The 72,089-nt window shown below is 45.0% G+C and overlaps 1 protein-coding gene across 1 annotated transcript; it reads left to right on the top strand.

The window, feature by feature from the left end:
• Nucleotides 1-18,470: 18,470 nt before the first annotated feature.
• Nucleotides 18,471-46,136, top strand: LOC132388164 (NACHT, LRR and PYD domains-containing protein 3-like). The gene is made up of 11 exons (XM_059960514.1): nt 18,471-18,578; nt 23,451-23,542; nt 26,656-26,822; nt 31,741-31,912; nt 32,011-32,076; nt 41,954-43,721; nt 44,794-44,880; nt 45,036-45,206; nt 45,362-45,532; nt 45,686-45,853; nt 46,012-46,136. Exons 2-11 carry the CDS (start codon nt 23,533-23,535, stop codon nt 46,112-46,114), a joined length of 2,883 nt encoding a protein of 960 aa, XP_059816497.1. The 5' UTR covers nt 18,471-18,578; nt 23,451-23,532; the 3' UTR covers nt 46,115-46,136.
• Nucleotides 46,137-72,089: the final 25,953 nt, after the last annotated feature.

Here is a 72,089-nt window from a genome sequence, read left to right as displayed (position 1 = left end):
CCTCTCCCAGGACAGAGATCGTACTGCACACGGGGGTGATGTCCAGGAAAGTCCCGGGGAAGTAATAATAACTGACCCGCCACAATATCACCGCAAACACAATGGTCAGTAGATCCGCAGTTGCCATGGCCACCAGGTAGCGAGTGGTGCAGGTGGATAGACCGCACTTTCCCCGGGACAGAATCACTATTGCCACTAAATTCACTGGGGGAGGGGGAGGTGGGGGAGAAGGAAAGCAGAAAGATTGAATGAATTACTCTCGCTGGGTCTTTGTGCCGAGATAAGCTGAAAAGAGAGAAAAATCAAACTTTGCGGGTGCTCATTACTGGGGTTTAAAAAGTTGTAAATCGGATTTTGCAGACGCCTCAAGCAGGGAGAAAGGTCACGGCACTCGGTATCGAAAGAGAAGCAGGATTTGGGAAGGAGGCATTGTCAACTAATCGCAAAGGGCTCTTTTCGGCCGATATGTAAAGTTTGAATACTATGGCAACTTTCACGGCCATTGTGATTCCCGCGATCCCATCATCTATCTTTTGGCTGTCTTGGCATATCACCCAGCCCCGCTGCCTGACTTTGTCCATTTACAATGTTCAAAGTTCGAAGCAGATTTACTTCCTCTGTTCGCAGGCATTCATCTCTTCCTCGACTTCCCGTTTGTCACCCGTCCGCACGGGCCCAGCCTGGCTCGCTTTTGTTAAATTCCGCAGCTACCATTGGCCGCAGTTCCTTCACACTCTCTGATAGGATCGGATCTGGAAGTTCCCATTTTCATTTTTTGTTTTGCATATTCTTCCTGACCTGCTCCAAATTACAGAAGCATTATTCCAAATGGATCGATGTCCATTGTTCCAGAGCGGAGTATCCCATTTACTTTACACCGTCAGCCATCTAACAGACTGCTCTGGGTTGGCTAATCCCCACTTCACTGATAATATGGCGTGGAAACAAACCCTTGTAAACTGAAACGCACACCGACACTATTTGAATTTTCGAAACTCACGATGTTCCGAGATCGAACACACAAGTGAATCTCACCTGGGTTTCGCTTACCGCGTTCCCTTCAAACTCGCAGTATTTTTTTTCAAACAAATCCCTTAAATTTTAAATTAAAGCATCTTGAACTATTAATGCTGAAAAAAATCAAGTAGTCCTTAAAGGTGCCGAGCGCGCTGAATTATCGGAGTTTACTTCGAACGCGTGTTTCTATTGATAAATCAAAACAGCTTGCCATGGACCCACGATATATATCCATCGCCCCGATCTTACACTCTAAATCTGTTTCAATCTTTTCTTTTGTTGTTTTTTTTTCCCGCGCGCATTGAACAGCAAATGTTCGTTCGCGTCTGTTCTTACCAGGGACACCAATAACGGCAACAATCAAGTAATATATCTTCCTCACGCGGTAAATAATTTCAAGCATGTTGTGTGAGACTCAGCCTGTATTCCAGCTGCCCGCGATCACGCTTCAGATACTCTGAGCTAATGAATCTCCACGGCCATTCATTTATACCCGCTCCAGAACGCTAAATATACTAGGCTGACGTGTTTTCAACAGCTGGGGTAAAAATAAGCATGATTTCATTCAAATAAAATCCCAAATGTGATGAGGTATGGAGAGCTTCACAGGAAATTGCAAAATCTCACAGATGAAGAAATGACGATTGGAGAAGTCAGTGAATGTTGTTGTGAGACACTCTCAGGCTCGCCTCTCTGTTTCATGATTCTCATTGTTGATCTTGTCCATTCCCAGACTCCATAGACTTTGTCGTCATAGACCAATTCTATACTGACACTGGGTTGCTCTGTTCCACTCTGGAAATTGTCTCCGTTATAGATGTTTCAATAGAAATATACAAACGAATATATTGTTTGTGCTTTCCTGTAATATAGTGAACAGCAATAAGCTGATATCACATCCAGGCTTACGAGGCAGGGAACGCACGCAAACTGTTAATCACAATAATCACAACACGTACAAAAAGCTGGAAGAACTCAACAGATAAGGCAGCATCTATGGAGATGAATAAAGGGTCGACTTTTCATGCCGAGACGCCTTCTTCAAATTAATTAACTCTTCGTCGAGCACCTCAGCTCCAACAACAAAAAGCCGAATTTCCCAGTGGCCAACCATTTCAATTCTAATCCCCATCCCTAGTCCGAAATGTCGGCCCATGCCACACGAGCCCACCCTCAGGTTGGAGGAGTAACCTGCAAATATATTCTCTCTGTGGAACCTCCAATCTTATGACATGAACACATATATCTGAAACTTCCTGTGTTTACCCCCCCTCCCCCCGTCCCTCTTCATTTCACCACTCTGGCCTCCTGCTCTTCTCCTCACCTGCCAGTCACCTCTCTCCGGTCCCCCGCTACTTCCCTTTCTCCCGTGATCCACTCTGTCCTATCAGATTCCTTCTTCTCCAGCTCTTTGCTTTTTCCCATTATCAGCCCCAGCCACATTTCGCCCCATATCCAACCTGTCTGGCTTCACCTATTAGCTTCTAGCTTGTTTTCTTTCCAGATACTCCCAACGTTCTTATTTTGGCATTTTCCCCCTTTTTACGCCATCCCGAAACTGGGTCGCAGCCCGAAAAGTCAACTGTTTATTCATTTTGATACATGCTGCCTGACCTGGTGAATTCCTCCAATATTTTGTGTCAGTATAACATTGATTGCAGACCATCACTTGGTAAACCAGGAACACGCAATGTTTGTACCGATATGATGCAAATAATTCAATCGCCCTCAAATTGGTGTGACTGCTTAAACTGACAGAGTATCTGCATTCATTACATTTGTACCAGCAATGACAACTGTTTTGCAGATGAACTGAATTGGTAGCGCTGTTAACAGTAAGGTAGAAAGTCGTAAAACCACAAGATTATAGGAGCAATAGTAGGCCATTCAACATCGAGTCTGCTCCACCTTTCAATCATCGGCTGATCCAATTCTTCCTGTCATCGTCACTCCCCTGAGCATTATGCTCACTCCCATTATGCACCCTGAGCACCTTCTCTGTCGTAATTTCCACTGCACATACTTCACCTCCCTGATACTATTCAATGTCCGGTGTACTGCATACGTCTTCCATTGTGAAGACTGATACAAAATTCGTATTCAGTTCCTTTGCCATCTCTCCGTCTCTCGTCACAATACCTCCAGCGTCATGTCCTATTAGTCCTCTATCTACCCTCAATTCACTTTTCTTCTTTATATAGTTAAAAAGGTTTTCATCCCTTCTTTGATATTAGTCACCAGCTTCCTTTCATAATTCATCTTTTCCTTCTAACGACATTTTTGGTTTCCATCTACAAGTTTTAAAGTTTCCCAATTGACTATCTTCCACTGGATTTGGCTTCCTTGTATGCCCTCTCTTTTGCTTTTGTTTTATCTCTGAATTTACTTGTCAGCCACGGTAGTGTCCTTCTTCCATTCGAAAATGTCTTCTTATTTGGACTATATCTGACTTACACTTTCCTCATTTTTCGCGGAATCTCCACTGCTGTCTTTCCTGCTAGTGTCCCTTTCCAGTCCATCTCGGCCAGTTTCCCTCTCATGCCACTGAAATTTCATTTATTCCTCTGAAGTAACGACACATTGTCATTTAGTTTCTGCTTCTCAAATTTCAAAGTGAACTCGATCTTACTGTGATCACTGTTACGGGCACGTCTACCACCCTGCCGACGGATTCCGAGATGGAAATTAAACCCATGAAACTATCTCATTTTTAAAAATATGTTATTTCTGTTTTTGCACATTTTTATCTATTCAATACCCATATACTGTAAGTAATTTACTTATTTATTGAATTTTATTTCACTTTTTGTTCTATATTATCTATTGCATTGAACTGCTACTGCTAAGTTAACAAATTTCACGACTCATGCCGGTGTTAATAAACCGGATTCTGATTCTGATATTTAATGGAATTTATGTTCGGCGGTGTTCGTATTTGACGTACCACAGACCACTTTTCCCTCACCACTTACGAAATTGCCTAATCATCAGTGATTTTAATCACAGTTATTCACTGCTAACTAATTCACAGATGAAAACCGGACACAAGCTGTTGTCCTGGGTATCGCTGTGACTATATTAAGGATTCCAGAAGCACCTTGCAATCTCAGTATGAACGGGTTGCAAATTCGATGTTCGTGTTGTGGATATGAGAATGCCAATCCAGAATATAGGTTGCAGTTGCTTTAGGATTTTTTTGCCTCAATTTGGCCTGAAGGGACACCAAGGGCAGGATGTCTCGGGATTTGCATGTGACGGAGTGTCTCACACGGCACGGCTATTTGAAGGCCCTGCTGATGGTTAAGGGAAGAGGTGTTTTCACAGCTGTTTCACCTTTATTTGTCTTTTCCAGCTATAGTTCCCCGGCCTCACCCTCGTGCCTTGTATATGCTGAATTTCAAGAGTGGACGTTATCAGGTTTTATACAATGCGGAGTCTGTTAATAACAGCCGAATCTTGTCCGTTATTGGTTAAAACAAGATAAATAAATAACAATAATAAAGTGTAACATTAACAGAGCAGGTAATGTGTATGTAAACAAAGAGGTGCAAGTCCATAAGGAGGGAGATTGTGTGGCGAAGACTTAATCTGATTGGCCTATGGAACAACTTAGTTCTCTTATCAGAAATGACAGAATTTTTTGCTGAACCTGGTGCCGGGGCTTTAATGGTTTTGTATCATCGGCCCGATGGATGGTGGCGGTGAGGGTGGTGGGAGAAAGGGAATTAGCGGCGTCGGTCGGCCTTTGATTATGGTTCCAGAGCTCTCCAGTTTTCTGTGGTCTGATCAGGGTCATAATGTGCTCCTGTAGGTGTGAAACTGAATCTCTCTGGGTGTCCCTGTTATGGAACTTTCCGTTCAGGAACATGCTCGTGAGACGCTGGGGATCTTTCTCCCGATCGTGCGTTGTCGAAAGCTGCGAATAGCGCTTCAATCGAAGCTGAAACGAGCCAAGTACATTTGTAATAACATGTCTCTGCTCTTGTACACTGTGCCTCATGAAATTAAACTGATGTGTAACCATTAAGTTTTTTTTATGCTCTTCGCAATGACCTCGTGACGATTTTAATCTCGCGCTGATTTAAGTGTGGCTCCATATGTGCATAAGACCATAAGATATAGGAGCTGAAGAAGGCTATTCGGTCTATTGCGTCTGTCCCGCCATTCAATCATGGGCTGATCCAGTTCATACGGTAATCCCCACTCATCTGCTTTTACCCCATACCCCTTGATGACCTGGCTAATCAAGAGAATATCTTCCTCTACCTTAAATACTTCCAACGACTTGGCAATAAATTCCACAGATTTACCACACTCTGACTAGAGTAACGACTCCGCATCTCTGTTCTAAATGGACGTCCTTCAACCTGAAGTCGTGCCCTCTTGTCCTAGACTCCCCTACCATGGGAAATAACTTTGCCATATCAAATCTTTTCAAGCCTTTCAACATTCGGAAAGTTTCTATGAGATCCCCCTGACGAGCCCTGACAGAGTCTCATCATTTTGCTCTTGTATTCTATATCACTAGAAACGAACGCCAAAGTTGCACTCGCCTACTTCCCCACCGACCCAACCTTGGAGATTAAACTTTAGGGTATCCTGCACAACCCCAAGTCCCATTTGCAGCTCTGCATTTTGAATTCTCCCCGGAGTTGTCACTCGCTAACTGGTTGCATTGGAAGCGGCGGATCCACTGATCGTTGTCCTGGACCAGATATTGAGTAGGATTCCGAATAGTTACATGCCAATCGGAATTTTCTTCTGGTCTGAGTGTACACCGGTGTTTAATGTCCAGGTTGTTCCTCCTTTTTCGATCTGGTACATCGTCTCCTTCACTTTTGATCGATCTGTGGACATTTGTTGCCAAAAAAATAATAAAACCCAATATTGCATCTCGAAAATCACGGCAATGCATCTGCGGACAGTGACAGTGGTTAGCTGGTTAAGAAACATTTACTGGTATTTTCATTTCTCACAGTATTATACAATGATGTTCACTCCATTTATTTGTTTACCTTCTGTATACTGTTTGTCCCTATCTTTCGCGATGTCAATGAACTTATTTAATTGCATCCTCACCTCTGTAAATCCCATTCCTGATGGTTCTGACGAATGGATTAACCGTCGGGCACCTTTTAGTCACCAGCAGATGGCGCAGGAGTGACCGGTGTGCTGACGTGGGGAAGGGTGCCAGAGACCAGGAGATGGAGAACCGCCGGAAACCCATCGTGCAACGAGGACCGTAAGAAATGCAAGAGAACGCTTACGACAGAAAGCAGAAGGCTCAAAAGAAGGCACGGTGATGCCGTAGCAGAAAATCTGAAGAAGATTCCTCGGGGTGATGCTGCTATGCTAAGAGCTAAGGGAAAGCTAGAGACTGACTTGGTCCTCTGGGAGATCAGAGTGGTAAACCGAGTCTGCAGCCAAAGGAATGCATTTAATTGGCATCTGTATTTACTTGGGGTACGGAGAGAGTCTATGGAGGGAAGGCAAAACGGCATCAACACCATGGACTATACAAATTACCGAGGTTTTGTTTGCTGACTTGAGGCAAACTAGGAGGATAAATCAGGGATCGTCCCCAGCTGTTTTCATCGATATTAACGATCTGAATGATTATGTGGTTAAACGCATCAGGACAGTTTCGGATGACGCCAGACGTAGAAGTGCGTTCGGCGGCGGGAATACGACAGCGGCTTGCAGCGGAACGTGGGCCAGCTGGCAAAATGACGTCACAGATCAGAAGCAAGCTGCCGGCACACAGGCCAAAGTGCCGAGTACACGGGACGGGATGGTAAGCTGAGGTTGTACAGGACTCTGTCGGTGTCTAATCTGAAAGGTTGAGCACAGCTTTGGTCAGCTCCCCACAGGGAAAATGAACTCAGGTTGAAAGAGGGCAAGACGAGTTTACAAGGATTTGGCTGGCTCTGGAAAACCTGCTTTATAAGATTGAATAGATTAAAACTGGTTCCTTAGAATATAGAAGATTCGAGAGGAGATTTTACGGTGGTATACAACGTTATGAGGGGTATAGATAAGGTATATACAAGCAGGATTTTCAACTAATGTTGGTAGAACCACAACCGGAGCTGATGGGTGAAGGGTGAAAGGTCAAGAAATTAAAAGGGACATGAGGTAAAACATTCTGACTCAGTGGGTCCTGAGAGCGTGGAACGAGCTGCCAGCACTAGTGGGGCATGCGAACTGGATTGCAACGTTTAGGAAATAGTTTTGAAGGTAGGGCTATGGTAGATACCTCTCCGGTGCAGGTCGATGGAGCAGGCAGTTTTGACAGACCTTTTCCTGTGCTGTACTTTTCTCTGTCACTTTAACGCTGTGACTCTCTGACTCCTTTGTCGCTGATTCACAACAGTCCACGGGTTGATTACACAAAGATCCGAAGTAAAAATCAGAAGTTGTATTGTTCACTCCTACATTCCCCAAGTATGTTCTTGGATCTGTTTTGAGGTCGTTAAAACTGCCCCGCCCAATACATCAATTGCTCCATCTCGCCAGTCTGGGAAGAAACCGGGTTACTGATTGATTCGGAAGGTTCGGGTTGTTGTTCTGAGAGACTTGGGGCTCAGGTCTGTGTGACAGCAGCGGCCTGTCCGCCCACATTCCTCAGAACAGGGAGCGGCCTTTCTGCTGAAATCAGATCCTACCGGTTCGACGATTCACTCTCATTCAGGTGTGAACAACAACACTTTAATATTGTGTTTAACCATTTCTGCTGCAGGGAAGAGTGATAGGATCTTTAACGTGATTCAAAGAAAACTACCTGGGGTCTCAAACACGCAGCTTTACCAGTCACTCTACCCCGTTCGCAGAGAGTTTCCAGCATTTTATTTTTACTCCGGACTCGCGTCATCTGCAGTTTCTAAAATACCTTTTTAAATATATAAAGAAAACAAATTTTAGAAAAATTAAGTTGTAAGGAAAGATTGAAAAGTTCGAAGTTTATTCCATTGAACGAAGTGGATCGAGAGGAGATATGATAGAGATAAACAAAATTATGAGAGGGCTTGAGAGGGTAAACGCAATCAGTCGTTTTCCACTGAGGTTGGGTGGAGCTACAACCAGAGGTCATGGGTGAAGGGTTGAAAATGAAAAGTTTCAGGGGATCATGAGGGGAAACATCTTCACTCAGAAGGTCCAGAGAGTGCGGAACGTTCTGCTGGATACACATGTTACAAGCCAGTTCGATTTCAACCATTAAGAGACAGTCTGGATGGGAGGGGCGTGAAGGGCTTTGGCCCCGGTACAGCTCGAAGGGATTAGGCAGTTTAAATGGCTCAGCCGAAAGGCCTGTTTTTGTGTTGTACGTTTCTATATCACCTTGATCTCTGATTCATAACAGAGAACGGGTTAACTAACCAGAGATCAGAAATAATTTTCAGAATCTTAATTTTTCACAGCTTAATTCACCAGGAATATTCTAACAAGGAGGATATGTTCTGAAGACTTTTCAAGCTGCCCCTTCTCTCTGACCCACGCGCTGATCTGTCGTAACCATGGTAACACACAAAATGCTGGAGGAACCCAGCAGGACCGGCAAAATCTTTGGAACGGAGAAATAAGTCGAGCTTTCGGGCCAAGACCCTTCAGTGGAACTGGAAAGGAAGGGTAAAGAGGGCAGACCATGGATGCGGGTGGTTGTTCTGTGAAACTCGGAGCTCAGGGTCTGTGTGGAAGCATCTGCTGGACCCCACATTCCTCGGAACAGGGAACGGCCTTTCTGCTGAAATCAAATCCGACCGGCTCGACAATTCACTGTCATTCAGGTGTGAAATCATTCAATTTTATAATGTATTTAACCATGTCTGCTGCAGGGAAGACCGATTGAACCATTAATGTGTCTTTAAGAAATTTACCTGGGGTCTCGAACCCGCAAAATAACCCGTTACAGGGCTGGGAGTGATTTCTGCGAGTTTCCAGCATTTTATGTTCCTTCGGTCTCGCATCATCAGCAATTATTCTACAAGTATTTTTATGATTTCTTCAAATAATCTGGCCGTGGCGTTCATAACCGCAACATTAACTTGGCAATGTTCCCTGTTACCGCTGCCAGTAACCTTCAAATGTTTGCTGTATCCGCGAGAGTGAGGGGGAGGGAGAGGCTGCTGGAAAGGAGGAGGGGAGTTTGAAGGGGTGAGCAGGCGGAGGAGGGGCAGGATGAGTGTATGGAAGTTGATGAGGGGGAAGATGAAGTTCTGTCAGGAGCAGGAAGAGTGGGAGAGAGTTAAAGAGATGGGAGACATGGAGAGGGCGAGAGAGAATGAGGAGATGGAGGAAGAGGGAACAGTGAAACAGATGGAGGGAAAGGGGAGAGAAAGGGACAGATAGAGTGGGAGAGAGAGGGAGAGTTTGAGAGAAAGGGTATGAGGCATTAGGAGAGGGTAAGTGAGAGTGGTAGCGAGCGCGCCTGGGAGATAAGAGAAAGAGTTGGAGAGAGGGTGAGTCACGGGTAAGGAGCGGAACGGGATAAGAGTGAGGAAGGTGAGAAATGAGGAGAAGGGAGAGAGTGGAGGAAGAGGGTTCAGCAGAATGGGAGAGGCGATGATGGAGAGGGATGCGAGGAGGGCTCATTGAGAGAGAGGAAGGAGTGTGCAGGAGGAGGCGAGTGGGAGGGGTGAGAGAAAAGTGCAGTGAGTAAGGAGGGTGAGTGACCGGGAAGCATAGGAGAGAGGAATGAGTGAGGTGGGCAGCAAGGAGAGAGGGGAGTAGAGGGCTACTCTTTGCATCTCGTGATCACAATACCACCAGATTGAGAGGAAAAATGGAAAGGGGTATCTGCATAGGTTGAGATTAAAATTTGGAAAGGACAATTTTTTTTGGTATCAGAAATGAACTGGCCACTATGGAATGGGACAGGCTGTTCTCCGGCAAAGGCGTTCTAATAATCGGGAGACCTTCAGATGTGAAATGTTGACAGTATAAAGTATGTATGTGCCTATCAGAATAAAAGACAAGGAAAACTAGTTTAGTAATCCTTGTTTTTTTGGAGAGATGTTGAGGCTCTGGTTACGAGATAAAAGGAGTTCCATACTAGATGTAGGCAGGTCGGTTGTTATTGAGTATACGAAATGCAAGGTAATTCTTGGAAAGAAATCAAGTGTGCTAAATGAATGCTTTGGGTGAAGGCCAGTGCTAACGGATTATACAGATTAGACCAAAAGGATTGCAAGGGCCTCTGAAAGATCAGAACGGTAAACCATACATGGAGCCAAAGGAGATGGGGAGATGAAGAGATGGAAGAGATGGATATTCTGCATCTGAATTTACTTGGGAGATGGATAGAGAGTCTGTATAAGTACTGAGGTCCTGGATCCTCTGTGGATTATAGAGGATCCTCTGTTTCAGAAAGGGGCAACAACTCTGTGAGAATGTTTTAGGCAGGTGAGTCTGATATCAACAGTGGGAAGGATATCGGGAGCTATTCTAAGGGATAGGATATATAAATTATTTGACAGACATCGACTGATTATGGACAGTCAACATGGAGTCGTACGTGGTTGGCCTTGTCTCAGCAATCTTATCGACATTTTTGAGGGTGTTACCACGAAAGTTGATGAAAACAAGGCAGTGGACATAGTCTTCATGGACTTTAGAAGGGGATTGCCAAAGTCTCGCATGGGAGGATAGCCAAGTCGGTCCAGTCACTCGGCATTCAATAAGCTGGATAAGATATTGTCCTGGTGGGAGAAACCAGAAAGTAGCTGTAGATGGTTACCTCTCTGACTGGAAAGCTGCAGAGATCAGCGCTGGCTCGGTTGTTCTTTGTCATCGAAAACAACAATCTACATGACAATGTAGTTATCTAGGTCAGCAAATTTGCAGAGAACGCCAAGGTTAGGGGTGTAGTCGAAAGCGAGGAAGGTTATTATGACTTGCAGAGGGAATTGGACCAGCTGTAAAAATGGGCTAAAACCGTCAAAGGTAATTTAACGCGGACAAGTGTGAGGTGTTGTTCTTAGGTAGGAAAAGCCAGGGTAGGACTGAAGCAGTGAAAGATAGGGTACTGAGGAGTGTGGAGGAACGAAGGGACTTGGGGTTACAGTTCCATAATTCATTGAATGTAGCGTGACAGTTAGATAGGGTCGTAAAGAATACATTTTCAAACAATCGCCTTCATAAATCTATGTATTGAGTACAGGAGATGCGATGTTATGTTGAATTTGTATAAGACTTTGGAGAACAGTGTGAAAGATTACCTGCAGTAAAGATGTGAATACGGTTATAGGATACTGAAACATTTTACAATGATGTTGCCGGGTCAGGATGACGTGAGGTATAGGACAGATTCAATAGAATTGAGAGGAAATTTGATCGAGGTATACGAAATTATGATACATATAGGGTAAGTCTAAAGAATCTTTTTCCTCTGATGGTGAGTGGGACTACAACAAAATGTCATGGGTGAAGAGTGAAAGATGATAAGTTTAAGAGGAACGTGAGTGGAAACTTCTTGACTCAGAGGATCCTGGAATTAGCGGCCAGCAAGAGTAGTGCATGAGAACACCATATCACTGTCTAACTGATCGATTGGATGGTAGGGCACTAGACCCGGCGCAGGTCGATGAGGTTAATCATTCGGATGGTGGGGGTATGGCGAGCTATGGCCCCAGCGCAGGTCGGTGGGATCAATAATTTAGATGGTGGGGGTATGGCGAGCTATGGCCCCAGCGCAGGTCGGTGGGATTAATAATTTAGATGGTGGGGGTATGGTGAGCTATGGCCCCAGCGCAGGTCGGTGGGATTAATGATTTAAATGGTGGGGATATGGTGAGCTATGGCCCCAGCGCAGGTCGGTGGGATTAATAATTTAGATGGTGGGGGTATGGCGAGCTATGGCCCCAGCGCAGGTCGGTGGGATTAATAATTTAGATGGTGGGGGTATGGTGAGCTATGGCCCCAGCGCAGGTCGGTGGGATTAATAATTTAGATGGTGGGGGTATGGTGAGCTATGGCCCCAGCGCAGGTCGGTGGGATTAATAATTTAGATGGTGGGGGTATGGCGAGCCATGGCCCCAGCGCAGGTCGGTGGGATTAATAATTTAGATGGTGGGGGTATGGCGAGCTATGGCCCGAGCGCAGGTCGGTGGGATTAATAATTTAGATGGTGGGCTATGGCCCCAGCGCAGGTCGATGAGATTAGGCAGTTTAAATTCCTCGGCCGAAGCGTCTATTTCTGTGCTATACTTTTCTATGATTCTATGACTCCCTGATGTCCGATCCATAATGCAGACAATGGGGTGATTAAATGATAGTCCAAAATAAATATCAGAAGTTGAATTATTCACAACTAATCTCCCCCCCCCCCCAATACAATTCAACAGCGTGGATGTGGTTTGAAGTAGTTTCATACTGCCTCGCCCACTGGCCCACACGCTTCCACGCGCCGATTTTTCGTAACCATGGTAACACTGAAGATGCTGCAGTAACTCAGCAGGTCTGGTAGCATCCATGGAAGTGAACCATTAATCGATGTTTCGCACCAAGACCCGTCAGTGGAATGGAAAGGAATGAGGAAGAGGCCAGATCATTGATTTGGAAGATATGGGTTGTTGTTCTGTTTGACTCCGGGCGCATTCCGCAGAACAGGGAAGGGCCTTTTTGCTGAAATCAAATCGGACCACTTTGACAATTCACCCTCATGCGGGTGTGAAAAAAGTCACTTCAATAATGTATTTAATCATTTCCGCTGCAGGATAATGCGATAAAACAACAAGTGATATATAGTAAATTGCTTGGAGTCGTGAACCTGCCACGTCAGCAGTTACAGTTGCTTCCCCGTTTGCTGCGATTTTAAGTATTTTATGTTCACCTGAGACTCACAGAATCTGCTGCTGTTTTAAAAACTATTTTTTCAAGATCCCTTTAAATAATTCAACCCTTGGCATACCCATCCTTGACATTGCACAATATAAAGAACATTATCAAGTATCAGGAACCTGGTTCAGTCCCGGTCACAGTTACCAGTAAACTTTTAAATGGGTTTGGTGTACATGTGAGAGAGAGCAAAAGGTACACGGGAATAGTCAGGGGGTGAGCAGGGCAGGGGAAGGGCAGGGTGTGGGTGTGGAAATTGGAGAGGGGAAAATTGAAGATATTTCACTATTTGGGGCAGATAGAGGGAGTGAGAAGGGGGAGCGAGAGAGCGAGCTAGGGAGAGAGATGGAGAGAGAGGAGAGAGTGAGGGGTGAGGAGAGGGAGAGAGCGGAGGACAGCGAGGGGAGAGAGGGTGTTTGAGGAGGAGACCGTGAGGGCAAGGGTCTGAAGGATTATGAGAGGGTGAGTGAGAGGTAGAGAGCGTGTGACTTGGATAGGAGAGAAAGGTGGAAAGGTGAGGGAGTAAGGAGTGGAGAGAGAGTGAGGAATCAAAAGGTTAAGTACGACTTCATCATGTCCTAATGGTATAACTAATAATTCCGTGTAATAATTATTGAAGGATAGGCAGATCAGCTACTGTAGCCATTAGACTTGTTTACAGGACGGCAGGCCTGGCAGCTCAGAATTTCGGGGTTCCGTTGTTTTCGACGCACGAGAGTGGGAGGGATTAAAGGGGGGTTGCGGCGTTACTAGTCAGGGAAAATGTTCTGTCATTGCTCAGTCAGGACGGACAGGAAAACTCTTCCACAGAACAGCACATCGCAGGAACAGACCATGCGGCTCTCAATGTAGTGCTGAAGCACCTCAGAGGCAAATCAAAGCACACAGACACTAATCCCTCCCACCAACACCATGTCCATATCCCCAGTCTTCCTTACTTCAATGTGCCTATCCAAACGTCTCTTAAAAACCACTGATGTCTTGGCCTCTCCCTCATACCAGGCAGCACATTCTCTGAACACGACTCTGAATAAAGAAGCTCACCCCTCACATCCCCCTTGAAGCTACCCCCTCCTGCCTTCAATGCATGCACTCTGGTATCAGACATTGCAACCCCGGGAAACCGATAACCCCTGTCCACTCCATTTAAGCCTCTCATAATGTTTTAAAACTCTATCAGATCTCTGCTCAGCTTTGTGCTCCAGTGATCAGCTCATCTATCCAGCTTCGCATGATAACTCATACCCTCTGTGCAGGGCAGCATCCGTGTAAGCCTCTTCTGCACCCTCTCCAAAGCCTCGACATCCTTTCCATAGTGGAGTGACCACAAATGTACCAGTTCTCCAGATGTGGCCTTACTAGAGTTTTATAAAGTTGCAATACAGTCTCCTAACTTTTCAGCTCAATGCCTCGACTGATATAGACAAACATTCCATAAGCCTCCTTAACCACCTTATCGACCTGTGTAGCCATTTTAATTGAGCTATGAACCTGGATCACAGATCTCTCTGCTCAGCAAAACTGTTAAGGATCTTGTTCCTAAGAGTGTACTGTCTCCTTGCATATTGCCCTACCGAAGTGCTGCACCTCATATTTATCTGGGTAAAAACTCCGTCTGCTATTTCTCAGCCACATCTGTGACTATTCTATATCACGTTGTATTTATTGCCAGTCTTCTACACGATAGACAATTCCACCCGTCTTAGTATGATCCACAGATGTACTGACCGACTCCTCTGCATTTTCATGCGGATCATTTATACACAGCACACACAGCAGAGGTCCCGATGCAGATGCTGCGAAGCTCCACTAATTCCAGACCACCAGCTCGAATTAGTCTCTTCAGCCGCTACCACCTGCCGTCTATACACAAACCAGTTCTGAATTCAAACAGCGAATTCACTGCGGATCCCATGAATACTCCACTTCTGGATTAGCCATCCACGAAGGACTGCCAAATGGCTTACCAAAATCCATGTAGACAACATCCAGTGCCCCACCCTCATCAATCTCTCTCATCGTCTTGTCAAAACGCTCAATCAATTTGGTATGACACGACCTAACAAACACATAGCCAAGCTGGCTCTCCCTAATTAGGCCATGGTTTCCCAATGCTCAAAAATCCGAACCCGAATAATTTCTTTCAGCAGCTTCACTCCACCTGAGGTGAGACCTACCGGTCTACAGTTCCCAGGATTTGTCCCTCACTCCTTTCATAAAGACAGTTGGAAAATTATCGGATTGCCTGTTCTCCTGGTCCTCGCCGGTGCTAGAGAGGACAGAAATATACTGGGCAAGGTCCCAGCAATCTCATGTCTTGCCTCCTTCAATGAAATGGAGTAAACCCCATCAAGCTCTGGGAATCTATCCACCTATCAGATTTTATGGGGAGCAGCAGGGAGCAGGTCTGAGAGGTAAAAAGAAACGATCAGACACGATTAAATGGCGAAGCGAACTTGATGGGCCAGATGGCCTAATTCTACTCCTACGTCTTACGGTCCTATAGTCTTAATACTCATTAGGAGGCCCAACACCTCATCATGTGTTTTCATCCTAACTTCTGAATCTTAAAATAGGTTTCCCTTTCCTTTTTGACTAAATTTATTACGTCGCGGACATCTGACTTTCTCTTGTCTTTCCAACCCCGTCTTTTCTTTTAACAGAAACACACCTTTCCTGTTCTCATCAATTAAACTTTAAACACCCTGTACATATCTGATGTAATATGTTCCCAATTACCGCTTCTTAGTTCCTGTCTAATACACTCGAAGTTTGTCCTACTTCAATTTAAAACACTTCCACTGTAACTATGCCTCTCCTTAACCATCATTATCCTGAAAGTTAAGGATTTATTTTCAATGTTCCCTGACTGTTCACCCACTGAAAGGTGAAACTCGTTATCCAAAACCAGGTCCAATATGGCCCATCCTCTCATTGGACCGTCCACATATTACTTTAAGAAACCTTCCTGTATGCATTTAAGAAATTCTGCTCCAAACTAAACCCCGACACTAAAAAAGGCCCTGTTTATATTAGGGACGTTGAAATCCACCATGACAACAAATATATGTTTTACACATTTCCTTAAACTGATTACATATCTTTGCCTCAATGTCCCGGTGGTTATTAGGGCGTCTGTAGTACAATAACATCAGTTTGATTATACTCTGCCTCTCCCTCAATTCCCACAAATGGACTCTGTCTGACCCATCCATTATATCTCCCCGAGTACAGCTGTGAAATTGTCCCTGGTTAGTCGTGCAACTCCCTCCCGCCACTTCCACCGCCTCCTGTATCTTTTCTACAACTTCGAAAATCTGGTACATTAATCACTCATTCCAGCCCCTCTCTCAACCAAGTCTCAGTCATGGCTACAACATCGTAGTTTCATGTTCTGATCCATGCTCTAAGTTAATCACCTTTCCCCATAACGCTCCTAATATTAAAATATACACACAACCTATCCGATCAATCATACCTGTTACATCCACAATAGGAGGCAGTCGATGCAGTCTACTTTGCATTTGACAAGTTCTCACGTGAGTGGCTGACCGAGGAAAGTCATTTGCCTGACATTCAGAGTGAGGTAATAAATTAGAGTAGATATTGGCATTGTGGGAGAAGGTAGAGAGCGGTAATAGATGTTTGCCTCTCCTGTGTAGACCTGTGACTAGAGGAATACCGAAGATATCGCTGCTGGTCCGATGCTGTTGTCATGTATATCAATGATGTGGATGACGAAACGGTTAATTGAATCAGCACGTTTGCGGATGACACCAAGATTGGGGGTCTAGTTAACACCGAAGAAGACTATTAGCGTGCAGTGGAATCCGGACCAGCTGGAAAAGTGGACTGGAAATGGCAGACAGAATTTAATGCAGACAAGTCTGAGGTGTTCCTGTTCTGTATGATCAACCAGGGTAGGTCTTACACAGTGAACCGTAGGGTACTGAGGAGTGCGGTCGAGCAAAGCCGTCTGGAAGACAAGTACATAAGTCATTGAAAGTGGCGGCACACCTTGATACAGTAATAAAAAAATCTTTTGGCACATTGGCCTTCATAAATTATTCAGTACAGGAAGCAACTCAGTGGTTGTGGGTGCCTGGAATGACTTCACAGTGATGGTGGTGGAGGCTAAAACATTAGAGGTATTTAAGAGCCTCCTGGACAGGCACATGGATGAAAGAAAAATAGAGGGTTACGGGGTAGAGTGGGTTTAGTACTTTTTTTAAAGGAATAAATGGGTTGGCACAACATCGAGGGCTGAAGGGCCTGTACTGTGCTGTAGTATTCTAGTGTCTAGTGTCTAGATGTTGTTCCCTTATTCAAGAATGGGAGTAGAGATAGCCCAGGAAATTATAGACCAGTGAATCTTACTTCAGTGGTTGGTAAGTTGATGGAAATGATCCTGAGTGGCAGGATTTATGAACATTTGGAGAGGCATAATATGATTAGGAATAGTCAGCATGGTTTTGTCAAAGGCAGGTTGTGTCTTACGAGCCTGGTTGAATTTTTTGTGGATGTGACTAAACACATTGAGGAAGGTTGAGCAGTAGATGTTATGTTAAAATTGCATTAGAGATTTATCAGGTCCAGTTTGGAGTGTTGAGTGCAGTTTGCGTCACGTACCAACAGGAAAGATTTAAATAAGGTTAACAGGGTAGAGTGAAAATTGACAAGGATGTTGCTGCGATTAGAGGACCTGAGTTAGAGGGGAAGTTTGAGTAGTTTACGACTTGTTCATTGAAACGCAGAAGATTTTGGGAGAAAATTGACGGAGGTCTACAAAATCATGAGGGGTATAGATGTGCTAGATGGGTTAGAGGGATAGGGAGAGTAAGAAGTAGATCAAGGTATAGTGGGGAGTGAGTCTTCCATTTTAAACAAGCACACGATTCCCTCCCTGGCGCTGATTTTCAAATAATACGTTACCCCCTCCAAGGCGGCCATTCTGACAACTGTTTTACTTAAGTTTTTGCATCACCCTCTCAGTAACGCCCATTTTCAATCAGCCCATCCCTCCCCAGCCCTCTCAGTAAAACTTCTGGCCATTTAGAACATATGACATTTTATGAGAAACAAATTCAATAAGTATTTCCGGCGGGGTGTGGATCAACAAAGACTGTTTGTGAAATGATCCCCTCGTTAACTGTGGGCGAGTGGGACTCTTGTGACAATAGTAATCCGGGTGGAAATGCAATAACATCTCAATGATAGTGTTAATTAATGATTTTTGGTGTATATATATATATATATATATATATAGACGTATCTTTCTATCTATCTATCAATCTATCTATCTATCTATCTATCTATCTATCTATCTATCTATCTATATATAGCCGAACACTTTGGTTTAATTTCAGCAGAAAGTTGTCTCCTTGGACTTAACACCTAAACAGGTGAGAGGCATTTGAACTGAAACGGTACCTACGCCGGGCAGTCCTGTTTACACACGGGGAGGAGCTCAGACCCTCCCAGAACTCGGACTGGATCAAATCCGCAGCCTGGGACTCGCTGAGTTAAACAGAGAAACTCCACCCCACTGCAGCGGTGAAAGAAAATGAGAGATCTACACGGAAATCCGGACGGACAGGTTAGTGCAGCAGCTCAGACTCAACTCTCCGTACAGGGCAAGCACACCAGTGCAGGACCATTGTCGATCACCCGGGTAGTCAGACTGTGATTTCCCGGGACCACACTGAACGCCGTCCGGTTAAACATCAGAGGTAAGTGTTGTCTATGATTCTGTACAATTATACAGCGTTTACTGTGAGGCTTGGCTTTGGTCGTGATCGCGAGTGAATTTTGTGGGAGAGCGGTGTCTTGATATGTTCTTGGTAACGAGTCGATCATTGTCCAAATCGTTAAGAGAAACGAAGACTTTGCCGTCAACCACAAATACTCCTCAGGGTGGTTTCTACTGAGTGCGAGCAGAAGGCATCTTTCACCCCGGTAGTGACATATGAAATATCTCACAGGGCAGTGACCCGCCACCGATCTTTCTCAAACTAAAGAAAACAGTAGATGCGGGAAATCGGAGCAACACACACAAAATGCAGGAGCAAATCTGCAGGCTAGGCAGCATCTATGGAACAAGATACTGTTACCTTGAAGGCTATAGGTCATGTTCTTTACATCGCGCCATGTAGCAGAAAGGGTAAATACAATATTAAACTTCCTTCACATTTGAACAACAGTCTCTAGTCGAACCGGTTTGGAATTGATTTCAGCGGAGCGGCCGCTCCCTGTTCTGAGGAATGTGACCGGACAGGCAGCCGCTTACTCGTAGACCCTGAAGCCCGAGTCTCACAGAACAACAAGCCGGACCTTCCAAATCAGTCAATCATCTGCCCTCTTCCCCTTTCCAGTCCAGTCCTGATGGAGGGACTCGATCCGCAACGTCGACAGTTTACACTCATCCAGAGATACTGCCTGACCTATTGAGATCCTCCATCATTGTCTGTGTTGCCATGGTTATGAGAGATCCGTGTCGGGCAGTGGGAGGGGTTATTTGTAAGTAACGATTCACAGTATCCATACTGTCAGAATATCGTTCGGGAATTGAGGTGAGAATAATTCATCTTCTGATATTTATTTCGGACCTTTATTTCGAAACAATCAGTTGTTTGTGCATTGGATCAGCGATCAAGAAGATATTTGGTTTTTTTTAAGCCACTTCTGGTGGTGGTGATTTATGTGTTCCTACTGTTTCCTGTTTGCATGCTTGACATTTTCCACAGTTTAGGTAAAGATTAAGAACGACGGCCATCTGATTCGAAGCAAGGGTGTGAGAGATTTACAGTGAACACCTGTTCCTTTTCCAGAATTTACGATTTCAGACGAGTGCATCGACTGATCCTGTGTCGATTGTGAGTGTTTTGAGCTCCTCTGCTCAATGGCCAGTGGAGGCAAAGACTGCGATTCTGTTGAAGGCCTATATTTTTGATAAACAGCGGGATTGAAGTGTTACAGGGATGGACAAGAGAGAATATGTAATGAAATTTTAGATCAGTTAGGTCGTGATCTCATTATCTGCACAGCAGTTTCGAGGGGCCGGGTGGTCCACTTCTGTGTTTTGTTGTGTTGACTGGAAAAATTCTGACAATTTAATTAATGTAAGCTTACTCGTATGTGGAAGGAGATATGATTTTACTTAGAATAGTTGAGCTGAACACAAGCCGTTTGCTTGATTAAATGATTTGCGTTCAGCTTTGTGCATTAATTGTATGCCCCCGCTGCATTAGTGGGTATAACTTTTGACTCATTCGGTGAGCTGGCCAGCACAGTACGGGACCGAAGACCGCGCTCCCCGTTCCCTGTCCCTGACTCTACCGTCTCCACATCTACTGTACGCACCAGCTCACCGCCCCGCCCACCGCCCACGCGCGCCCTCGCGCGGAGCATCGTCACCCGCGCGCTCCCGGGCTGAGGTTGAGACGATTTGTTCACGCTGCGCGTGCCTGGCGTTTCTCAGATAACTGCCGTGAAGTGACGGGATTTATCTTATCTCCTATTAATGGCAGCAAATGTTACTTTAGCACAGCAGCCAATGGGCTTCACCATTAAGGAGTCCCTTCCCGTAGATCCCATTACTTGTTTAGTATCCTGACTCATGGGAAAAATCCAATAAGCTCTTTTCTTTTAAATGTCACTCATCTTCGACAAGGAGTTTGCGGAGCTGTAAAGGCGACGGATTGAAGTGGGAAAACAGGGGTTAATATCCTCTGAACTAGCGAGGACGAAAAAGGATTCAGTATATTGTGGGGGACACTGGTGAAGTGTTGACCGGCAATTGCGGTGCTGGGGTGATTTTGAGGGCAAGGGATGATCTTACTGTATGGCACCTTGAGCTAGAGGAACCCTGTGGTTGGTCTTTGTTTCAGGTGTCTGGGTTTAAATAACAGAGTAAACAGAGCCACATCGGGCCAGCAGACTGTGGTATTAGATGCTGTGGGTCAGATACTTGGTGCTTAGTTGTTCCCTGTCTGCACTATCAACTTATCTGAAGAACAAATTGCAACAATTACAAGTCTGTTATTGACCGAAAACATTTATATTTATTCTGTATTTTGTTTATGATACAATCATTGTCCAACTTATGTTCAAATTCAATAGTCATTCAAACATAAATGAAAATCCATGAATTCAGCCAAATAAAACAGTGTTTCTGCACACGAAGCCTTCTTATAAGAAACTGTCTCTCTAAGATCCCCCAAGGTCAAACCCATTTCCTGAATAATATTATCTATCCATCATAGTCTCTGTCATCCTCTCCTTCTTTTGCCTTCTATTTTACCTTGGATTCTTCTCCAAGTAATTCCGTCTTCTCATGATGTGGCCAAAATATTTGAGCTTTTCAAGCCTTCTAGTGAGCATTCTGGCTGTATCTTACCAAGTATAGTCTTGTTGGATCTAGTGAGCATTCTAGCTGTATCTTACCAAGTATAGTCTTGTTGGATCTAGTGAGCATTCTGGCTGTATCTTACCAAGTATAGTCTTGTTGGATCTAGTGAGCATTCTGGCTGTATCTTACCAAGTATAGTCTTGTTGGATCTAGTGAGCATTCTGGCTGTATCTTACCAAGTATAGTCTTGTTGGATCTAGTGAGCATTCTGGCTGTATCTTACCAAGTATAGTCTTGTTGGATCTAGTGAGCATTCTGGCTGTATCTTACCAAGTATAGTCTTGTTGGATCTAGTGAGCATTCTGGCTGTATCTTACCAAGTATAGTCTTGTTGGATCTAGTGAGCATTCTGGCTGTATCTTACCAAGTATAGTCTTGTTGGATCTAGTGAGCATTCTGGCTGTATCTTACCAAGTATAGTCTTGTTGGATCTAGTGAGCATTCTGGCTGTATCTTACCAAGTATAGTCTTGTTGGATCTAGTGAGCATTCTGGCTGTATCTTACCAAGTATAGTCTTGTTGGATCTAGTGAGCATTCTGGCTGTATCTTACCAAGTATAGTCTTGTTGGATCTAGTGAGCATTCTGGCTGTATCTTACCAAGTATAGTCTTGTTGGATCTAGTGAGCATTCTGGCTGTATCTTACCAAGTATAGTCTTGTTGGATCTACTTGCTGTCCAACAAACTCTTAACACTTTCCTCCAGCATCCAAGTTCAAAGGCGTTGCTCCTTTTGCATTTAAGCTTTACCAATAGTCCAGCTCTCACAGCCATATATCACAACTGGAAATACCATAGACTTGACTCTACGGTCCTTCGTAGGCATTGTTACGTCTCTGCACTTCATCATATTTTATATAAATTTCCCATTGCTGCCCTCCCCAGAAACAAGAGATGTTTAATTTCGTGGCTACATTTGCCATCTATAAAAGGCGTTGAACCGACAAAATCTGTTCCTATTTCCAATTCCTTTCCACTTATTACCACGGAGCTGATAGGACTGGCCGGTATTCTTAATATTGATCAAGAGGGCAGCTTTCCACTTTCTTCTTTCACTTTCATCAGAAGCTTCCTCAGATCCTCCTCACTTTCAGCCATTACAGTAGAATCTGAGGTTGTTAGTTTTTCATCTGGCAACTTTGAGTCCGCGAGACCAACATTCCCCATGATGTGTTCAGCATATAGATTACATAAGTATGGTGACAGTAAGCAGCCTTGTCGCACTCCTTTCCCAATGTTGAATCAGTTTGTTGTTCTGTGTTCAGTTCTGACTGTTGCTTTTTGATCTTCGTTTCACACAAGGCAGATTATATGTCCACTTCTTTAAGAATTTGCCATCGTTTATTATTGTCCACACTATCGAAGGCTTTAGAGCAGTCAATTAAACATAGATAAATACCTTATTGGAATTACCCCGATTTCTCCATTATCCGGCGTAGGTTAGCAATTTGGTCTCTGGTGCCTCTGCCTCTTCTAAAACCAACTTTCACCTCTGGCAGTTCTCGATCTATATATTGCTGGAGTCTTGCTTGAATGATCTTTGGCATTAACTTGCTACCATGTGAAATAGTTTGGTAATTTCAACATTCCTTTATTGGGAATTGAGATAAAAACGGATCTATATCCAGCCTTAAGTTCATTGTTGTTTTTGTTTTCAGTACAGCATCAAATTGTTTTAGTTTTAAACAATTCAACTGGACTCCCGTCATATCCTGCAGCTTTATTATTGGCAATGTTTTCTATCTCCCGTTCGACTTCACTTTCCAGAATGTCTGGCTCTGGATCGCTGAGGGAGTCATTGCAGGTGTCTTCGCTGTTGGATCTGTCTGCAATTCTTCTGTGTGTACCTGCCAATTCCCTTTGATGTCTTCTGCTTCTGTAAGGTCCTTCCCTGTACTCATTTTCCTATATGCATTTTACATGAAGTGTTCCTTTGATTTCTCTAATCTTCCGCAACAGATATCTAGTTTCATTGTCCAATTCTGTTGGCTTCTTCAGCTTCAATGCATCACTCCTTTAAAAACGTTTCCTTATATTTCCTTGCTATCTTTTTGAAATTTGTGTTCAGTTGGAGGTCTTTGTTCCAATCTCCATTTACTCCCAGGAATGTCGGAGAGTGAGCAGTGACCTTACAAAAGTGGTTAAAATCATGAAGTTCAGAGTCACTGATTCTCTCTTTTATTTGTGTAATTCAGGTCATTGCCAGCAGGTGGGGCTTTCTTCCACTCGGACGGCAGTCAAGAAGACAACAATCAACTAACTTCAGTCAGAGTCAGAATGGACACAGGTATGCTCACTGTGCTCTTATTAAAACCCTGTCCTTATGTTAGACGTGTAGTCAAGTCATCAATAGTTCAGTGGAATAAACTTAGGCGATAAAGGGGCAGGGAAAAAGTACCATCAAACGGGGTCATTGATCCTACTGGTAAAGCGACTTTGAGCACTGGAACAATTCAGCAGCTCCAGCACAAGGACCTAACAAGGGGAATGGTCGAATCGCTCCGCTCACCAGGCAAATCTTCACCTGAGTGAAAGGAGAAGGAGCTTCTGAATAAGTAGATGAAGCTCAGGAATACAGCAGCGGGCAATGCAACAATCCAGGGAACAGACAGAATATTTGGTACAAACTGATGTGGAAAATGCCTCCAACAGCCAGTGTGAAAAACAGATGTTGTTTTCTCGTTTGGAAGGACAATGGTGAATTCTCCCCGGATTTCCGGGTTGTTGCACAATGGAGCTGAGCGGAGATTCCCGCTGTCTGTCTTTTGTGGCCGAGCTAAAGAACGTTATATTGAGGGAGAACCGACTGGATGCGGGATGCAGTGAACAGGAGCAATTTTAAACAGGGAATCTGGGGGGGGGGGAGGGCTACCGAAGCAATGAAATGTCCTTGGCGAATAAGATTAAAGTAAAACAAAATGATAAGTAGAGAAGGCAACGCACAAAATGCTGGAGGAACTCAGCAGGTCAGCTAGCATCTATAAAGAGAAATTAAGTATCAACGTTTCAGGTTAAGGAATCTTAAGGAATTAAGGAATCTTAATTAGAGAATTTGTACATTGATTTAAAAGTTGTTTTGGGCACATCGAATAGAATAGGATTGTCTGTCTAGGTACCATGTCCGATGCGGGTGTGGGTGACCATTGCTTTCCACATGGATCTATCCCTCGCTCTTTGGATGACTTCATTTCCCCGATATGCAGCCACCTGAGTTTGCTCCTGTCGATCTTTCCAGACAGTATAAGTTCTTGTAGTTCATCTTTCCGCATGATGTGTCCTAGGAATCTGAGTTGTCTTTCTCTTACTGTTGTTATGAGTGATCTAACTGCTTGTGCTCTTCTGAGAACTTCTTCATTTGACCTGTGTGTAGCCCATGATATTTTAATATTCTAACATTCTCTTGATAATCATAATTCAGCTGCTTCTAGTCTCTTTTCCATTGCTGGGCAAATAGTCCAGCATTCACTTCCATAAGTCAGGATAGAATAAATGTAGCACTGCAGTATTCTGTTTTTAGTGTACAGACTCATCTTTCTGTCTGTTAATATGGTCTTCATTTTCTGGAAAGCCTGTTTCGCCATTGCTAATCTGTATTTGATATCTGTGTCGCACCTGCCATCGCTTGCTATTTGGCTGCCAAGATATCTGAATTTGTTGACTTGTTTGATGTTTGTATTTCCGATCTTGATCACACATTGTGGGATGTTTGTCTTTCTGGAGATGCCCATGCTTTCTGTCCACTTAGTGTTGATTTAGAGGCCTCTTCAATTTCTTTGTGCTGCCACTATAGTGAGTAGTTCTTTAAATTCTGTTTCCGAGTCAGCTATTAGTACGATGTCATCAGCATATCGGATGTTATTTATATTCTGGCCTCCAATTTGTGAGTCCTTTGATGTCTTTGATACTTCTCAAGACATTTTTACTATACAGGTTGAAGAAGTCAGGTGAAAAGACACAACCTTGCCTGTCATGGTATTTTCATACTCACTCACTTCTCCTTCTATTCTAATGGATGCTGTCTTGTCCGAGTCTAGCCGAACATAAAGAAGAATCTTGAAGGACCTAACATTCTAAAATCAGAGATTCGAGCAGCCATAAATAAAACAAAACGTAACAGAGCAACTCGTCCAGTCAACATCGCTGTTGAAATGATACCGGCCTTAGCAGAATTTGGAATAGAGAAAATAACAGAAATAGCAAATGAAATCTGTGATCATGGGGAGATACCTGATGATTTAAGTAAATCAGTGTTCGTCGCACTTCCAAAGAAAGAGGGAGCAACAGAATGTGAGTTACATCGTACAATAAGCCTGAGGAACCAGGTGGGAACAATTATTCTCAGAGTAATCAGAATGAGAGCAAGACGCTTTTAAAACCAGAATCCATTAAAGAACAATGGAGCTTTGTGGAAAACACTGGAACCAGAAATGCAATTTTCATGCTACGAATGATCTGTGAACGAGCCATCCAGGTAAAAAAAGACATCTACCTATGTTTAATCGACTATACAAAAGCTTTTGACACTGTCAGACACCAAGATCTCCTGGAAATGCTTCAAGAATCAGGACAGGAGGAGCGTTATTCTGGCTGAAGATGTGTGACCAGTAGTGTCCTCAAAGATCACTGGTTCGCCATGCGTCGTGTGTGATTTAAATAAATTCATAATAAACTATGCATCACTCAAAATGATATACTTTGTAACACCACGTGGGCGCACTCATTAGTCGATTTACACAGTTGACAGTGTTGAGTAAATTTGGGACTGTTTTCAAAGTGCTCAGCATCGAATTAGAAATATGAACAGACTGTCACCAGGCAGAGTTAATTCTGGCAAATATGAGAAGTTGCACTTTGGGAGGTCAAGTTCGCTAGCGATGTGCACACTGAAATCTGGGACCCTTAATAAGTTTGTTGTACAGACGGGTCTTGGATATGGATAGCTCTCATGAAAGAGGTAACACAGTTGGTAGCGTGCTAACGATGAGTTGAGGTATTTGTTAAAGTTGGGCGATAACTAGATGAACTTTGGTTAAGAGACAATTTCAGTATTGTGCAGAAATCTGGTAACCACATCACGAGAATGATGTGAAGGGTCCGGAGAGGGTGCAGACGAGTTTCACCACAAATCCCAGAGGGAATAGGTTTAAGGTTAGAGGGTAAAGTTTAAAGGGGATTTAGGATGTATGTTTTCCACAGAGAGTGATCGGTGTCTGGAATGTGCTGCCGAGGGAGGGACTGGAAACAGATACTCAGCAGCATCTGAGAGGCGTTTGAATTCATGAGTAGGCTGGGAACGGAGGGACATTGACCGTGTTCCTAAAGATGGGATTGGTTTCAATTGGCATCGTGTCCGCATACGCATGGTACATCTACTATTTTATGTTCCATGCTTGACTACAGATCTGAACTCCACAATCTCCGCCTTCCTGTCAAAATGTGAGGATCACCACCTGTTCCGGTTGACGAGATTCTACATGGAGCGACTGGAGCAGGCGATTGAGGAGGGTCTGGAGGGAGTCGGCTCCATGTTAATGGGCGAGGATCACTTCACCGGGCGAGAGTATCACGTAAGTGGGAGGAACATAGACTGATTGTAGATTCTACTGAATCTGTTACAGACCGACAGAACCGGTGTAACGGTGCCTCCGGGCTATGAAAATCATGTAATGCTTCTGGTGAACATCAAGAAAAGAATTTTAATCTGCGGATGCCCTGAACCTTTATTTACCAATACAATCCCCTTTCCAGTTATCTGACCACGTTCATTTTTAGACAGGTTAGGATACAGGCAATGATTGACAGGTGACTTTACTAATATGACGCTTGACGGACATTGCAGGTGGACAGAGAACCACTTGACATCACTCAGACTGACATCACATCATGTTCCCAATGTTCGACCTTAATGGCCTTTCACTAATCTGTGTTCTCCTGCTGACCCACGGGTTTCCCAAAATCAGATATATAGTGACATATTTCTCAGCTCATTTCTCGAGTCCATCTTCAAACCCATTTTCAACTCACCAGGCAACACTGACTATCGTCTCTCATTTGAACTGCTGACTTTTTTAAAATCGATTTTCACAGCATACCTCATGTTTCTGTTATCTTTTGTTCCTTGTGATTGTTACAATTTGAGTTTGTTGTTACCACGGCATATGCTGTTAACACCGGGAAGTGCAATATTACTATCACTGAAAATATTCCAAACATCTACAGCTAACATAGAATTACAAAGAAGCAGCTTTCCAATGGTCCTCGTGCTACTGGAGTGCGTTCACTTATTGCCACGCAGACTGAATTTTAGTGAAGAGCCACACACGATACCGAACACTACATTCCACGTGAGGCAGCTGACAATTTCAATCCAAACTTCTTACTCAACATCACCAGCATTTGGCTTCGGTCTGACACACATGCACAATAGTCGTGTATTTACTAGCTGCTCCTCACTGCCAGTTCCCAGCTATTGGCTGAAACTGGACCCCACATGGAAACTGACAGTGAAGGGTGAACCTGCTGCGGTTCACCAGCAAGTACCTCAGGGAAAATCAACAGTGACCCTGCCATAGTTTGAGCTAGCCGTAGTCATCAAACTCAACAGTACAGCAACAGGCTCTTCTGCCCATCTAGTCCACACCGACCTATTGTTTGCTTAGTCCCATTGAACTGAACCCAGACTGGAGACATCCATAAACCCCCATTGAATTAACTTATCCAAACTGATCTTAAACGTTCAAATCGAATGTACATCAACTAATTCCGATGGCTGCACTTTACACTCCGAGTGAACAAGTTCCCGTCATCTTGCCTTTCACCTGTCATTGTTACCCAATGATCTCTAATTCCTGTCTCACCCAACCTCAGTAGTAAATGCCTTTTCACACTAACTCTATCTATACCTTTCATAAGCTTGTATACCTCTGTCACATCTGTCCTGGTCCTCCTACACTCTATGGAATAATATCCTAACCTATTCACACTTTCCCTATATCTCAGGTCCTCAAGTCCTGGCAACAATCTGTAATATTTCTCTACGCTCTTATTGATAACCTTCCGAGAGGGAGGTGCACCCATTGTTTCAAAATAGCCTTTGCAACATCAATTTCGACATAATATCCCGACTTCTGTTTTCAATATTTTGATTTATGAAAGCCCATGGATCTGTATTCCCAGATATCTTAGTTTTACTGCACTGCTTAATGTCCTACCGCTCAATGTCTTAGTATTCTGGTGGTTTGTCCTTAAAGAATGCAACACCTGACATGTGTCTCATTAAATTCTATCTCCGAATCTCCATTCCACCTTTTTCTAGTTGTTCCATGTCCCGCTGTAAGCTCAGATAACCTTCCTCGCTGTCACTACCTTGGTGTCATCCACAGATTTGCTGACACAGTTTACCACATCATCATCCAGAGCATTGATATATATGACAGACAACACCAGACCCAGTACAGATCCCTGCCGTACACCACTAGTCATAGACCCCCAGTCATCTCTTAACTACCCTTGCGTTTCCAATATCTAAACTAAATTACTACCATGTCATGAATGGTAAGCCACTTAGTCTTATTGATCAAGCTCTTTCATGAAGGATCTTCTCAAAGGCCATGCTGAAGTTCATGTGGATATCATCCACTGAGTGGTTTACATTATTTGCCTGGTGAGTTCCTCAAGAAGCTGTAAGCCTGGTTAGACGAGATTTACCAGACACAAATTAGTGTTGGCTATCCCTAATCAATCCTTGTCCATCCAAATACTAATATTCAGTCCCTTAGAATACCTGCCATTCTGCCACTAGCTTTACTAGCACTGATGTCAGGATCACCAGCCTTTGATTCCCTGGCTTATTCTTACAGTTTTTATAAACAACAGACAACATTACTTACCCTCCAATACTTCCACCTCTGACATTTTAAATACCTTTAGCGGAGCACCTGCATTCTCTGAACTAGCCTCAAAAGAAGGAAAGCACTAAGGATTTATCCACGCTAATCTGCTTCAAGACAACAAATATCTCCTCCTCTATAATCTGTATAATGTCCATGATTTCACTGATTCTTTGCCTCACTCCAAAGACTCTGCATATCTCCAGGGTCTTTACAGTGAGGCAAGACAGCAGTGAAACATACAACAGTAAATATAAACGCAACAAAGTCCATTTAAATCTCCCCACCATTTTCAGCTTCATGCATAAAGGCCCACTCTGAACTTCAAGAGGACCAATTTTGTTCATTGGCATAATTCTGTTCGAAATATATTTGATGACGAGTTTGGAATTCTATTTTCCTTTGTCTGCTAGAGCAATCTCATGCCGATCTTTAGCTCTCCTGATTTCCTCCTTTAGTAACTCTTGCATTTCTTGTACTCGTCGGGTACCTCATTTGATCCTTCGAAACAGTACTTGCTATGTGCTTAGGATCTGAATATCCCTCAAAAGCCAAGGTTCCTTAAACATCTTATTGTTGCTTTTTATTCCGTCAGGAACAGTCAAACTCTGTACTTGTGGTCATTTATGCACTCGAACTCTGTACTCTCAAAATTTCAGTTTCGGAAGCCTCACACTTACTAAGCACGTCTGTACCAGAAAACAACCGGTCCAAATCCATTTTCCTCAAATCCCTTCTAAGTCCATTAAAATTGGCCTTTCTCCAATTTAGATTCTTAACCCGAAGACCAGACGTACCCTGTTCCGTAATGATCTTTAAGCTAATGGCACCAGATCCAAAGTGTTTCCCTGCACACGTCTGTCACCTACCATCATAATCTTGTGTTTATCGTGACTGTCTGTGATCTTTCTACAAATTTGATCCTCTAAAGCCCAATGACTATCCATTTCTTAATGTTCAGTTTCACCCATGCAGTCAGCAGATGATCCCTCCAGTTTGTCCTGTTAGAGCAATGCAGGGACATTTTTCCTGACTAGTTATGCCACCTCTCCTTCCATAATTCATCCCGCTCGAATGAATCATGCCTTACACAACGGAACACTGGAATGCTGAACAGCCTCTTCCTACCAAATCACATCAATGGTTACAATGCTGCCATTCAATGTGCTGATGAATTCTCTGGGCTCATCTGCCTTTCCTACAATACTCATTGCAATGAAACAATACGCAACTCAGAACATTAGTTTCATCATTTTTAGAGTCCTGACTCTGTAAGTTGGCCTAACAACACATTTCCCACACAGCCACTCCATTATCCGCTCTGATTATTCATCCCCCGCAACTCAATTTTAGCACATCACCAAACCCAAATGCAGCGCTAACAACCCTTCCCGCAAGATTGTCAGTCCCCCTCCAGTTCAGGTGCAAAAGGTTCACCTCTCTCCATGTCCCATTTCCTTGGAAGAGAGCCCAATCATCTAAACATCTGAAGCCCTCCATAATGCAGCATCTGATCACCCACACGTTAGACTGTATTATCGTCCTATTTCAGGCCTCATTCGCACGTGGTACTGATAGCAATCCCTACAACACAGCTCTCGGCTTCATACCCTTTAACGTAGCATCTAATTCCATGACATGATTTTGCAGGACCTCATCACACTTCCTACTCTTGTCCTTGGTAACAACGTGGACCACGACCTCTGACAGTTCATCCTGCCTTTTCATAATGTGTCAGACTCAACGGGAGATATCCCAGGCATTGGCAAGCCGCTATCCAAATGCCTTGTTCTCATAAATAGTATCTCCAGTCTGTTCCACTGACCATTGAATTCCCTCTGTCAGTGCAGCTCAGCACTGTTCATCCCTTCCGAGTCACAAAGAAAAACTCAGATCCAAAGGCATAATCACCGTGGCTTTCCACTGCGAGGCCATACCCCGAAACTGAAAGCCGTATACCTGTTATAGAGGAGTTTCCTGTAGCGGCTGCCTGTTCCCTCCCCTCTCCGCCCCGCTGCCGGTTACCTGTGTCCTGCGCCTTGGGAATAGCCTGTCAGACAACCTGTCAGGCTCCCGAGTGATCCCGGGTTCATCCAGTTCCAGCTCCAATTCCGCAGCACAGTCTGTAGGAAGTTGCAGCTGGGTGAAATTCCTGACGGTGTAATTATTGGAGAAAATGGAGGTCTCCCTGTATTGCTAACCCTGTCGGAAAAGCATTCCACTATTCTGCCTAGCATGCCCACTGTTCTAGTCATGAAAAAGAGGTAAAATATTACTCAAAAACGACCTAAACCCGCCGCCGCTTCTCACTGAACACTTTCTTGCACAAAGCCTCAACTCCCCACTCTATTTCTGGCTCACTCACGCATGTGTGCTCCTCTTAAAACTCGTCAGGTTGATTATTACCCCGCAATCTGTGACGTACAGGAACTCCACATTGACCCCGCTGGCTTCTTTTAAAATCGTTCCCCAGTACGAACACTTCAATGGCTGTTAGTGATCTGTGGCGAGCAGAATGTGCTGGGTCAGTCCATATTCAGAGTAGATTTGTACCCATCCTTCCGCTCCTCGATATATTCCCCGTTGTTCATTAGAGGGCGTGACTGAGCTCGCGGAGAAGGGAAACCGAGCGGGCGCTTCCAAACTCCTCCTGGATCTGGTGATGGAGAAGGGCTCCGGGGCCCGGAGGGTGATGTGGGAATCCTTTGTGAAACTACATCACCATTTACCGAAGCTGAGCGGAATATTGAATGAAATACGGGAACGAGGTACGGTGGACAATTTAAAGTGTGTTACAGATGTAAGTGCTGATGAATTTACAGTATTACACAGAATAGATTTCATGCAGGTTAACCTGTTTGAACAGGTGACGGGCAGTTCGTCTACATGGACCGTAAGCGGAGTTTACCTGAAATGCCCAAGCATCTGAAAGGTAAGCGATAGAACAGAAATCTCAAAGTCTGTATTTCACACTGAGAGTCTAAATACCTGTCTTTACGGACATGTTTCGAGACTGTCAGAGTTTGGGAGACACTCTGTTGCTGTGTCCGGGGGACGGGTAACCACTTGCATTTTTCAGAACACTTTTTACCGTCTGGATCTTCGGCTGTACACCTGGAGAAATCTATGAGTTTGCTAAACGCATATTCCCGTCGGTGAAAGAAGAAACGTAGGACATAGAATAGTATACCACAGTCAGGCCCTTCGGTCCACAATGTTGTGTCGACCCTTAAACCCTGCTTCCCATACTTTAACACCCCAACTTAAATTCCTCCATATAACTGTCTAGTAGTCACTTAAATTTCACCATTGTATCTGCCTCTGCCACTGACACAGGCAGCACATTCCACGCACCAACCACTCTCTGAGTAAAATGCCTTCCTCTAATATCCTCCTTGAACTTCCCAGACCTTACCTTAAAGCTATGTCCTCTTGTACTGAGCAGTGGTGCCCTGACGAAGAGGCGTTGGCTATCCATTCCATCTATTCCTCTTAATATCTTCTTTTCCTCTATCATGTCTTCGCACAACCTCCTTCTCTCCAAAAGTAAAGACCTAGCTCTCTTAATCTCTGATGCATATTCTGTAAACTAGGAAGCATCCTCGTAAATCCCCTCTGCCCCCTGTCCAATGCTTTCACGTCCTTCCTATAGTGAGGCGACCAGAACTGGACACAGTACTCCAAGTGTGGCCTAACCAGAGTTTTATAGAGCTGCATCATTACCTCGCGACTCTAAAACACTATCCCTCGACTTATAAAAGCTAGCTCCCCATAAGCTTTCTTAACGACCCTATTTACCTGTGAAGCAACTTTCAGGAATCTGTGGACATGTACCCCCAGATCCCTCTGTTCCTTCACACTACCAAGTATCCTGCCATTTACTTTGTACTCTGCCTTGGAGTTTGTCCTTCCAAGGTGTAACACCTCACACTGCTCCGGGTTGAACTCCATCTGCCAATTCTCAGTCCACTTCTGCATCCTATTAATGCCTCTCTGCATCCTTCAACAATTCTCTACACTATCCACAACACCAGCAAACATTGTAAACACAAAATACACTGCAGATGCTGTGGTCAAATAAACACGTACAAACAAGCTGGATGAACTCAGCGGGTCGGGCAATATCCGTTGAAAGGAGCAGTCAACGTTTCCGGTCGAGACCCTTCATCAGGACTAAAGTAGGAGGGGGCAGGGGCCCTATAAAGAAGTGGGGGGAGGGTGGAATACCAATCAGAGGAAAGATCAAGGGGTGGGGGAGGGGAAGCAGGGAGGGGACAGGCAGGAGGGGTGAAAAAAGAATCTAAGGGGAAAGCACGATGTTTAGTAGAAGAAGGCGGAGTCATGAGAGGTGATAGGCAGCTAGAAGATGAGACAGTGTGAAAGTGGGATGTAGGAAGGGAGATGGAGGGAATTACCGGAAGTTGGAGAGTTCAAACTTAGTGTCGTCTGCAAACTTGCCAACCCATCCTTCTACACCCACGTCCAGGTTATTAGTAAAACTCACAAAATTCCTTTCCCTCCAATCCTCCAGTAGCATTCCCGTGGACACCGAGGACATAAAGATCCTAGCCAGACGCTCAGCAATATCTTCGCTCGCCTCGTGGAGCAGCCTGGGGAATATTCCATCAGGCCACGGGGACTAATCCGTCCTGATGTATTTTAACAACTCCAACACCTCCTCTCCCTTAATATCAACATGCTCCAGAACATCAACCTCTTTCATATTGTCCTCACCGTCAGCAAGATACCTCTCCTTGCTGAATAACGAAGAGAAGTATTCATTGCGGACCTCGCTCACTTCCACAGCCTCCAGGCACATCTTCCCACTTTTATCTCTAATCTGTTCTTCCTTCACTCTTGTCATCCTTTTATTCTTCACATAGTTGTAAATGCCTTGGGGTTTTTCTTTACCCTACTCACAAAGGTCTTCTCGTGACCCCGTCTTGCTCTTCGCAGCCCCTTCTTAATCTCCTTTCTTGCTACCCTATATTCCTCAACAGACCCATATAACCATATAACAATCACAGCACGGAAACTGACCATCTTGGCCCTCCTAGTCCGTGCCGAACCCTTAATCTCACCTAGTCCCACCTACCCGCACTCAGCCCATAACCCTCCACTCCTTTCCTGTCCTTATACCTATCCAATTTTACCTTAAATGACACAACTGAACTGGCCTCTACTACTTCTACAGGAAGCTCATTCCACACAGCTATCACTCTTTGAGTAAAGAAATACCCCCTCGTGTTTCCCTTAAACTTTTGCCCCCTAACTCTCAAATCAAGTCCTCTAGTTTGAATCTCCCCTACTCTCAATGGAAACAGCCTGTTCACGTCAACTCTATCTATCCCTCTCAAAATTTTAAATACCTCGATCAAATCCCCCCTCAACCTTCTACACTCCAATGAATAGAGGACCCATCTGGTCCTTGCTTCCTAAACCTCAATTATGCTGCCTTCTTGCACCAGACTAGATTTCCCACCTCACTTGTCACCCATGGTTCCTTCACCCTACCATTCCTTCTCTTCCTCACCCTGACAAATTTATCCCTAACATCCTTCAAGAGATCCTTAAACATCGACCACATGTCCATAGTACATTTCGCTGCAAAAACAACATCCCAATTCACACCCGCAAGTTCTAGCCTTATAGCCTCATAACGTATCCTTTCTCAATTAAAAATGTTCTTGTTCTCTCTATTTCTATCCTTTTCCATGATAATGCTGAAGACCAGGGAGCGGCGACCACTGTCCCCTAGATGTTCACTCCCAGAGAGATCTGTGACCTGACCCGGTTCGTTACCTAATACTAGATCTGTATGGCTTTCCCCCTAGTCGGCCTGTCGACATACTGTGACAGGAATCCGTCTTGGACACACTTAACAAATTCTGTCCCATCCAAAGCCTTGGAACTAATCAGCTGTCAATCAATATTAGGGAAGTTAAAGTCACCCATGTTAACAACCCTGTTATTTTTGAAACTTTCCAAAATCTGCCTCCCAATCTGCTGTTCGGTATCTCTGCTGCTACTAGGGGCTTATAGAATACTCCCAACAGAGTAACTGCTCCCTTCCTGTTTGCTGACTTCCACCCATACTGACACAAACGAGGATCCTGCCAAATTACCCACCCTTTCTATAGTTGTAATAGTATCCCTGACAAATAATGTCACCCCTCCTCCCCTTCCCCCAGCCCCCATCCCTTTTAAAGCAATGAAATCTGGGAATATTGAGAATCCATTCCTGCCCTGGTGCCAGCCAAGTCTCTGTAATGGCTACAACTTCATAATTCCATGTATGTATCCAAGCTCCCAGTTATTCACCTTTGCTCCGGATGCTTCTTGCATTGAAGTACACGCACTTTAGCCCATCTACCTTACTACTATTACACCCTTTATCTACTTCTCTTTCCTCAAAACCTCTATATGTCAGACCTGGCTTTGGCCCATGCACAATACTTGCAGTTCTCGCAAGATCATGTTCCTCCTCCAACTCACTATCTGCTCTAACACTCTGCCCCCCCCCCCACTTTGCAAATCTAGTCTAAACCCCCTGGAGTAGCACTAGCAATCCTTGCCGCAAGGATGATAGTCCCCCTCCAGTTCAGGAACAGTTCAGGACCGTCGGAACAGGTCCCACCTTCCCTGGAACAAGGCCCAATTTTCCAGAAACACGAAGCCCTCCCTCCTGCACCAACTCCTTAGCCACGTATTTAGCTGGATTATCTCCCTACACATGGCACGGGTAGCAATCCTGAGATTGCAACCCTGGAAGTCCTGTTCTTCAACTTTACACATAAATTACTAAACTCTCTTTGCAGGACCTCCTTCTTCTTCCTATCCACGTCATTGACATGGACCATGACATCTGGCTACTCACACTCCCTCTTGAGAATACTGAAAACTCGATCCGAGACACCGCAGGCCCTGACACCAGAGAGGCAACAGACCATCCAGGATTCTCGATCTCTCCCACAGAACCTCTTATTTGTCCCCTTAACTATCGAATCCCCTATCATTATTGCTCTCCTATTTTCTCTCCTTCACTTCTGATCTGAGGGTCCAGTCTCGGTGCCAGAGACGCGACCACTGCAACTTGTCCCTGGTAGGTCGTCCACACCAACATTATCCAAAGTGGTATACTTATTGTTGATGGGAAAGTACACAGGGTTGCTCTGCTCTTCCTGTCTATTCCCCTTCCCGCTCCTGACAGTCACCCAGCGACCTGTCTCCTGACTTTTAGGGGTGTCTATCTGCCTGAAACTCCTGTCTATTTTTGTCTCTGCCTCACGAATGATCTGAAGTTCCTCCAGCTCCAGCTCCAGTTCCCTAACACGGTTTGTCAGGAGCTGCAGCTGGATGCACCTTTTGCAGGTGTAGTCATCAGGGACAATTGTGCTCGCTCTGACTTCCTACGGACTAAATCGGAGCACCCGGCTGTCCTAACGGCGGTCTCCATTACTTAATTCTGAGATAATTAGATTAATTAAAGGAGCTTATCCGGCTTTACCTCATTGAGAGCAAGTTTGTCCTCAGTCTCTTCTGGCCGAAGCCTCTCGAGCCAAAACCTTCCTACTCTGTCTCCCTTCACTCCGTCACAGGCTACTACGTCGTCCGCTCCGTTAATCTGCTCGCTTTTTCAACTCTCTCGCTGTTCTCACAGGTCGACCGTCACGCGCATGCGCAGTCGTGCCCCGTTCAAACTGCCAAAGAATCCTCTGTGTTTCCCTTTCTTAGCACCAAATATCCCGAGAACTGTCAAAACTGTAGCCAGACCTCCAATAGAAACATCCAACACCAGCATGGTATGGCTCACAATTCAGATCCAAAGTGGAGCCGAGATTTGCCTTTATTCCTCCATCAGACCACAAGACATGGGAGCAGAATTAGGCCATTCAGCCCATCGAGTCCACTCCACCATTCCATCATGGCTGATCCCAGGTCCGCTGAATCCCATACAACTGCCTTCTCACCATATTCTTTCATGCCCTTTCCAGTCAGGACCTTTTCCCTTAAATATACACATGGACACGGCCTCCACTGCAGTCTGCAGCACGGCACTCCAGCGATTCACTACTCTCTGGCTCAAAAAATCCTCCTTACCTTTCCAGAAGGATCGCCCCTCTATTTGGAGGCTGTGCCCTCCAGTTCTGGATACTCCCACCATAGAAAACGCACTCTCCACATCCACCCTGTCTGGTCCTTTCAGCATTCGGTAGATTCCATTGAGTACAGGCCCAAAGTTGCCAAAACGCTCCTCATATGTTAACCCCTTCATTCCCAGAATCATTCTGCTGAATCTCTCTGGACTCTCTCCAATGGCAACACATCTTTTCTGAGGTATATCCCCAAAACTGTTGGCAAAACTTCACGTGCTGCCTGACTACATACTTATAAGGGCTAAGCATTATCTCTTTGCTTTTATGTTCGATTCTTCCTGAAATAAATGCCAACATTGCATTTGCCTTCTTTACCAGATCCTCAACCTGTACATTAAAGTTCTGGGAACCTTGCTGGAGGACTCCTAGGTCCCTCTGTACCTGTGATGGTTGAACCTTCTTCCCATTTAGATAATGGTCCGCACTATTGTTCCTTGTCCCAAAATACATTATCATACGTTTCCCAACACTGTATTCCATCTACCACTTTTTAACCCATTCTTCCAATTTGTGTACATTCTGGTACCTACCCTCCACCTATCTGTGTATCATCCGCAGACTTTGCCACAAAGGCAGCAGAACCAATAAAGTCCCCTGCAGAGCACCATTAGTCAAAGGCAGCCAACCAGTAAAGGCCTTTTTTATTCCCACTTGCGGCCTCCTGCCATTCCGCTACCCACGCCAATATCTTTCCTGTAACGCCAAAGAATTTTATCTTGTTCAACAGTCTCATATGTGGCACCTAATCAAATGCCTTCTGAAAATCTAAGTAAATCACATCCACTGCCTCTCCTTTGTTGACCCTGCGTCTTAGTTCCTCGGAGAACAGATTGGTCAGGCATGATCTCCCTTTACAGAAACCATGCTGACTTTGACCTATTTTGTCATTAGTCTCCAAGTACCTCGAAACCTCAACTTTCATAAGAGACTTCCATAATACACTTTGCTAACCACTGAGGTTTGGTTACTGGCCATAATTTTCTTTTTGTTTTTTTACCTTCGTCCTTTCTTAAAGAGTGAAGTGACATTTGCAGTCCTGCAGTCCTCCGGGATCATGCCAGAACCAACTGATTTTTGAAAGACCATGGCCAATGTATCCGTTATCTCTCCAGCAACCTCTCTCAGGTCTCTGGGATGTAGTCAAGCTGCCCCTGGTGACTTATCCAACTTAAGCCCTTTCAGTATGCCGAGCTCTTTTTCTTGTGATATATCAGTAGCACTCACTTGGTTTGCCTGTGCTCTACTGCAAGCGTCTTCCACAGTGAAGACATATGCAAAGTACCTATTAAGTTTATCGGCCATTTCTTTGTCCCCCATTGCTGTCTCACCAACATCACTTTTCAGTGTTCCAATATCAACTCTTATCTCCCTTTTACTCTTTATATAACTGAAAAAGTGTTTATTTTCGTGCTTTATATTATTGGCTTGACTGCTCCCATATTTCATCTTTTCCCTTCTCATAGCTTTTCCAGTTGCCTTGTGTTGGATTTTAAAACCTTTCCATTCATCCACTTTTTCCACCCACTTTTGGTACATTATATGCCCTTTCCTTGGCTTTTATGCTGTCCTTAACTTCCGTTGTCAATCACTGTTGCCTGCCTCTTCCGTTTGAGAGCAACTTCCTCTGTGGGCCATATCTATCCTGCACCTTATGAAATATATCCAGAATCGTCAGCCACCTAAGTTCTGCCGTTATTCCTATGAGTACCCTCTAACCCACCTCGTAAAGCTCCTCTCTCATGTCTCTGTTATTACCTTTATTCCATTGCGATACAAGTACATGTAAGTTATGCTTCTCCCTCTCAAATTGCAGCTTGAATTCCATCATTTCATGCCTCCAAAGATTCTTTTGCTTTAAGCTCCCTATTAAGATCTGGGTTATTACACAATACCCAATTTAAAATAGCCTCTCCCCGCGTAGTCTCAAGCACAAGATGCTCTACAAAGCTATCTCGTGGGCATTCAATAAATTGCCTCTCTTGCGATTCGACACCTTACGTATGTTTGATTCTCCTATTTTCCTTGAATTCCCCCATTACAATTATGTCATTACCCTTATTACGTGCTTATCCAGCTCCCTTTTCTGTATCAACCCCTCCTCTTGGCTACTATTTGGAGACCTATATATGATTTTCTTTATGTTTTTTTACCCTTGCAATTTCTTATCTTCACCCACAAAGATTCAACATTCTCTGATCCTATCTAAATCTCTTTTCTAATCATGTATTTCCATCTCGAATCAATAACAACACAACATCTATTGGTCCTGCCTGTCCTTTGGATACAAATGATATCCTTTGATGTTAAGTTCCCAACTATGGCCTTCATACAGCCATGACTCAGTGACGCCCACAACATCATACTGCTCTACATATAATTGCACCAAGAGCTCGTCACCTTGTTCCAAATGCTACGCGCAATCAAATAGAACACCATCAGTTCTGCATCTGCGCCCTTTTGATTGCACCATCTGTGGTGCAATCCGTCTGCGTTTGAACCCAATCATGAGCTTGTCCTTCCTGATATTCATGTTATACCTATCATCTAAGGTAAGCTTGTAGGCTCATCCTAAGCTCTACCATCCTGGTTTCCAATCCCCTGCCTTATTAGTGTAAAGTAGTCCCAACAACTCCAGTAGATCTACCCACAGGAATATTTGTCCCCCTCGAATTCGTGCAACACGTCCATTTTGTACAGAGCACGCCTGTCCCAGAGGTTGTCCCAATTATCCAAAAACCTGAATCCCTACACCCGCTGCAATTCTTCAGTCACGGATTTATCTGCCACCCCATTTTCACTGTCGTGTGGAACAGACAGCAATCCCGAGATTACTATGTTTGAGATCCCGCTTCTCAGCTTCCCTCCTATCTCCCTATATTCTGTTTTCCTGAACTCCTCCCTTTGTACTTCCTATGTCATTGGTACCAGTATGTTCCACGACTTCTCGCTGTTCACCCTCCCTTATCAGGATATTGTGGACGTGTCCAGAAACATTTTGGACCTTGGCACCTGAGTGACAAAGCATCATCGGTGTCTCCTTTTTGTGTCCGTAGAATCGCCCACATGTCCCCCTGACTATAGAATCCCCTGTTATTTCTGACATCCTCTTCAGCTTCCTGTTCTTCCGAACAACATCTGGGAATTGCCTGAATCCATGTCCAAGTTCCCTGGAGCAGAGGTGTGGTAGGGGTGCATCGTCTCAGTTCATGTACCAGCTCCTCTGTGTAGATGAGATTGTACAGGGGTGGTAGGGGTGTATGGTCTGAGATCACGTACCAGATCCTCCGTGTAGAGATTGTAGAGGGGTGGTAGGGCTGTTTTGTCTGAGATCATGTACCAGCTGCTCCGTGTAGAGGATATTGCAGAGGGGTGGTAGGGCTGTTTTGTCTGAGATCACGTACCAGCTCCTCGGAGCAGAGGAGACTGTAGGGGTGTGGTTGGGACATATTGCCTGAGTTCCTGTACTAGCCCCTTGGAGCAGAGGGGACTGCAGAAGTGTGGTGGGGTCTTATTGCCGGAGTTCACGTACCAGCTCTTCAGAGCAGAGAAGACTGTAGATGTGTGGTTGGGGTGTTATTGCCGGAGTTCACGTACCAGCTCTTCAGAGCAGAGAAGACTGTAGATGTGTAGTTGGGATGTAATTGCCGGATTCACGTACCAGCTCTTCAGAGCAGAGAAGACTGTAGATGTGTGGTTGGGGTGTTATTGCCGGAGTTCACGTACCAGCTCTTCAGAGCAGAGAAGACTGTAGATGTGTGGTTGGGGTGTTATTGCCGGAGTTCACGTACCAGCTCTTCAGAGCAGAGAAGACTGTAGATGTGTGGTTGGGGTGTTATTGCCGGAGTTCACGTACCAGCTCTTCAGAGCAGAGAAGACTGTAGATGTGTAGTTGGGGTGTAATTGCCGGATTCACGTACCAGCTCTTCAGAGCAGAGAAGACTGTAGATGTGTGGTTGGGGTGTTATTGCCGGAGTTCACGTACCAGCTCTTCAGAGCAGAGAAGACTGTAGATGTGTGGTTGGGGTGTTATTGCCGGAGTTCACGTACCAGCTCTTCAGAGCAGAGAAGACTGTAGATGTGTGGTTGGGGTGCTATTGCATGTGTCATGTACTAGCTCCTCCTAGAATAAGAGACAGTGGAGTAGTGCAGGGTGTGTTACCCCATGACTGGACCAGCCTGGAAAGGGAAACTTTGGGCTCAGTCCTCACAGCATGCACCTAAAGGACGATCAAGAACATCAGGTCTGTTATGCGAAAATAAAAATGATGAAAATTGCCCATTGCCCACCCACTCCCCCCACCACCGTTACCCCTGCAGGGTTGCACAGTTCAGCAGAAGCTGAGCAGTGAAAGCAGTGAAACCACCCGCTCCACACAACACTCTCCTCTCCAGAATCACGTGTGCACTTGGTGCTCGCTGGAACACCGGGGAATCTGCAAACTACCAACAGAGGGGAGAGTGGAGCCTTTAACAGCGGATCTGAATCAGATCAGAAATATTTCTGGTCCGTCGTTCATTTTCAGACATGCTTACTTCTGATCTCCCGATTTCACCCAAACAATGTCCTTAACAATTATTTTAATTGGGGGAAATCAGTGGGTGTTCCGGGTTCATCAGATCAGGCTTTGACAACCGATTTCTGTCCGTCCACAGATGTTCAACAGAAACACAAGGAGACTCTGCGGACACAAACTGAAACACTGAGAGTGAACACGATCCTGATGAGGGAGAAGGTGAAGGTTTTCCAGCTGGTTGATCGATACGCTGAGCTCACGGTCATTTCCACTGTTCGAGATCGGAGACTGGTGGAACATGAGCTGCTGGCAAGAGGCAGAGACCACGAGGAGTGGAGACAGAAACATCTCCGCAGAGAGCTGGAGAAAGTCCACATTGCTCATCTATTTCAGAATAGGTACTCACATTGTTTTCGGGACAAAATGAAAAGATTCTTCAAAAGATCAACTTCTGGATGTTCGGCAGCAGTGTCTGGAGTCTCGGGGATCGGGAAAACAACAATGGTACAAAAGATTGTTTATGACTGGGCAACAGGGAAAATATACCAAGAATTCCACTTTGTCTTCTGTTTCAAATTCCGGGATTTAAACAACATTAACTGCAGAATAAACCTGAAGGAACTGATTCTGGATCAGTATCCTTACTTTGGGAATATCCTGAGAGAGGTCTGGAAGAACCCAGAGGGATCGCTGTTTATATTCGATGGTTTGGATGAATTCAAGCACAGAATCGATTTTGCGGACAGTCGGGGAGATACAGAACCCAAGCACCAGTGCCCAGATCCCGAGTGGTGGTGTGAAGTGTCGGACATTGTATACAATTTAATCCAGGGCAAGCTGCTCCCAGGGTGTTCAGTGCTGGTGACCACCCGGCCCACTGCGTTACATTTATTGGAAAAGGCTGATATCCGTGTCTGTGCTGAAATCCTGGGATATGTTGGTGAGGAACGGAAGGAATATTTCATCAGACATTTCGAAGATCAGACGGTGGCAGAAGCTGTTTACAAACACGTGGAGGAGAACGAGATCCTGTACACTATGAGCTACAACCCCTCCTACTGCTGGATCCTCGCTCTGGTACTGGGTCCTTTCTTCACACTAAGAGTCAGGGACCCGCAGCGAGTTCCCAAGACCATCACCCAACTGTACTCCTACTATATTTACAATATCCTGAAAAACCACGGCCGTGAGATTGACAACCCCCGTGATGTGTTACTCAGGGTTGGTCAGATGGCCTGCAGAGGAGTGTCCGAGAAGAAGATTGTGTTTACAAATGGAGATTTGATCAACTACAATCTGCAGCCTTCCCAGGTCCCGTCCGGGTTCCTGATGGAGCTTTTGGAGAGAGAGGATTCTGCCTGGAGCGTGATGTACACATTCCCACACCTCACCATCCAAGAGTTTGTTGCTGCAGTCGCACAATTTCTGAATCCACATCCCGGGGACATCCTGAAATTCCTCACTAAAGCCCACAACACGACAGATGGGCGATTTGAGGTATTTCTCCGTTTTGTTGCTGGTCTCTCCAACCCAATGACAGCTCGGGGCCTGGAGGAATTTCTGGGTCCATTTCCTCATGAAGCAACCTGCCGGGTTATTGACTGGGTGAAGAAGGAGGTTAGACGCCGGAGTGGAAACACGAGGAATGAAGCTGGTAAAAGGAGCCTCCTGAACACATTGCACTACCTGTTTGAGTCTCAGAATCGTGAACTGGCTCAGGCCTCATTGGGATCTGTGGAAACACTTTCCTTCAGTGGAATGATACTGACCCCGATTGACTGCGCGTTCCTGTCTCATGTCATCGGACTCTGTGATACACTAAAACACCTCGACCTGGAGAACTGCCACATTCAGTGTGAAGCAATCCAGCGGCTGGTCCCCGGCCTGCACAAGTGCCAGGAGTTGAAGTACTGATTTATCTCTCACTCTTGAACTGTGAAACTGAGTTGTTTCAAATTGGTAAAACTGTAGTAAATCAGATAATGTGACAAATAACTACAGGAATATGAAGGTTTTGTGGGATGTCGGTGACTAGTGAAAAACGACCATTGTTTTAATGGCAGCAAGTCACAGGAATGGCCGTGTTTCTCGCTGCCTGTGACACGTCCATTGACAATGTTCCTTCTCACTGTTACAGACACCCAGACCGACACTGACTGCAGCAGGTGGGTCAGAGATTCACGCCCCCTTCCCGTTGAGGGACAAGAGACCGTCAGCAGACTGTCCCAGTGAGAAGGAAAGATATACCATTGTGAGATTGTCCTCTCCTGCCCTTCCCTGTGTGTGACTATCACGATCAGTCCGCCTGTGTGACTGTGCTCACTACCAGGTACCCAGACCCCATGGGCGCATCTCCTCCCCCGATTGCGGACCTCAGTTCTGACCCAACCCTTCCTTGCAATATATTTTTGGATCATCTTATCTTATTGGATTATCTTCTCCTATCGGTATACTGATGAGGGAACTGACATCCCCATCCCCCTGCCTCCTGGGAGACCACTCTTCCCAATCCCCTTAATCCTGTGGGATCTCTCATCCCTATCCCCTTCTTCCAGAGAGATCTCTCTTCCCCATCAACTTTCTCCTGCAGATTCTGTCTTTCTATCCCTTTCCCTCAGGTGGGGTCTCTTCCACCGACTCCTATCGACTTTTCCCCATTGACGAATCTTCCTCACTGTGGGACTTTCTCTCAACCTTTATCCCTGCCCCTCCCGACCATCTCACATCAAGGACACTTTTCTAACCATCGGGAAAAGAGACAGAATATGTGGAGTTTACAGTGTCACACCGACAGACTAAATTACTGACATTCGGTGAATACCCTGGAGCTGGACAGTGAGGGAAATTGACGGTGATGGGAACACCGATCAGTGATTTACTGAAGTGTTTTATGTTTCCTGAAATATCCGAGTGAGAGAAATTCCCTCAGACCCACGGTTTTGAATCACTTTGTTCATGAATCTGTCTGTTTGTGTTTAGACTTGCGACGAATGATTTGGGAGATTCTGGAGTGAAACTGGTGTCTGCGGCTCTGAGGAACCCGGAGTGTAAAATACAGATACTGGGGTAAGTACCAGACTGTGGGAGATTGTGTTGACAGTCACTGGGTGTCTGACACTGAACATTAATGTCATCAGTAATTGTGCTACTGATAAACACTGGGGATTTGTACAGTCTCCTGTCTCTCTGTGTCCTTCACTCTCACTCTCTCTGATGTCCAGGCTGAGGGGTGTCGGTCTCACAGATTCTGGTGCCGAGGATCTCGTTTCCGCTCTCAGTACAAACTTATCATTGACGGGTCTGAACCTGAGTGGTAATAAACTGGGAGATTCAGGAGTGAGTATTGTGTTTGCGGCTCTCAGGAATCCGGAGTGTAAAATTCAGAGATTGCGGTAAGTACCAGACTGTGGAAGGTTGTGCTTACAGTCACTGGGTGTCTGCCACTGAACGATAATGTGATCAGCAATTGTGTTACTGATAAACACTGGGGATTTGTACAGTCTCCTGTCTCTCTGTGTCCTTCACCCTCACTCTCTCTCATCTCCAGGCTGAGTGGCGTCGGTCTCACGGATTCTGATGCTGAGGATCTTGCCACCGATCTCATTACAAACCGATCACTCACGGATCTGGACCTGAGTGATAATAAACTGGGACATTCCGGAGTGAAACTGGTGTCTGCGGCTCTGAGGAACCCGGAGTGTAAAATACAGAAACTGTGGTAAATACTAGACTGTGGGAGAGTGTTTACAGTCACTGGGTGTCTGACACTGAACATTAATGTGATCAGTAATTGTGTTACTGATAAACACTGGGGATTTGTACCGTCTCCTGTCTCCCTGTGTCCTTCACCCTCAATCTCTCTCATCTCCAGGCTGAGTCGTGTCCGTCTATCAGATTCTGGTGTCGAGGATCTCGTCTCAGCTATCATTACAAAGCGATTGCTAACGCGGCTGAACCTGGAATCAAACTGGCTCACAGACCGATCTATCCCCGCTCTTCGACGCCTTATAGTAGAACTCCCGACTCTGGAGCGGATTGTGTAAGAGTTAGGATTCAATATGATAAAATATCAGCGGATCCGCGGGTTTTCTGGTGATATTTGTCTGTGAGTGATGTTGAAACATTAACCCCGGTCCCCTGTTACTGACACTGTTGTGTAATCTGTTTATTTCATCTTTATTCTCCCTTCTGTTTCAGGCTGGTGGGGAATCGGTTTAGTCAAACCGGGGAGAAGGAATTGATGTCTCTCCAGGAACGCACAGCTGGACTGAGAGTGATATTTGACCATCGGAATATGTGAACATTTTCGCCCGCGGGATGGGGTCACTCAGGCAGATTTCCCGGTTTTACCTTTAACGGCCGCGCTCCAGAATTATTTCCAATATACTCCGGCTTCAGCCGAGCGTGCCCTGACGTCAGAAACAGTCCCGCTGCTGAGCGTTTCCGTCTGCAGTGCCGAGGCCCTGCTTCCGCCGGATGTCTTGGTTTGGGCCTCGCCTGGGGAACCGGGGAATGACACAGGCAGGAATTGTCACTCTGGAACACCAGTGTCCTGGGTGGGATTATCCGGGAAGGGTATCGTTTTTGTCACTTTGGACTGTGGACGGTACATTCGGCTGTCTTGCATCCATAATGATGTTAAGTTAACAAATACTTTGGTAGAAACCCTGGGTCTGCAGCGATCTCGGACGTTGCACTGAAGTGATTTTACAATCATCGGTTCCACGACGGTGAGAAACGGGACTGATTGTTCAACCGGTCACTCGTTGTGCTGTAGGCTTTCTGCGTTTCTATCTTTCTGTGCAAGACGCGCTTATCACCTGTGATCTCATTGGACGAATGGAAAAAGCCTGACTCTAGCTATTCCAGACACCGGCAGTGATACGTCAGTTATTGCTACGACGATGTCTTTTCTTTTTGTATTTTACATTATCTTTGTCAGAACTAACGTCTGTCTCTCAATTTTGCTTCAGAAAGATAAATCACAGTATTAAGCATTATTATTTATGTTAAGTTTACTTTTCTAGCCAAGAAGCTTCCAATGTAAATGCTGAGAACTATTGAGTTTCAGTTCTGTGGAAGGTTTGGAAGGATGGATCGATTATCCCTGGAATATGGGGAAAGTGACGGAATCTGCCGCGGTGATATACATGTTTTATGGGCAGAAGCAAAGGAGATGAAGCGATTCTGATCTCATTGTGGACCGCCGGAACCGGAAAAATTGAATGAATGTGCCTCGAAAAATCTAACAAAGGTTGAAAGCACATTGTATACAGCGAACAGAAATGCAGAGAATGGATGACATGTGCATTCACTTGAACAATTGCTGTATTGGTAGAAAAACCGTTGCACAGGTTTGTTAAATCCAAATTGATTCTTACTAACACGGTAGAAACCTTCAATGAAGCAGACGGTAAGCAAGCAAATTAAACGGGACGGTTACAGACTGCTAAAAGTCCTGGGTTCCCCAGAAGATTTAATACCGTGGAAGTAACGCGAACGTTGCACATGTCTCCCCAACAGCCCCTCCTACTGAGCCCAAAACCTCCCACAACAAAACCCACTGTCCATCCCATCACCACAGGGGTTGCGCCTTGAAATCATGGACACTCGTGATGTTTTACAGACACGCAAAGCCTCACATGGCCTCATTGATCCCTCCTTCTGCACCTACCTCTTCACGATCGATATATGGCAATGGCTTTAATCCTTCCCACGAAATTTTTCCAGTGATCTCATCAGATCCCAGCAGGATGCACTGCTGTAGCCACGCTGCCCTATTAATCCCCGACTCCGCGAACCCTCAGCAGCCCCTACATGGACCAATTCTCTCAGCGACACCATCGCTAACCGCCCACACACATCCCAATTACCGTCCCGCACTTCTCCTCCTCAACATTGACGACTGCATTGTTGCTGCTTCTTGCACCTGTGTTGAATTCGTCGATTTCACCCACTTTGCCTGCAACTTCCAACTTGCCCACAAATTCAACTCGTCTATTTCCGATATTTCCCTTGGCTCCATCTCCGGAGACAGGTTATCCACTAATGTGTATTATAAACTCACGGATTCTCACAGCTACCTGGAATATATCTCGTCCCACGTTTCTGCTTGTAAAAACGACATCCCCCTTCTCTCAAATCCTCCGTCTCCGCCACAACTACCCTCTCTGGACTTTTCAGTCCAGAACGAAGGAGATGCCCTCCTTTTGCAAAGAATGGGGCTGCCCTTCCTCTAACAGCAACTCTCCCATCTCACGCACATCTGCTCTCACCCTATCCTCTTTCCTTCCTACCGGGGATAGAGTTCATTTTGCCCTCACGTACAACCCCACCGGCCTCCACATCCCGCACACAATTTTCTGAAATTTCCACCACCTCCAACTGGACCTTACTACCAAACACGTCCCCCCACCCCCATCTACCCCTCTTTCTGCTTATGGCAGGGATCATTCTCCACGTGCCTCCGTTGTCCATTCGTCCCTCCCCACTGATCTTCCTCCTGGCACTTATCCTTCTGAGAGGAGCAAGGGCTACACCAGCCTCTGCACAGCCTCCGTCACTACCACTCAGCGACGTAAACACTCACTGCAGGTGAGGCGCACATCACCTGTGAGTCTGTTGGGGTCATATACTCTGTTCGGTGCTCCTGTTGCGGCCTCCTGTTTATCGGTGAGACCCGACGTAGGTAGAGAAACCGCTTCGACCAGTATCTACGCTCCGTCCGCCAGAACAAGCGGGATCTCTCAGCGACTACCCAGTTTGATTCCACTTCCCATTCGCATTTCGATATGTCCAAACATGGCATCTTCCACTGTCGTGATAAGGCCTGTTTGGGTAGCCTGCAATCTGATTTCAATGAAAATTGATTTTTTCAACTTCCAGTAATGCCACCCCACCCTTCTTTCACCTCTTCCCTTCAGCGTTTCCCTCTCTCATCTTATCTCCTTGTCCGCCCATCTCCTCTTTTCTCTTTATTCCATGGCCTTCTGTCTCTTTTACCTATCAATCTCCTAACTCTTTGCTTCATCTGTCCCCTTCTAAGTTTCATCTATCGTCTTGAGTATCTCTCTGACCTCGCCACACCTTTCACAGCTATTCCTCAGCTTCATTCCTCTCTAGTCCAGGCGAAGCGTTTCGGTCCGAAACATCGACTGTGCTTTTTCCACGGATGCTCCCTGACTTGCTGAGTTCCTCCTGCATTCTCTGTGTGTTATCCCGATACAGTTTCCCACTAACTCTAACCCGCGGCAACCGATTCACACTGACCCCACGTTCCCAACAACCTCCACCTCCCCACCAGCTTCCTCTGACCTATCACACTTGCAACAGCCCTACCGCTGCACCAGTTGGATCACTAAACACACTCATACCGACTGTTGACAATGACACCACACCAGTCCACGCACCTCGACTGGTCATACACCATCCCGTAGCTTCTCTCTGACAACATAGTTCGTCCGGCTTCCATAGAACGCCACATCGCATCCCTTTTCCCCACTTCCCTGGCCGCACAAAAATCCAAGTCCCAATGAACCCACATCTCGCCAGTAGTTCCCAATGAACTCTTACCTCTTCACGTCCCCAGCGACCCAAAAGCCACAACATTTCCCACTGCCATTGCACTTCAGCCATGTTCCAATTAATACCACAACTCCTCTATCATCTCCGAATTACTCCACACAGTCTGCATCCCCAGTGTCTCCACACATCCCCAGCAGTTACTACTGTCCATGCCCAGAAGACCTCGAGACTTCCACTAGCTCCTATTGACGCAGTATTTCCTCCACGTTACAACTAATACCGCAACTCGTCTCCCAGTTCCGACTGACGTCAAACATGTTCACGTCCCCAGTGACCACAAAACTCTCCAGCTGCTCCCACTGACCGTAAACCGCCTACATTGCCACAATGGTCACTCCCCCCTCCATTACTTTCTACTGACCGCCACTTCCCAACGACTCCAATGACCACACGTTCCATATTCTCGCTTAATCCATTCATCCCCATCAGCTCACACTGCGACCAAACCGCCCCAGCGAACCACACACGGGCAGTCCTCTGATACTGATCCAACACCCATTCAGCCCACACCATGAAACGGATCTCCTGTTTCCCCACCAACAGCACACCTGTATTTCCGAACCCACACTAGACCCAGTTCCTAACGATCCTATGCCCCATGAATCCACATCATGCGTTCCCCCGCCACTACCTTACTCCTCGCACTCAGTAGACGTGCACTACTCAACAACCACAGAATCCCAACAGCACCATTCACTCATCTAACAGACCGCACATTGCAGCCTCCGGGTCTGATGTCTGTGAATCTTTGGGAGTATGCCTTTCGTTCTTTTTGAGCTGATGCTGCTTCGCACGACACTCTGCAAGTTTCCCATCGGCAGTAAAAGTTGGAGAAGCCGAAGCCGGCGTTTAAAGGCAGTAAAATCTACAATCATCTGCTTCAAGTGTGCGAACAAGTGTGAGAGTCATTTTTTGGGAGTTGAATATCACTGACCGACATTGAATTTTTCGAGGATGTAGCCAGGATGTTAGACAAGGGAGATCCAGTGGATATAGTGTACCTCGATTTTCAGAAAGCATTTGACAAGTTCCCACATAGGAGATTGGTGGGTAAAATCAGCGCTCGTGGCATTGGGGGAAAGATATTGACATGGATAGAAAACTAGTTGGCGGATAGAATGCAAAGGGTAGCGGTGAATGGGTGTTTCTCGGAATGGCAGGAGGTGACTAGTGGGGTGCCACAGGGCTCGGTATTGGGACCACAGCTGTTTACCATTTACATCAACGATTTAGGTGAAGGCATTGAGAATAACATCAGCAGGTTTGCTGATGATACTAAGCTGGGTGGCAGTGTGACATGTGATGCTGAACTTAGGAGAATTCAGGGAGACTTGGATAGGCTGGGTGAGTGGGTAGATACTTGGCAGATGGCGTTTAATGTGAATAAGTGTGAGGTTATCGACTTTGGGAGCAAGAACAGGAAGGCAGATTATTATCTGAACGGTGTAGACTTAGGTAAGGGAGCAATATAAAGAGATCTAGGAGTCCTTGTTCATCAGTCAGTGAAGGTGAATGAGCAAGCGCAGCCGGCAGTGAAGAAGGCTAATGGAATGTTGGCCTTTATCACAAAGGGAATTGAGTACAAGAGCAAGGAAATCCTTTTGCATTTGTACAGCGCCCTGGTGAGACCACACCTGGAGTATTGTGTATAGTTTTGTTCTCCAGGGTTAAGGAAGAACATCCTGGCTGTAGAGGAAGTGCAGCGTAGATTCACAAGTTTAATTCCTGGGATGTCCGGACTGTCTTACGCAGAAAGGTTAGAGAGACTGGGCTTGTACACGCTGTAATTAAGGAGATTAAGAGGGGATCTGATTGCAACATATAAGATTATTAAGGGATTGAACAAAATAGAGGCAGGAAATATGTTCCAGATGCTGGGAGTGTCCAGTACCAGAGGGCATGGTTTAAGAATAAGTGGTAGGTCATTTAGGACAGAATTGAGGAAAAACTTCTTCTCCCAGAGATTTGTCGAGGTGTGGAATGCACTGCCTCAGAAGGCAGTGGAGGCCAATTCTCTGGATGCTTTCAAGAAGGAGCTAGATAGGTATCTTATGGATAGGAGACAAGGCAGGAACCGGGTATTGATAGTTGATGATCAGCCATGATCTCAGAAGGGCCGAATGGTCTACTCATGCGCATATTGTCTATTGTCTATTGAATTCACCCAGTGAACGGTGTAGGAGATCCCTGATCCAACCGTTTTTATGCTGACAATTCAACGAGCGGTCTTCCTAACCGTGCTCCCGGTCTCGTTTTGATACCTACACATAAATCAACCGTCAGCTGTGTTTGCAGTTGCCTTTAAAGCCTCCGGCGGAACCTTCCTCCATCATAGAATCAAGCAGCGCCATCCAAATCATAAAGTTATTGTTTGAGAAGATACATCGTGCCGTTCCAGTCAACATCAATCTCTACTTCGCCTACCACCAGCTCCCCACCAGTTTATCGTCTCGTTTACTGATTTCAACTGTTTCTTGTCTTATTTGTATAATCTATCACGAACTGTCTCTGCATTAAGGGTAAACTCCGTTTCTCAAATATCCACAAAGGTTACCGTTTGTTACCTTACTTGTACTTCCTAAAGTACTCGGCCCGCTATTGGACGCAATAATAGCCAGGCAACAGTCAAGATTTCCACAGCACCACACAGCCTCACGAAAGAATCGGTCGAGCAACATCTGTAGAGTGAAAATAAATGGTTGGCGTTTCGAATCGAAACCATGTATCAGGACTGAGGATCCATCACATTTTTCTGTTCCTCATGTATTGACTCATCTTCTTCTTTGATGACACAACAAAATCTGTCGCCTTCTGGGTCAGGTGGATACACGGGGAATTGCGATTGACCGAGTTTGTGTGCATTATTTAAACTGCTCATGACCCATTTTTCTGGAATCCTGGATGACACATGTGCATAAGGAAAGAATCAACTTTGATGCTGAACACACAATGTATTGTCAAACAATAGTCCACTAACTAGGATGAAACAGGGATACTAGAGCCGAGACCATGGTCATCAGAGGATGCGTGCCGTGGCTTAGGAGACAGACGGAACAACTGGACTTCAAACTGTCCAAATGTGAGGATCACAGTCCCAGATATCACTGTGGAAGAGAATAGGCGAGTCTCTTTATCTAGTGTTCCATCTAACCGCTTAAAAATCTTTTTGCGTCGGTCAGGGATCAGCCCGTGCTAGAGTGCGCACAAAATGCTGCATAACTGAGTGATGCCGGGAAATTTATAAACCTGCTGAAAGTGTCTAAAAGGATTAGTAGACTTGGCGAAGAGGAGGAGACAGAATAGAGACGAGGAGGAGTGGGAGAAAAGAGAGAAGAAGCACAGGGATCCAAGTTGCTGGAGAGAAATTGCACAATGGGAAAAATTGACTCAGAAGAAGAAGGAGACACCATGACGTGTGTGAGAAATAGAGACAACCAGAAACAGGTGAGGGAAAAATAAACATTGAGGTCATTCCCTCTACAATGCTTTCCTTTTGTTTATTCTGACAAACATGTTGTCAAGGTTATCACAGATGAGATGGTGTACGAGTGTAGGATCATTATGGGACATGATTAGTAATATGTATGTGTTGTGACTGAGAATCTGGATGAGGTGGGATATTAGGAAGTGAAACACTGGGACATCACACTGCAGGTGGGTGGGATATAGTTCATTTGTTTGGTAAACAGGTCTGAATCTGAAGTTGCATTTGCACTTAATTAGGAGAGTAACTGTAGGCCACTGTATTGTTATCTTGCCTGGGATCACGATTTGACAGGGTGAATTTCAAGGCAAGACACAGCTAGATGAGAGTAGACCAGAGGAGATGTGTGAAGAAGATCCTGAAGAAAAGACAATTGCTAAAGGACGGATCTTCCTCACCACTTTCGTCACTGCCGCTGTGACGATGCGAAACGGGAGACATGCAGAAGCACCAGCAATAGGGTATCAACAAAAGGCAGTGTTGCTGTGTTCTGGCATTCCAGTCAAACGCTTTAATCGGTGCTGACGGGTGCGTGTGCAAGTGTGGATGTGTGCACTCGTATGCCTGTCATGTGAAGTGAAAGCGGCAGCATCTGTGTGTGCTTGGCTGTTGCGTGTATCTGTGTGACAATGTGGTGTGCGCAACAGACACACACACACACACACACACACACACACACACACACAGACACACACACACACACACACACACACACACACACACACACACACACACACACACACACACACAGACAACAGCATTTGTGTGTTTGCATATTGCCATTTCACAGCATAGGACATCTTGAGAGTGAACAAGCTGAGAAACTGAGAGGCAGATGAGCGAGGAATGGATAGTGCGAAAGAAAGTGGGTTACTGTGAGGTAGGGACAAAGTGCAAAACCATACATTTTATTGTTATACATAAGCTGTATCCGGCATGTGTACATTGAAACATACAATGACTAGAATCAGAGACCAACACAGTCTGAGTATACGCTGGGGTCTGTCCCCGAGTGCCACTAAAGTTGACATCTATACAGTTTCCCCGCTCAAATTTTCAAATAATGTACATCCTTCTTTGGCCTTTGAGAATCTACATTTTCCAAAACTTGATCTACTCTGTGCTCTCTGCAAATATACCAATCAGAAAACTTTCATTCTTCATCAAAATTATTAACGCATATTGCAAGCAGCTGATGACCTGACCAAATCTTTCTGCATCGCCTGTTTAAAGCGGAAGGTGGGAAATTGGGCAAAACATTCCCATCTTTTCATATACTGATGAGTTTATAGCTCCATATGCAGTCCGGGTCTGCTCCCCTGCAGTGATTTCATCTGATTCTTTCCATCGGAACAAAATGGATTGTCCCTCAACCTGTAAAAGATGGAGGAATAAAGAGTAAATAACTGACTACATAAAAATGTCTGTAACAGACATCTGGGGTTAAAGTATTAATAACACGTACAAAACCACAATAAGTAAAGCACATGGATCATGTGGTATAAACCTTCACCCAAACTCTTAAGAAAGGGGAAAGATCTGTCTGTGAGGGAATTCGAACCCAGGTCCAGCTGGTTCAAGGAGAGACTAGTCACGGGAGCAGAGACAAGATCCGCGATGCAAGAATCTTAAGACCGACATCCCTCAGCCTAGAAATGAGAGAAAGAATGAAGAGGAAGGGCAGTAACTTTAAATTCCTCAAAGTTATTATTTCAGAAGATCTGCATGTGCCCCGATAATTGTGAATGTTCAGTCTTTGCGTCTCTAATGTGCGCATCCTTCAGGAGGGTGGGCCCATGAAAATAAACTTCGAGACCAGTTGGTGTAACTGACCAAGTACTGAAGACCTATACTGATCAGTTGACTGGGTTGATAACGGAGGTCTTTGACCTCCCACTTCATTGGTCTGAGGTACTCAGCTGGTACAAGTCAACTTTACTTATACGAGTATCTTAATCGCTACTTCCACAGTGACCAGGTGGTCTGAAAGGTCAGAAATGAAACATGTCAACTCCTACCTGTAAAGCAACTTGGATCGACTCAAATTTGCCTACCGGAGCAACAGCTCCACAGCCTAGTCCCACCGACCTGCACTCAGCCCGTAACCCTCCATTCCTTTGCTGTCCATACACCTATCCTATTTTTCTTTCAATGACAAAATCGAACTTGCCTCCACTACTTGTACTGGTAGCTCGTTCCACACAGCTACCACTCTCTGACTAAAGAAATTCCCCCCCCCCCCGTATTGACCCGAAACTTCTGCCCCCTAACTCACAACTCATGTACTCTTGTTTGAATCTCCCCTACTCCCAGTGGAACAAGCCTATCAATGTCAACTCTATCTATCCCCGTCATAATTTTAAATACTTCTAACAAGTCCTCCCTCTAACTTCTACGCTCCAAAGAATAAAGACCTAACTTGTTCAACCTTTCTCTGTAACTTAAGTGCTGAAACCCAGGTAACATTCTATTAAATCTAGAATACTAACATCCCCTCAATAAGCTTGAAGACCCTGGCCTCAATACCTCCTTATACAATTCGATCCGCTATGTCCCCACTTGCAGAGGCCAATCAGTTGCCAACAACATATCCAAAATCTCCATGGGTACAGGTGCAACACAATGATGTGTGTTCATCCTCCTCAGCCACTCACTTTGCAATTATCCCTAAGTGACTAAGCACAGTTGCAATGGCATATTCACATTTGAAGATGACATCTCTTTCATTGCCCTAATCAGAGATGGTGACGAATCAGCATATGGGAAGTAGATTTAAAATCTGATTGTAATGCCAAAATAACAATCTCTTGCTCCATTTCAGGAAGGCTAAGAAGCTGATTATTGACTTCAGGAGGAGGAATACAGAGGTTCGTAAACCAGTTACATTGGAGGAACAGACGTGGAAACAGTCAGCAACTTTAAACTCCTCAGTGTTAACATTTTGGAGAACCTGTTCTGGGCCTAGCAAGTAAGTGCAATTCCAAAGAAAGCAAGGGAGCACCTCTACTTCCTTCGGAGTTTGCAAAAATTGAGCAAGACATCTGAAATGTTGAGAAGCTTCTACAGATGTGTAGTGAAGAGTGTATTGACTGTCTGCGTCAGATCCTGGTACGGATAGACCAATGCCCTTGTACCGAAATGCACACGTAGTATGGTGGATATGGTCCAGCTCATCATGGGTAAGGCCCTCTCCACAATTGAATACGTCTACACAAAACGTTTTCGCAGGAAAGCAGTCTACATCATCATGGATCTTACCATCCAGGTCATGCTCACTTCCTGCTGCTACCATCAGGAAGAAGGGAGAGCAACAGCAGGACGCACCTTAGGTTCAGGAACAGTCAATACTCTCAAACATCATGCTCTTGAACCAAAGAGGATAACATCACTCAACTTCACTTGCTCCATCATTGAAATGTTTCCTCAAACTGTGGATACGCTCAAATTCTCGATATACGTTTCTGAACTATTTATTATTATTATTATTATTATTATTATTATTATTATTATTATTATTATTATTATTATTATTATTATTATTATTATTATTATTATTATTATTATTATTATTATTATTATTATTATTATTATTATTATTATTATTATTATGTATTTGCACAGTTTGTTGTCTTTTTGTACATTTGTTGTTTGTTTGTCCTTTTAGATGTGGCCTTTCAATGATTCTATTGTGCTTCTGGATTTTACTGTGCATTCTGATAAGAAAAAAATCTTAGGGCTGTATAGGTACTTTGATAATAAATTTACTTTCATATTTTCATTTTAACGGATATTTTCATTTTCCCTGATGTTTGGGAAAATGACCTGCCAAATCACTACCAACACAAGTGCACCACAAGGCTATCTGCTTATCCTCCTGCTCTACCTCATTTCTGCCGGTGACTGTGAGGCTAAGTACAGTTTCAGTGAAATATTTAAGTTTGCTGATGGTACCATTGCTGTTGGACGAATCGGTAGTGATGAATCGGTATATAAGAAGGGAATTAAAAATCTGGTTGAATGGTGCCAATATAGCAGTACTCACTGAACGTCAGCAAAAACAGAGAGCTAATTATTGGCTGCAGGAGGAGGAAATCGGGGGTAATATCCCACGGCTCATTAGTGGTTTGGCAGCCGTGAGTAACTTTAAATTCCTCTGTGTTAGACCGGACCTGTATTGGGACCGACAAATGAATTCATCTTAAAGGCCGAGCCTCCAGATTGTTAAAATTTGTCAAAGATTCAACATGGCATCTAAAACTTTTGATCAACTTCTATAGATGCAGAGTGCAGAGCATTCTGTCTGATTGTACCATAGCCTGGAATGGAAACACCAGACTCAGGAAACGGAAAGTTCATAAAAACTGGTAGAGAAAACAGAGTTCCTCAGAGAAAAAGTTATCCTCACTATTGAACACATCTAGAAAGAGTGCCGCCACGAGAAAGCAGCAACCTTTACCCAGGACTCCGACCATCAGGAAGGAGCTACAGGAGCCTTCATCCCCATACCTCCTGGTTCAGGGACAGGTATTACGTTTGAGCCCGTACAAACACGCTGGATGAACTAGCAGGTCGGGCAGCACCCGCTGAAACGAGCAGTCAACGTTTCGGGCCGAGACCCTTCGTCAGGACTGAAGAAGGAGGGGGCAGGGGTCCTATAAAGAAAGTGGGGGGTGGGTGGAAAACCAAACAGAGGGAAGATCGAGGTGGGGAAGGGTAAACAGGGAGGAGATAGGCAGGGGAGTTGAAGAAGGAATGTAGGGGAAAAGCTCTATGGGTAGCAGAAGAAGGCAGGATCATGAGAGAGGTGATAGGCAGCTAGAAGAGGAGACAGAGTTAAAGTATGAGAGAGGGAGGGGATTATCGGAAGTTGGAGAATTCGATGTTCATACCAAAGGGCGGGAGACTACCCAGACGGTATATGAGGTGTTGCTCCTCCAACCCGAGTTTGGCCTCATCATTGCAGTAGAGGAGGCCATGTATGGACATATCCGAATGGGAATGTGAAGCAGAGTTGAAGTGGGTGGAAACCGGGAGATCCTGTCTGTCGTGGCGGATGGAGCGGAGGTGCTCGACGTTAGCGGTCCCCCAATCTGCGTTGGGTCTCGCCGATGTAGCGGAGGCCGCACTGGGAGCATGGGATGCAATCGATGACCCCAACAGACACACATGTGAAGTGTTGCCTCACCTGGAAGGACTGTTTGGAGCCCTGAATGGTGGTAAGAGAAGGTGTAGAGACAGGTGTAGCTCTTACGCTTGCAGGGATTAGTACCAGGTGGGAGATCTGTGGGGAGGGGCGTGTGGACCAGGCAGTCGCAGAGGGAACGATCCCTGCGAAAAGCAGAGAGGGGTAGAGAGGGAAAGATGTGCTTGGTGGTGGTGTCCAGTTGAAGGTGGCGGAAGTTGCAGAGGATAACTTGCTGGATCCGGAGGCTGATTAGGTTGTAGTTGAGGACAAGGGGAACAGAGATCCTGTTGTGGTGATGGCCTGGTCCTACGTCCCTCCCCACAGATCTCCCACTTGGTACTTGTGGACTGGGATCTGAGGCTCCAACTGTCGGCGACGCTCTGAGGAGACCGTTGGTGGAAGAAGGACTACTGACTGAGCTCCAACGTGACTCTGACGACTTGGGCCCCTTTTTCATTTTCACTGTTAACACTATATTCATATTAAGATTCATAAAGTTCAATCATTTATTTGCATATGGTGGACTGTCTTATATTTTGCATTGTGGGTTTGTAACTGGGGGTACATTACACAGCAGCCACACAAACGTGATTTCCCAGTTTGACCGGGCCGAAGGCTGCTTCCCTAGACGAACACAAGCTGGGCGAACCTGAGGGTTACACAAGTAAAGATGTGAATTGTCTGCATAGCAACAGCATCGGCAGCTTTGCTCTTGTTTGTAGTTGTGTGATGAGATTTCAGAACTCTCAGATAGTTGGGAATTAATTGTAGCAAACCGTGTCCGCCGATGACAGGAAAGATCCTTCAAGGTACAGCACGGGGACATAACCAAGCACTTCAGAAACTGACAGATTTTTTTTCCGGCGGCTGCGTAGGTGGAAGCATCTTTTACCCTCTGTAAATTGGGTGTGCAGCTGTATTTCAGACGTAACTGTATTTCAGAACGTAGCTGTATTTCAGAACGAGGACGGAATATTCATATCGGCCCCGACCCGCGGAAGGCCTCGGAATCAACAAGACACTTGAAATGTAGGATTGGCAAACATAATGAAAATGGTCAAAGCTAAAACGAGACCCCGCGTGCATGATTGGCAGATGACAGCAAAGACCTCGACCCCTGACATGCTGTATTACTGTAAGCATTTTTAGCATATAGAGGGAGTAAATCTTTGTTTTCGCGGTACTTTCCTGTCGGTGATGTCTCGTTTTAGATCTGTCCGTATCTATTAGATTCCCCAATTCTTATATCACCAATACTTTGAAGATTTGCTTCAGTTTGCATGGCCTGAGTCTTGGATATCTTTCGGTCAGTCCGTGAATTCGCTTGGGAATTTACAGAGGCAGACAGTCAAAGCTGTGTCTTTCTGTGTGAGTACCCTCAATTTGAGACCAATTCCAGTGCGGAATCAATCAGCCTTTGAAGACAATGTAAGACTGGAGATTTGTGATGATCATCGATCAGAAAATCACTCGCGGCGAAATCGAAGGACGAATCCGAAAGGTAAAATGAAGAACCTTGTCTGATTTCTGAGATGACGATTCCCTTGCTTCTGGGATATTGCAATCGGGGCACGGAACTCCACATTACACATCGCAATTGGGATTTTTCTGGAGTATCGTAATGTTGTTTTGCCTAATCCCCAAGGTAAACCGACATTCATTACTGTGATCGGGAGGAGAGAGCAGCAGGGTATAAATTAGCGGCCGTGGAGATTCATCGGCGGAGCTTCTCCTTCAGAGAGATCGCGGGCAGCTCGAAGGCAGATTGATTCAATCATCATGCGTGCGATACTTCACTCTGTCAGAAAAATATACTTCGTTCTCATTGTCGTAATCGGGATTCCTGGTAAGGACACTGGCAAAGTAACCTCTGCAATTGTGTGCGTAATATCACTCCATCCCCGGAAATACTGTGATGCAGATGTATCATTCACCCCTGAGAAGACATCGGGAAGAGGGAGCTCTCCGAATATTCCGAATTTCCTCTTTTCCATTGTTGTGTAACCAGTGTTGACACAGACGCCATGAGAACGATTTTAGAGACGGTCTAGTACTACCGGACACCAGTGCGCAGGGGTAATTTCGTCATGTCGATGCTCCTGTCGGTTAAACTTGATCTGGAATTGGAATTGTATTTTTTTTTAATGTCACGTGTAGCAAGCTGCAGTGAATTGCTTGACCTGCATACTGTTAATGCACATGAGATAAGTGCACAGTGTATTGTGGTCCAGCAATGTTTATCAATTTCAATGCCAAATGAAGTGCGGCAGCGACAGAGAAAGCGCAGAGTGGCTGAACACTGCCGGGCCGGTCACTTGTGCAGAGGATTGCATAAATCCTTTTCCTTAACTCTTTACGCCCGATGTCTTCTGGGAAACCTGCCGGTGACCCCCAGTGCAAGGTAGGTTCTGTGAGAATCGGGGGAAAAAGAAAATCACCTGTTGGCCAGATGCTCAAACGCCGGGCGATATGAATTGTCAGATGATGGATTATCGGCGTTTTGCTGCACCAAATTTTATTACCACCTGTAATCAGTCTAGAACTCAAACAATGTATGAAAGTGCAGTTTCCGGCTGCGGGTCTGTGATAGGTCTGACATTGGAAAGGAAGGTGGTCTCTGCTGTGTGGAATGACAATACGCAGTGAGCACACGATGCTGATACTGGATATCCGGCACGAAACGGTCGAGCAACTCAGCAGATCAGGCAGAGTCTATGGAAACGAATGAACAGTCGACATTTCAGACCGGGACATTTCATCAGGATGACCGAAATGTCGACAGTTTCTTCATGTCCATTGATGCTGCCAAGCGACTCCGCCCCACCTGAATTCCGTCACCATTGTGTGTGTGAGTGTGTGTGTGTGTGTGTGTGTGTGTGTGTGTGTGTGTGTGTGTGTGTGTGTGTGTGTGTGTGTAAGAGAGAGAGAGAGAGAGAGAGAGAGAGAGAGAGAGAGAGAGAGAGAGAGAAACAGAGAGAGATGGGTCATTGACATACATTGTATGTCATTGTATATGAGTCTTTGTATGGGTCATTGTATGGGTCATTGAATGTCTGAACGACTGGCGTCCTGTCGCACTCACCTCAATGATAAGCAAATGCTTTGGGATGCTGGTCAGGACTACATCTGCAGCATGCTACCACCCACAGTGGACCCCCTACGTTTCTGTGTGTGTGTGTGTGTGTGTGTGTGTGATTGTGTGTGTGTGTGTGTGTGTGTGTGTGTGTGTGTGTGTGTGTGTGTGTGTGTGTGTGTATGTGTGTGTGTGTGTGTGTGTGTGTATGTGTGTGTATGTGTGTGTGTTAGTAGTTGGTTATCATTTTCGACAATTTGCTCTTTGCACTATTATTAAACAACAGCTGTTTGCACTATTACTAAAGGACCGAATTCATTTAATAACTCGTATTTAATTTCAACTTGAAGAAACCTGAATACAATTAGAACAGCTCGGCGGATTTACCAACTACTGGAAATATTTCAGAACCGGGTCTTAATACTTGACCTCTGTATTCCAGCTCAGGAAACCCTGTGTTCCTTCGCATCGTCATCCATCAGATGTGGCCAAATTTTACACTATCTTCCGCCAACATTCCTCCCTCTACCTCCTTATATGTCTCTATGAATCATTGCTTTCCTGGTGTGAACATCCCGTCATCGTTCATTTCGCCTTAATCAAACAATCACCTCCGGGTCCGGTCACTGTCCTCACTCCTCTTTATGCTCGGCATCTCTCCCCTGCGCTCTCAGTTGTGGCCCAGGGGTCGCCGCTGGACGCTGACAATTCCTCGCCGCCCCTCAGGTCGATGCGGTAAGTTTCCCCAGCGAGTTTTCTGTCGCTGCAGATCCTACCATCTGTAGTCCCTTGTGTCTTCCTTTTATGAGACTTGTAGATTTGTCCGCGGTCAAACATCAAGGGGGAAGCCACAAACTCGGCCTTGCATCTGCTCCACGGTCCAGCTAACCATTTGATACGTCACATCTTTCACTGTGAGACTGAGCTGAATGACAGCTGCTAATCCCAATGCAAACACTGCTGGACTTGGCAGAATACGATCCATAGTATTGATGAAAGCTAAACCTAAGTCACGGCTCAAAATTCACTCGAGTGTAAATCATCCTTAGTCCGGCACTTTCCAGGCACTGACGGCGAGGAACGAACAGGCCATTTAAAATGTTTTACCGCAGATATTAATGCTTTGAATTAGTTTCAATATATTTCGTAATGAAATGATGTCTGGTTCCAATTAATAACGTGAGTATAAAGGAGGCGTGTTTGAAGAAGTCCGGGCAAAAGGACAAGGTGGACCCACTGGAGCGACGGCCCCACGGAATGCGTGCTGGGCGCGAGTACCGAGGCCTTGCAGACGGTGCGAAGCTGGGAAACTGCGGTTCCATTGCGCGGATCTTTGTGGATACCCCCACTGTTTATGAAGACAAGTGCCGTTTCATTTGTTTTTCAGAATAATCCGAATGAAGTTCCCATAGCTATATCGATTTTTCAGTCCAGCGAAATCACTTCATTCTCAAGACTCTCACCTGCTGTGGGAGTTTCTCTAATCTTGCGGAAGAAGCCGAGCTGAACGATATATCATACCGGCCATGTAATAAAGGCAGATATTTCAACGCACTTCGGTGTTTGGGGAGGGTGATGATCAGAAATTACAGAAAACAGAATGATTCTGTCTCAGTACTCTAACTCTGTTTCGTTTATATTTCATGGAATTACGTATTAGCATATATAACTTTCTGTTAATTCCGGTACGTTTAATTCAGCGAGGAAATCGCCTGTGATGTTGAAAGGAGCATTGTAAACGGATACATTTGAGTTGGAAGGGAGTGCGGGGAAATGAAAGTCGGTTATTTTACTTAGAGCGCGGGTACATACTGTATGAGTGGAAACGACTGACGACTTTAGATTCCAGCGAGTCAGGTGAAGTAACGTTCTGGTTCATCGTAACCGCAGAGTAGGTAACATGAGCTTGGTCTGGACTGGTACTAGCAAAGCTCTCTCTGTAATCAATTTATAACGTGACAACTCCCTTTATCACCTTTTCCGCTGCATACCCGGTACGTGTTTTCATTCCGAACATGACAGGAGAAAGCCGAGAAACACAGCCGTTTAAAATCTTTTTTTGTCTGGAATGAACTTAGAATCAAAGTCTGATTGTTGTCGGATTCAGTCTGAGAATTTCTGTTTTAGAGGTACGGAGTGAGTAGCCAGTAATTTCAGACATTTGTACTTTTCTTCCTCAGTGAACTTAGTGGCGATTGTGATCCTGTCCCGGGGAAAGTGCGGCCTCTCCACCTGCACCACTCGCTACCTGGTGGCCATGGCAACGGCGGATCTACTTTACATAATCTCTGACGGTATACTCTGGCGAATCAGTTACTATGGATATCACCCCTGTGTGCAGTGTAATCTCTGCCTTGGTATCTGCAGCCATAGACAGTTCTGTCTGGTTTACCGTCGCCTTCACCTTTGATAGGTTTGTCGCCATCTGCTGCCAGAAAATGAAAGCAAAATACAAAATACTGGGAGGACTGCGGTTGTGGTTCTCACGGCAACAGGTTTTCTGTTCGTGTCAATGAATGTCCCCATCTACTTTATATTGCAACCCGGAGCAGTGATCGGCAACGTGCCCTGGGGCTGTTTTCGGAAGACGGACCTGGTAACGGATGCAGGGTGGGTGGCATTTGATTGGCTGGATACAATTCTGACGCCATTGCTCCCGTTTGTATTAATACTGTTGCTGAACGCCATAACAGTCAGACACATTTTAGTAGCCAGTCGTGTTCGTAAGGGTCTGAGGGGTCAGAGCAGTGCGGAGAACAGCAGTGACCCCGAGATGGAGAGCAGGAGAAGGTCCGCTATCTTACTCTTCACCATATCAGGCAATTTCGTACTCCTGTGGTCAGTGAATGTGGCCAATTTCCTTTATTACACAATTAGCGGAGTGAATCCCAGTGACTATAATGATTACCAGTATCTGTTTGCACACTTCGGAATCATGATGACCTCTTTAAGTTGTTGCACGAACACATTTATTTACGGCGTGACTCAGTCCAAGTTCAGACAGCAGTTAATGAAGGCAGCGAAATATCCGTTGAACTCACTTGTTCAATATATTAATAAACATTAAAAAACCGCGCAGCCCGAAGACGGGCCAAAGTGTACACAACTCAAATGCACGAACTCTGGCCGCTGATCTGTTTAATCCAAATCAGAGGAGAGAGTAGGCGGGATTGGAGTCACAAGGAGATATCACACCGAAACTGGCTCCTGGCCTCTCTTAGTCCCGGCCCACCATCTCTCGGGAGTTGATTGCTTCCATTTTAACCCCGAGCCACTATCTCCCAGCACAGTAGAGATCTACTGCTTATCTGCTGCGGCTGATGCTCGTAGTTTTGTAGAGCTGGAGTGCCTGGAGGAAACCTCAGAGGATACAAATGCCAACTGCACGGACACTGTGTGCCCCTTATCATCTTGTCCAATCCTATCGTCACCTCTCATCCACCAAGGAGATAAAACCCAGTTCAATCCTGCTTTCCAATCCATAATAAATGTATTCCGGATCAAGTTCACTACTTTCTTCCGTCATTCCATTCACCTTTCAATTTTCAGAGTTCGAGCTTTCTTTCAATTCCCATATAACAAGCTAAGCACAGACTCTATTTTTTTTCCAGGAAAACATCCTCTTATTTGGAATCTGATTCCAAAATGTCAACTAGTATATATGGTCGTAGTGGTGTAAAACGTGCAGTCAATTACTCAGAGTTACAATTCCGAATGAGCAGATCAATTCATGCTTTTGAAGCGTTCATATTTCCCAGAGTGTAATTCTCCAAGTCGCTGCAATAACTTGCTAAAACCTTTCCTTCTAATGTAAGAATACCTTATGGTATAGTGGGCCCTGTCCTTGATGATCGTATGTTCCCAGGGACGTTGAAGCTTATTGATTTAAATATATTCCAGTCTACAACGTGGATCTCCAAGAGAATGGAATTCAATCAGGAAATGTTGCAAACAGAATTCCAGGTGTTATTCCTCTGGTGCTTCACCCTCCCTTTTCTTCCATGGCTTTCTGTCTCTTTCATCAACCAATTTGTTAGCTCTTTGCTTCATCCTTTCCCTCCGTTTTACCTATCGCCTGCCGTTTCTCTCTCACCCCCTGTTCCAACATCAATCTGTTCCTGGTGTTCTCTGATGTCATCACCCACTGTTCCAAGTATCAATCAGTCCCAGAATAAAGTTTCCACGTAGGGCTGTTTAATTCTCTCTCAAATTACAGCAATACATTTATTCCTGTTATGCCCCTACGACAGAGAAACAGGCAGACTATCGTTTGTCTCTTATAATTTTCAAATCATTCAAAATGAAACTCTCAGCATTTTTCAATCCTGAAAAAGACATATATCAGATACTTCTGCGCTACCTATGGAGGTGACAGGTTCAGTTAGGGTGCTCTGTATTATCATACTGAAAAAAAGGTTATAAGACAATGGGATTATGTACTTGATTATGAATGCTTGCTGTCTATTTGCATCTCCCTCTCTCTCTTGCATCTATCCATCTATATGGCTCTCTATATTTCTGCCCGTCTTCCTGTAATTCTTCCTCCAAGGTACAGGTACACACACACACACACACACACACACACACACACACACACACACACACACACACACACACACACACACACAAATACACAAGGACGGACGGCGGGGATATGAATAACACCGGAGGAGTCCTGTCCAGACATCATTATTGCCATAGATGACAGAGTTTGTCAGCGAAACGTCGATTAAAATCAATGCCTTTACCCCGTTAGAGATCAAAGAAAAGCTTTTTCGTCAATTCGACAAGATAATTACACAAGCATGAAAGAGGAGGTGCCTATGTAGATTGGAGGGGGTTGGGGATACAGGCGGGCATTACGGCAGAGCAGATATGGCTGACGTTTCTAGAAAAATCTCACAATACTGAGGATAAATATGCCCCACTGCAGAAGTTGTTCTCAAATGGCAGGTGTGGGCAACCGTGGCTAACGGAAGTTAAGTGGGACATTAAAAAAAAAACACAGGAAAGAACATATAACTTAGCAAAAGTGAGTGGGAAGATGGATGATTGGGAAGTTTTTAAAATTCAACAAAAGACAACTAAAAGCCATAAGATGGGAAGGCATGAAGTATGAGGTTAAACTCGCCAATAATTTAAAGCGGTGATTGAAAATCTTTTTTTAAATATAATGGATATGAGAGTTGATATTCGGCCACTGAAAAATGATGCAGCTGAACTACTAATTGGAAGCAACGAAATGACTTAGAAATTAATTGTTCCTTTGCATCAGTCTTCGCTGTGGAATATCCTAGCAGTGTGCCAGACGCCCGTGACTGTCAGGAAGCAGGAATGGGTGCCACTGTTATTACAAAGGGAAAAAGTGCAAGAAGGTCAGGAACACTGGAAGAATGGGCATACGAATGGCAGATGGAATACAGTGACGGAAAATGCATCGGCATGCATTCTGGTAAAGGGAACAAAAGTACATTCTATTATCTAAATGGGAAGACAATTTACACATCAGAGGTGCAAAGAGACTTGAATCCTCGTGAAGGAGTCCCGGTAGGTTAATTTGCAGGGTAAGTCTGTAGGAAAGAAGGCAAATGCAATGTTTCCATTTATTTCAAGGGCAACAGAATTTAAAAACAAGGACATAATGCCGAGGTTTTATAAGACATTCGCGAGTCTGAACTTGGAATATTGTCAAAAGTTTTAGGCACCATATCTCTGAAAGGATGTGTTTTCATTGCAGTGAGTCCAATGGAAGTTGGCGATGATGATTCCGGGAATTAATGGGTTAGTATATGATGAGCATTTGGCAGCTTTGAGCCTGTTCTCACTGCGATTTAGAAGAAAGCGTGGGGATCTCACAAAAAACCTACTGGATGCTGAGAAGACCGTGTAAGGGGGATGTGCGCAGCCTCAAAATTGGAAGGCAACGTTTTAGAGCAGAGTAAAGAGTTTATTTCTTGTCTTATCTGGAGAGTAATGAACCTGCGTAATGCTCTAGCACAGAGTGCCGTGGAGCCCTAGACCTGGTGTTACAAACACTGATTCGGCAGCGCAGCAGACACGGCAATTGTTCTCGTGAATATGAATGTACCTGCTAATTATTGTTCCATTCTGATGGTATTTAACCCCATAGTAGGAAAATAGAACATAGAATAGTACTGCACAGTACGGCCCACAATATTGTGTCGACCCTTAAACCCTGCCTCCCATATGACATCTCTCCTTAAATCCCTCCACATACCTGCCTGGTAGTCTATTAAATTTCACGAGTGTATCTGCCTCCACCACTGACTCAGACAGTGCAGTACGCGCACCAACCACTCTCTGAGTAAAAGAAAATTCCTCTAATATCTCCCTTGAACTTCCCACCCCTTACCTGAAAGCCATGTCCTCTTGTATTGAGCAGAGGTGCCCTGGGGAAGAGGCGCTGGATGTCCACTCTATCTATCCCTCTTAATATCTTGTACGCCTCTTTCATGTCCCCGCTCATCCTCCTTCTCTCCAGAGAGTAAAGCCCAAGCTCCCTTAATCTCCATCCACAACTATCCACTGCTTCTGTGGGCGTCATTTCTGAATGCACCAGCCAACTTTCCGTGGAAACCAAACCTTCTGACATCATGAATGGTCATACCATGGCTAGGGATAGGGTCAGGGTTAGGGTTAGGATTATTAAAATGCATTTACACCAGATCCATTAACACTTTATTTGCAGAAGTCCACGTGATAATCACGTTCTCCCATCTGTTTCTCTCTCCCATTTTCCCCGCTTTGACTCGGGCGAGTGCAAACATGTGAACTATCCTTCTCCTCCGGGTACAAACCGGAAGTGGTTGTCCATCTCACTGAGTGGACAACTGCTCTTCATCCGCATTACCGCCGATTGCCGGAAACGTGAATCTAAGAGTATGATCTCATCTCGGTCCAGAGCATCCCTTTGACAAGATGCTGTCTAAAACTGAGCTACAATTTGACATTGACTATCTCCAAGGGGTTTGCGTGGGTTAATATGATACCAGTGCAACTTGTTTGGAACAGTCTGAATTCAATTTACTGATGGACTGGCTCTGTCAGCGATATCACATGTCCCTACAAATCGCGAAGCAGTAAGGGGGCTTGGCTGATGGAAAGACATTACAACCTTCTGTCCGATTTCCAACTCCCGCAGCTCTTTTCGCTCCTTGAAATACGCTTTGCTCTGCTGTTTCTTCCGTCTCCTCCTATGCGCAACGACATAATAGACCTACTTAATAGAGTCAATTAATTGCTAGTAGCATGTGTCCTTTCCAATGCCACTAAACTCGGTTGATGATAAATCCAGCCCGAACAAGGATTCTAACCCTTTTATTTTCGCATTGTCTTTGAAGTCCCGTTCATCCATTCAGCAATTGCACTGTATTGTGGTCGATAAGGGATACCAACCTGTGTTTTTCCCCAGACAGTTTCATTACATTTTGTATCGCTTGTGAGGTGTATCGGAGGCCATGATCCGATTCTACAATCCTCGGCAATGCACAACGAGTAAAAACTCTCTCCAAACAAAATCCTGGCTGCAACGTCAGCGGGTTTCATTATCTAGTTCGGAAAGCCTCTATCCACTTGCTGAACGCGTCCACTATCTCGGGGATATAGTTCAGTCTTCCAGGGTATGGAGGTGAAGATCAAACAAAACAAACCTGCAAGTTAACACATGGTCCCTCTACGGGTCGTATCCTGAAACTGCTTTTCTAGCCGAATTATCTGTGTTATCACTGTTCACAAATCAAACAATTCTTAAAATAATGTACATCACCTCGCAGTTTTGGCCACCAACACAGATTCTTCAACTGTTCGATAGTTCTGTCTGTTAGTTGATTCCCACAAATGTCATGATGACAATACATCATCTGGTTTCGTTCACAATTCCGCTCCTCAAACTTACCACTCTCAAGTATAATCCAATTCCGTGCCTTATCCATCGATATTTCCCATAATTTTCAGAATCCTCTCCTGTGTGTATCTTTTCTAACTCCTGATCCTGTTGCTGTATCATGGCTAAGTCTATATGTGAACAGTATATGTACGGTATGTGTACAGGCTGTTTTTTCTGTCATTCCTGCCTCTATATCTGGATTCCATTTCACCACCAAAGTTCATTCCAGTTATGACTAGCTCACCAGACTTCCTGTTCCTTTCTGGGTATGTCTTTAAGTGAACCTCCACCTTTTCAATCCATCAGTGCTTTCTCTTGCCTTCTCAATATTTGCTTCATCAAGGGAGGTGATGGCAAAGGTTCGCCTTCTATTGGGATATAACCTCTAGATTTCCATAACGATAAATATTCGGTCAAAGCACATGAGCATCCAGTGAATGAAGGGAGTTGGGTCATGTATTGTCATCAGAGTTTAGTCTCATTCGGTATCTTGTTCAGCGCAGGAGTGGTGAGTCACAGGGCTTGTTCCTGTTCTCTGCTGTTCCATGATCCCAACATGTCCAGGTGATGTGTTCATATTTGAATGTGAATCTATTCATCATCCGCTGTCCATTCACCTACTTTCATCTCGTTCTTCTGCACTGGCGGGTATAACATAGGACGCAGTGTCTTGCATCACCGGAACAAGCTCTCCAGCCTGCCTTGCCCCTGACGAGCGGAACATTACCGGCTGTGCAGTGACGTAACAGTGACTGCAATTTCCCAGAGTTCATCAGTCAACCGCCTGCTGCAATGTGAACCTTTGGATAATTCCAGATGTCAAACTGAAGCTTCCCTCGAATTCCTGCTCCCAGACTCTCAGTGCTGCACAGAACAACGTAGTTACAATTTTCCAAATCAAAATGCATGGCATATTGCAGAGGAGTCCGAAATTGTCATCTGAAAATCAAAAAGTCTCTTATATTGTTTATGAGTGGGATATAACTCGAATAGACTCACGCTCCGGTTCACATTGAGGAATATGTGACAGATTCAACAAACGCAAGAGTGCCGAGATACACGGTGAATGCAGCAATTTATAATTGCTGTGGGTAATGTATTCATATAAATAATGCTGGTACATGAAACAAGCTGCATTGGTGGGTTTTATTTCAATCAAATTATGAAATTAATTACGCACTTATTTATTTAAAATAATTAATATATTTGTTTTGTTTATTTTCATTCAGCGTTTCAGAAGTTGTGTTGCCGAACCACAGAGGTTTACGGATCAGATGCAGCTAACTTGGCGCTGCGTGGTTTAGCAACGTATAGCATGCAGAATTATGCCGGGCCGAACGGTCTGTTTACCATATGACCCTATGACGCTGAATGTGCTGCTCAACACAACCGTCATTATTCATCAGTTCACAGTCCCTCTCACAATTTTAACATCATCCAACTGTAGGAGGCTCTTGTTCTAAGAATAGCTCAGTGAATACAGATTCTATTTTAAGAGTATTCACTAGTTTGGTGGAACAGCGGGAAAGAAGGAGAAAAAAAAATTACCGGCTCACACTGAGTCAGATATTCACAGATACGGGACTGAGACAACACCTGTTACGCTGGAGCAGACAGATACAGAACGAACCACACAATTAACCGATAATAGAAACTGACAGATACAGAATGAAACCCGCACTCCCACACTGTAAAAGAGACTGACAGATACAGAATGAAGCCCACACTCTCACACTGCAGCAGAGACTGACAGATACAGAATGAAAACCACACTCCACACTGTAAATCCGCAGCAACTGATCCTGAATCTACAGAACATTGGAAAAAGATTAGCAATGCGTCCACGATTTCTGGAGCCACCTCCTTAAGTACCCTGGGATGCAGACCATCAGGTCCAGGGGACTTATCAGCCTTCAGACCCAACAGTCTATCCAACACCGTTTCTTCCCTAATACATATTTCTTTCAGTTCATCCATTACCCTATTTCTTTTGGCCATGATTACATCAGGGAGATCCCTAGTGAAGACAGAACCAAAGTACCTGTTCAACTCATCTGCCATTTCCTTGTTCCCCATAATAAATTCACCATTTTCTGTCTTCACTGGTACAATTTTGATTCCAAATGATGGACGTTGAAGAGCATCTTAGGCGAACTCGGACGATTAAATAGACATTCCAAGAGGACAGATAATCGGACAACAGGCAAGTGTTCGCTCCAGGTCCTGATTCGCCCATTAGTCTGCGGATGGAATCCCGAGGTAGCCTCGAACTGCTCGCAAAATGCTCGCCAGAATTTGTAAGTGAATTAGAGACCTCTGTACGAAACAATAACCGTCGAAAAACCACGTATACGGAAAGCACGGTGCATGAGAATCCCTGCGGTCGGTCGGGCTGATGATCGCTTAGTCAGAAGAATGAATTGAAAAACCCATGGATCACAACTAAAATAGCGGTTAAGGAATTGATTGAATTCAGACAGGCAATAAAATGTAGAGAAAGGCGAGACTAGGAGCGTGAAGGAATGGGTAAAATTTGAAGTAGTCCCTGAGGAGCGGAATTAAGATTTTTTAACGGGGTCAGGTTTCACAACTCTGGAGGAATACAGAACGTCTTTGTATGTACGGACCACCAATATCTTCTTTTATTAAACCGCAGAGTCCGCAAGATGCCAGAATAACCTGTTCTCTTCGAAGTGCGATCCCATTGAAAAATCTCGACGTAACCCAGGCAGCACAAGTAATAAGTCAGAGCCCCAACCTTGTGGAACCTGCTTAGTTGCATCAAGACTTGCCTGCCTTGGGAATCTGCATCCCTGGAGACGGGGTCGGTAAACTTTTCCCCGATGTTATGGGCTCCAACCTCTGCTCCATATGTGGGTCCCGATTGCATCAGGTTTCTGATTTTTAGAACCAACACTATATGTTATATTGAAATTAAAACGTTTAGAAAACAATTACCTGCGGATTTGCCGGGTATTCAATCTTTTCTCCTCATGAATATAGCTAACTTCTTCTAGTACGTCCAGATGCCGAATGGATGCCT

This window comes from Hypanus sabinus, unplaced genomic scaffold, assembly GCF_030144855.1.
Source record: "Hypanus sabinus isolate sHypSab1 unplaced genomic scaffold, sHypSab1.hap1 scaffold_275, whole genome shotgun sequence".
Lineage (NCBI taxonomy): Eukaryota > Metazoa > Chordata > Chondrichthyes > Myliobatiformes > Dasyatidae > Hypanus > Hypanus sabinus.
The sequence above is the reverse complement of the archived record's forward strand: the minus strand, read 5'-3'. Positions and strand labels throughout refer to the sequence as shown.

What these genes read in the sequence shown, in the direction of transcription:
- LOC132388164 (XM_059960514.1), top strand. An exon ending in TCACCGGGCGAGAGTATCAC is followed by an intron (nt 26,823 to 31,740) that starts GTAAGTGGGAGG and finishes TGTTCATTAGAG; the next exon opens with GGCGTGACTGAGCTCGCGGA. An exon ending in AATGCCCAAGCATCTGAAAG is followed by an intron (nt 32,077 to 41,953) that starts GTAAGCGATAGA and finishes GTCCGTCCACAG; the next exon opens with ATGTTCAACAGAAACACAAG.